This window comes from Rhinolophus sinicus, chromosome 18 (genome assembly GCF_057876585.1).
Source record: "Rhinolophus sinicus isolate RSI-liver-muscle chromosome 18, RSI-T2T, whole genome shotgun sequence".
Lineage (NCBI taxonomy): Eukaryota > Metazoa > Chordata > Mammalia > Chiroptera > Rhinolophidae > Rhinolophus > Rhinolophus sinicus.
The window spans coordinates 96,713,744-96,785,832 of record NC_142518.1 but is presented as its reverse complement, the minus strand read 5'-3'; the positions used below and the strand labels follow the sequence as shown (position 1 = coordinate 96,785,832).

Here is a 72,089-nt window from a genome sequence, read left to right as displayed (position 1 = left end):
GCAGGGGAAAGGTGGGGCTCATGGGAGAGACTCCTGATTTCTGAGGAACGGGGTGTTGTGGGTGGAAGAGCAGTAGTGGTTGTTGCAGATGGACTCTGTGGCGGCCAGAGAGAGAGGGAGGATTGTGGTGGCAGCCCCCGAGGGAGGCTTCTGAGAAAGGGTTGGTGGCAGAGGAAGGGAAAAGCTGGACTGGGGTGGCCTTGGGGACTGCTCTGCAGAAGCGAGAGAGGGTCCGAGGCCCACCATGGTTCCAGGTGGCTGAGGTGGGACAGCCTGGAGATGGCAACAGTGACTGGTGTGTGGTCAGGGGTATCTGCCCTCGTCAGTCGGGCAGTGGGTCGGCAGCCAATCCAGTGCAGTGTGCTGCGGAGGCGGGCACGAGCCCTTAAAAGTTCTGGCAGATAGTCCCGCAGCTTTGGGCAGGCAGTGGGTCGTGGAGGCCTGCTGATTGTGGAGATAAGGCAGCTCAGTCATGGACCCTGGGGTGGCTCTCTGACCAGAGAAGGTGGGCCCTGGAGCGCTGGCCTCGATGGGCAGGCACTGTCACAGCATCCTGTTCCTGCCTGGGTGAGTGGCAAGGGCAGCACAGGGGCCAGAATGGGCCTCGCTGGAGGGCTGTGGAAGTGGGTTCAGGGAACAGGGAGTTGGGTGGGGTGCAGTATGCACACTCGGAGGCAGCCTCAGACCCAGTATCCATATGGGTGCCAAGAAGGCCCGAGAGGCAGCTGGACATGAGCCCGGAAGAGACAGACTGTGTCTGGGCCCACATCCTGAGTGAGCCCTGAGCTCAGGGTTGTGGAAATGTGGGAGCAGAACAGGAGGCAGGAGGAGGGGACAGGCAGTGGGAGAGTCCCGGTCGAGACCAGAGGATGAGGCCAAAGGAGGGAGAGGGACAGCAGATGGCAGACTGCTCTTGACGGGCCAGCGGGTGCCCATACAAGGGTGGATGGGTGCAGATGCGGCAGTGAGGTCTGAGGAGGTGGACGCTGATTCTGCTCTAAGGAGGGGCAGAGCCAGGAGACAGCCCGAGAGAGCTTCACCTGGCCATCGCTGGGCAGTGTAGGGTGTGAGGGCTGGGGTCCTGAGGCTGCACCCAACACCCAGAAGCCAGGAAAGGCCTGCTGCATCAGACCAACCAAAAATAAGAGCCTCCTCGAGGGTTCAGGCCTGTGGGGACAAGGTTAGGACAGTAGCATGCTATTCTGCTCAGAAACGTCAGCCTGTGTGTTGGTGAAACCTGTGCTGTGCTCAAGCAGAGTCCCAAGGCCCTGCCGGGACTCTGGGTTGTAGAAACCTGGCCCCAGCACTCCCTGAGGGTCTGGTCACACTGTTGGAGGGACTCAATCTCCGCTCTCCATCCAGTTAATAGCTACAAAGTCCCCGTGAGTGACCGTGCTCCCCTCGGGTTCTCTCCCTGCCGTGGTGCTGCCTGTCCATTCTGGTCCTCTTCCTGGGAGGAGGTGGGGAAAGCCTGCCGGCCGTTCTGGGAATGTGGGATGATATGGGGTTGGGTCAAGAGGGAGTAGGCATTTATCTGGGGCAGTATCGATGTGCCCAGAAGCCCAGGAGGATCTGTGTCCAAGGAGAAGCCTCCAAGGTCAGAACCAAGAGCCAAGCTCAAGGGCAGTGTGGACAAGCCTGCAGGGGTGGGGGTGGGGTGGGAAGAGGGGAGGGGCAGGCAGTGCAACAAAAGCACCCTTGCGCTTTGCCTAAAGAGCATTGTCTCTGCTATTTCCCACTAGGCAGGCACTGGGAAACGGGCAGAACAGTCCTAGATGACCCGATCATTCACTAGAGATCTCAGCTCTCTCTCTGACCCAACCTAATAGGGAAAGAACTGAGGCCTGGGATTGTTCCAGAACTAAGGGGATGGTGGTGGTCTACCTTTGTGAGCTTCTATCACAGGGCTGGGGCAAGGGCTGTGAGGCCAGGAGAGGTGTTCATCTGCGGAAGGGGCCCACGGCTGAAACCGAAATGTACGTGAGAATATCCATTTAAAGCAGAAAGTCCTGACCCACAGCCAAAAGTCACCATCAGGGCAGATTTAGGAGAGTTTCGTGTCTATTCGAACTGGCTGCATAAAAGGTGGGTGTCTGGCAGTGGTGCTGAGACAAATCCAGATGCAGAGATGAGCGCTTGCTTGCCCCTGGTCTCCACCTCAATACTGGATCAAAGTTGAGTCATAATTCTCTGCTTTCTGTACATCCTATTGATCTCGGTGAAGGCAGTACCTTCAAAGAATGGAAACATGGCTGGAAGCTTCTAGTTCGTGCTGCCGTTCTCATCTCGGAGCTGGAGAGCATTGCTGTCTACTCTGCTCTTGGCTTGACAGTAGGAAGTACTACCTTGCACTCTTGTCTAGAGTCGATATTAGAAAGCTGCCCTCTTCTCTGCTCCCGAATATTCAGTTGCTTGGCCTGCTGCCATCGAGGGTTTTGGGTCACACGTTATGTGACGGATGTTCCTCTCCTGTCTTGTTATCTTTGCCCCTCCCTTTTGCTCTCAGTCCCTGTGGTGTCCAGGGGGCCTCCTGATCTCTGCTCTTTACAGGAGCTGTGTGGGTCCTGCCGGGGCCTCTGAAGGCTCATCACACCTGAGTGAAAATTCTGCTGTCCTCTGCGTATGAGCCTGCGGTGGGATTGGGGGCCTGGGGAGTCATTGTGTCTCCCTTCAGCAGCTACCCATCCGCCTCCGCACTGAGGAGAGGCCCACGAGCACCACTGTCACACAGAGATCTGGTAGCTCTGGGAGACATCCCTCTGCCCCCCTGAGCTGATTTGTGCTCCTCCACGAGGCTGGCCCCACCTCTCCCAGGTCATGATTTGTCTGCTCACCTGGGCTTCCCAAAGGGGTTACAGTAGAAATTATTTTCTGCTCTTCAGTCCTCTGGTTGCTGGGATGGCCTCCTCCTTCCTTTGGCTAACGCCTAATTCGCTAAACCAAATAGATGGGCCAGTTACTAAAGAACTGCTGAGGGTGCAATGCTTCTCTTCTCAACCCCCCTCCCCTACTCTTTGGGGAGCTCTCCCCAGTCCAGGGCACTTGGCTCTCCGCAGAGATACCAGGTGCTTGCTTACACTGTTGAGATTGGCCTGCTTTTCTGGCGAGGGAGCATGCGGGGCAGTTGGGGACACGGAGTGCCTCCTGCTCCTGGAGTGTAGGCCTGGTCAAGTGACCTCACGTGGGTCTTTTGGCAGCAGTGTTTCTGATGTTGGGGTGGACGCATGCTGCTTTCCCAGGGGATATAACCGAGTGTGAACAGAGTCTGAGAGGCTGTAACGCACCTTCCCCTACACACGTCATAAGTGTGTCTTTCCTTGGGAGTTTCTCCAGACAGGATCATGTCATCTGATCCTGTCTGTTTTAGTTCTTCCTTTCGAATCAGGATGGTTTCATTTTGGTGGGTGGCGGGCTCATTCCACTGGCTAAACCTCCAGTGCGATGTTGAATAGAAAGGCAAAAGTGGAAATCCTGCATTGTTCCCAGTATTAGGGAAAACATTTACTCTTTCACCACTAAGTATTTTGCACACTGTGAGTTTTTTGTAGACGCCGTTTATCATGTTGAGGAAATCCCCTTCTATTCCTTATGTGTTGAAATCTTTTTTGATCATGAATGGTTGTTGGATTTGGTCAAGTCTGTTGTTTCCATCTACATTATTGCAATGCGCACGTTTTCCCTCCTTGTACTATTAATGTGGTGCATAACCATTGATTTTCAGATGTTCAACCAACTTTGCATTCCTGGGATAAACCCCAGCTTGTCATGGTCTGTACCTCGAGGGTGACTGTACCGGGACTCACCTGCTCTTCCTACTTCCCATTCACAGAGGATGTTGTCCATGGGGCAGAATAAAAGAGAATCCTGGTATTGGAGGTGTGGAGCCGCCAGTCTTTTCTAGGGCTGCAGCCCTGCTCAAAAAGCTATACCTTCCACACCAGGCCAGCATCCTCCCAGGGACCTCACACAGGAACCCCTGTATCCCCTGAAGCACACACAGGGCTGTCTCCAGCCCACTTCCCTACGGCCACCATATTTGTGCCTTCACTGATGATGGGAGGAGCCAAGACAGTCCCGCCCACCGCCTCGTGGTGGCCTCTGGAACCCATTCACTGCACCCCATTGGCTGGACCATGGCGGGAGTGGTCTCTGCACAACATGCACCAAGGAGCACGGAGCTTGCAGCCAGGATTGCAGCGCAGGCATCGGGGTTCACAGAGGCTGAGGGACAGAAGCAGGAGGCGTGGGCCTTGAGAGGCCGCTGTGACTGAAGGGCATCAGCGAAGCAGTGGCTGCAAGAGAGGCAGGCCTCGTCCTTGTCTCCTGGGGGGAGTTCCCAGGCCATGGAGATAGCAGGATCACGCTCAGGCTTCTGACCTGGGCTGTGGCCTTCTTCTGGTGGAGGGAGGACTCCGAGGATGAGAGTGTTTGGGGCGGGGGCGGGGGAGGGTGCCATGAGGGGAGGAGAGTGGGTGACTGGCCACCAGGTACCCTCTCAGTCCCCTCGTCCCTCATGCACGACCCTCCCTAGAGTGTTTCCCCAACCCCTGCCTGGAGCAATGGAGGCAGCTCAATCTTTGTGTTTGGGGGAGGGTCCCCAAGTGTTTGAGTCCCTGAGAGCTGGACCTGCATCCGCCCAAGCCCCACACTCTCCAGTCCACACAAAGCGGTGAGGGTGGCGGCAGAGAAGGACCGTGGGGCCACTTCCCTCCTAGGCATTTCCCTAGCACTCCTGTAGCAGATTCCTTTCCGTATTTCCAGTCGTGTGGGTCTCCCTGATGAGAGTGTGCCTTTGGTTTCGTCTCACAAATATCCTTGTGTTCTCCAGCCAAGCAGACTGTCTTATATCTGTTGCCCCTAGCAGGGCATGGGCTACGTTTATTCTTTGTTTCCACTGGGATGATCATATGGATATTTCTCTTTGTATTAGTTTTCTATTGCATTTAACAAATCATCTCAAATTTACCACACGAATTCATCACCTTACAATTCTGTATGCCAGAAGTTTGGTATGGGTCTTCCCAGAGAATAATCATGGTATTGGCAGGCCACATTCCTTTCTGGAGGTTATAGGGGATACGCCCTTTCCTGGTCATTGGGGCTAGTGGCAGAATTCAGTTCTTTGTGGTTGTAGGACCCAGGTCCCATTGTCTTGCTCTCTGTAGACTGAGGGCCATTCCCAGTTACTGGGGGTCATCACATTTCTTGGCTACTGGCTCCTTCCTCCATCTTCAACGTCAACAGCGGTGGGCTGAGTCTTTCTCACATGGCATTTCTCTAGCCCACTCTTCTGCCTCTCTCTTCCACTTTTACGAAAAGGGTAAAGGGGGTCAAATATGTGGCCATGGAAGGAAATTGACTTGGGTGATGAATTATAGAATTCTACACTTGAAGCATATAGAATTTTATGAACCAATATCACCTCAATTAATTTAATGTTTTTGAAAGTGTTTATGTGAGTAGATAATCAAGGATAATCTGACTATTTTAAGGTCAACTGATTAGAAACTACATAGTCTATCTGCAAGTTTAAATCCCTGTTTCATTATAGTCTCAGGTTCTGGGGATTAGGACACAGACATGTTTGCAAGACCATTATTCCGTCTACTACATTCTTCTTTGTGGTTAATATGGCATGTTACATGAGTGCTTTTTAGTTGATAAAACAACCGTGCTTCCTGGGATAAACTTCATTTAATACACTACTAGATTATGGAAATCGATAATTGGTGGCTTATTTATACAGTGTAATTCTGGAATATTTTAAGATGAACTACTAGTAGTCCCTGCAATTTGGATGACTGCTACAGATAATATATTCAGTAAAAGAAGTGAGGTACAAAATAGTATATACTTCATTGATTCCATTTTATAGCAATGTCGAGAATAGACACTAAGTGTTTATAGAACTCAGAATAGTGGTTATCTCAGGAGAGGGGAAATTACAGTTTACAAAGTTGCATGAAGATACCAAATATATTTTCTGAAGCGGTTCTACTATTCTGTGTTCCCACCAGCATTGTATGAGATTAATCTGCTCTTCAAACTTAAGGGCACTTAGTATTGTCAGGTTTTGTTTTGTTCTGTTTTGGTTTGGCTTTCTTTTGTTTTTATTTTAGCCATTTTAATAGCTGTGACGGCTAATTCATTGTGTTTTTAGTTTGTAATTCCCTAATTATTAATGATGTTGAACATCTTTTTGGTTTGCTTATTTGCCACACATGTATACCTTCTTTTGTAAAGTGTCTGTTCAAATATTTGCCCATTTTTAATTGGGCTGTTTACTTTTCTAATATTGGGTCTGGTGATGGAAGAAGGTTTGACTTTGGATGATGAATTATAGAATTCTACACTTTAGACATATATAATACGGGGTCTGACAATTAAGTTCACGAACTTGCCACCATGCGTTTATTTTGGCAGCACTGCACAAACAGCTTGGTAAGGTTTCATAACCTTGGTATATCAGTGTCTCACAGCTGTTTTTGTGTCAACATGTGACGGTGTCTTGCTGAGTGGCATTCATTATTGTTGTTGCATGGTTTGGTGTGCCGTTGCAAGAATGTCTTAGCTTGAATTAGAGCAACGAACAAACATTAAATTTATTGTTAAACTTGTCAAGAGTGGAAGTGAAATCAGGAACATGTTAGTCCAAATTTATGGGGATAATGCTGTGAAGAAAACGGCAGTGTACAAATTGATTAAACGTTTTTCTAAGGGGAGAGAATGTGTTGCTGATGAAGAGAGTTCAGGGTGGCTAGTAAGGAGCAGATCTGATGAAAACATTGCAAAAATTCGTTAAATTGTGCGTCAATATCATCAGCTGACTGTGAGAAGCATAGCAGACCAAGTAAACATTGCTAGAGAAACAGGAAAATCTTAACTGAAAATCTTGGCATGAGAAAGGTGTATGCAAAAATGGTCCCGAAGGACCTCTTGCATCATGGCAATGCACCAGCTCACAGGGCACTGTCTGTGTGGGAGTTTTTAGCCAGTAAACAAATAACCGCATTGGAACACCTTCCCTACTCACCTCATCTGGCCCCCAGTGACTTCTTTCTTTACCTGGAGATAAAGGAAATATTGAAAGGAAAACATTTTGATGACATTCAGGACATCAAAAGTAATAAGACAGCTCTGATGGTCATTCCAGAAAAAGATTCCAAAATTGCTTTGAAGGTTGGCATCGGTGCATAGCTTCCCAAGGGGAGTACTTTGAAGGTGAGTGTAATGATATTCACCAATGAGGTATGTAGCACTTTTTTTAGGATGACATCGCGAACTTAATTGTCAAGCCTTGTGTGTGTGTGTGTGTGTGTGTGTGTGTGTGTATGTGTGTGTTTCTTGTATTCATCTTAATCAGATATGTGATTTACAAATATTTTCCCCCAGCCTGTGACTTTTCTTTGCATTCTCTTAACTGTGTTTTTTGAAGAATCAAAAAGCTTTTTAATTTGTTGAAGTTCCATTTACCCAATTTTCCATTTTTGAATTATGCTTTTGTGTAGTCCGTAGAAAATCTTTGCCTAATCTTAAGTTTCCACAGGTTTTTCTTCCCTGTTTTCTTCTAGGAGTTTTATCATTTTAGGTTTTACTAGTAGGTCTATGAAATATTTTGAGTTAATTTTTGTACATGGTATGAGATATTGATAAAAACAATTTTTGTAAATGGAGAGCTAATTGTTCCTGTGTCTTTATTGAAAAGACTGTCCTTTCTCCAGTGAACTGTATTTACACCTTTGTCAAAACTCGGCTATCCATATACGTGTGGTTCCTTTTCTGGATTCCATATTCTGTTCCATTCACCTATTTGTCTATCTTGATGACAATATTACTGTCTTAATTACTGTAGGTTTATCATAAATCTTGAAATCAAGCAGTACTAGTCTTCCAAGTTAGTTTTATTTCAAAGTAGTTCTGACCATTGTATGTCCTTTGGATTTCCATATGAATTTTAGAATCAGTTACTTTTTATATATTAAAACTTTGGTGGGACTTTGAATCTATAGATTAATTTGGGGAGAATTGCTATCTTAACAAGAGTGAGTCTTCCAACCCATGAAAATATATCTCTCCATTACTCAGATCTTCTATAATTCATCTCAGTAATGTACTGTAGTTTTTAATGTTTACTTTTTTAACATTGTCATATTTAACCCTAAATTTGTCACATTTATGGTGTATAAAATATTTTTAGTTTAAAAGTTCTCTTGTTTGTTACTAGAAATAATGATTAACTTTTGTATATTCACCTTATGTCCTGAAATCTTGTTAAACTCACTTATTAGTTCTAGTTTTTTGTTGTTCATCCTGGATTCTGGAGAATCTGTTTTCGATGTATGTGATCAGGAAATCTGTGAATAACAAGAGTTTACCTTCTTTTTTCCTGCTAATCTAGATGACTTTTATTTCATTGCCTTTTCTTTCTTTTTTTTTCTGCCTTATTGCATTGGCTGGAACCTCCACTACAATACTAACTTGAAGTGTTGAGAATGTGCATGTCTGCCTTGTTTTTTATGTAAGGGCGGAAAGCATTCTGGCTTTACCTTTAAGTATGATGTTAGTTGGTATTTGTAGATGCCCTTCATCAGATTGAGAAGTTCCCTTCTATTCCTAGTTTGATGAGAGTTTTTTGTTTGTTTGTTTATTTGTTGTTTTTAACTAAGGAGAGCACAGCTCACAGTGGCCCATGCGGGGATCGAACTGGCAACCTTGTTGTTAAGAGCACTGCACTCTAACCAACTGAGATAACCAGCCGCCCAGAAAGTGACTTATTTATAACAAATAGACTACAGCAATGGCGATGGAATGTCACTCCTATGATTTACATTATACACAGCTCCATCTTACAAGCTGACTCAATCGCCTTCTCCTGATGGCCATGAAAGCAAGTTGCAGTGTTGTGAACTGCCTATGGAGCAGGCCAGAGAATTGCTGGCAAACTTTAAAACAAATAGACTTCTGAACACTTAACGGTCTTAACATTAATTAGTAATGATGCATTATTTTTTTTTAATATCCTGCACTAGATTATGTTGGATAACACTTGGGACTTTTCCATTATGGTGTAAGGCCGCCACATCTACAACCAGTGGTGCAATACTTCTCTGGCTGAGAAACGCATCCGTAAGCAGCAGAATGCGTTCACAGGACCCCACTCAAGTGGCACCCAGAGTCTAGGGTTAGCAAAAATTACGCTGGAGCGGAAGGGCAGAAGCGGTCGGAAGGCAGGACTCTTCGACCCCCAGGAGAGGGACGCTAAGATCCCAAACTTGCAGCGTACTCCTCCCTCACTAAATAGAGCCAGGTGTCCGGGGCTCCTCCCTGGTCCCTGCCCCTACCCAGCGGCCCGCCCCGGAAAACCGCGGCCCCGCCCCTCCGATTCTGACCCCGCCTTCTCGAGCGGGAGGCAGCCCCGCCTGCCTCCTCGGACGCCTCCACCCCCATCCCCACCTTCCGCTTCTCAGGCCTTCCGTCGGCTCTCTGCGCGCCTGCGCATTAGCGACCACCAGGCCTTGCGGGCGGAGCTCGCGCACGCGCCCCGCACCGCCTGCGGCCCCGCCCACCCCCGCCTGGACCCGCCTCCGCACACACGCACTTCCCGCCACGCCTCCCGCCCTCCTCCCCGCCCCCAGCCCCGCCCAGCCCAGCCAAGCGAGCGAGGCGCGATGGACGGCCGAGTGCAGCTGATCAAGGCCCTCCTGGCCCTGCCCCTCCGGCCCCAGGCGCGTCGGTGGAGGAACCCGATTCCCTTCCCCGAGACGTTTGACGGAGACACCGACCGGCTCCCGGAGTTTATCGTGCAGACGGGCGCCTACATGCTGGTGGACGAGACCCTGTTCTCCAGCGATGCCCTGAAGGTGACGTTCCTCATCACCCGCCTCACCGGGCCGGCCCTGCAGTGGGTGATCCCCTACATCAGGAAGGAGAGCCCCCTGCTCAATGATTACCGGGGCTTCCTGGCCGAGATGAAGCGGGTCTTTGGATGGGTGGAGGACGAGGACTTCTAGGCCGGGAGACCCTCGGGCCTGGGTGGCGGGTGCTCGGGGGAGGGTCCGCGCGCCCGTCGCCACCGCCCAGACCGCCACAGGCGTCCTCCCGCCGCGCCTCCCCCGCCCTTACGTTCGAGTCGCCGTGATCCACCCCGCGCTCCTGTCCCCTCCCGCGTAGTGCTTGCCTTTGTTCCAGGAATAGCGCTCCAGGTCCCGCTGCTGCAGCGGGGCCTCTCTCTGGAGCGCGCCGCCGCCGCCGCCGCCGCCGCCGCCGCCGCCGCCCTGGGTCCAGCCCGGCCCCTCCCACGCACACTTGGACTCGGTCCTGGGCTCCAGCTGCGAGCTGCGCTCCCGCTGCACGCTGGACAGACCCCCACAGCCCAGCCGCTCCCTGTCAGGCTACCAGGCCTGCATCGATGTGCCCGGAGACCTGCGCGGCGGCTGCCATCATCACCATCCGCCGCATCCCAGCGACAGACTGCAGCCTCCAGCGGTCTGGTCTCACCCGGGAGGTAGCTGACTGAGCTGGCCACAGCCCCTGGACAATGATTCCAACAGCTCACCGCCTCCCTGGAGGGGCTCTGCCAGCCGTTCACCTTCGGCGGGACCCAGTCCCTCCCTACTCCCAGAGACACCTTCTGCTCCTGCCAGATGGCTGCCGGGTCCCAGGGCTGCCCGGCAGCCAAATCGAGTCGCTCATGTTCTCCTGTGGACCTGTTCGTTTTGCCCAGCATCCGGTTCTCTTCTGAATTTGCAGCCGTCTCTCTGATGTGTGCCTTTTGTTCAACACAGTGACCCCTGCACTCTGCCCGGCTCTCCTACACTACCTGGACAAAAGTCTTCTCCTTATTTTCAATAAATGTCAGATGCTATTAAAAAAGAAATTGAGTCTCAATGAATATGGCGCCTCTCCCTCCCTGGTCCAGTACGCAGGGTCCGTGTCTTGTTCAGCAGGTATGTCCCCTGCCACTCTATGGCTGATGTGGCCCTGGGCATGGAGACCCCTCTGGTGATGGATCACTCAGTCCCAGATGCTGACTTCCAAAGCAGTCAGCTCCATGCCCCTTAGGAAATGGACCTCGATGTGATTCTGGCCAAGGCGATGTAAGGACAAGTCACCTAGGAGGCTCTTCAGACAAGGTTTCTTCATTTCCAAAGAGCAGCTTGAAAGCCCAACACCTAATTGTTACAAACGGTGAATTCCACACATTTGTTGGTGAACACCTGTCAAAGTTTTACTTAACCCATTATTCTGGGAACCAGCAGGATGGCAGAGGTGCTTCAGAAAATGCATTTACATTTATAGAGCCTTGGATCCTGTAAGTAGTGGGGAAAGGAATAATGCAGAATTGCGGTTAGTTCAGGTACAAACCTGGCTGATGACCTGCAGGACCATAACATTATAACTTTCTCTCACAGGCAGAAAAGGAAAAAGCGCTGCTCCTTACTGCTCCTTCGCATGCTAACCTCTTAAATCCATGGTGCTGAAACAGCCTCTGCTACCTCGTGTATGGCTGCGAAAAGTTAAATATCCCAGTAGTTAGATAAAAGTTCCGCTTATAGGACAGCATTCAATCAACTGCCTCATTTCTAATTTACCTGATTTTTCCAAAACACATGAAAAAGGAATCAATCACAATAGTGATTTTGATTGTATATCCTCTCTCCACTCGAACAGGTACAGCTTTACCTTTCATGTTTAGTTGTTCATAAGGCTGTACGTGTGACTTGAGGTACATTATTTGCAGTATGTATCTGATAATGTTTTTATTCTCAGAAATAGTGGGAACATTAACTTGCAATTTGGCATGTAATAAGTCAAAGTCTTCTTGAAACCTTTGAATTAATAAAATGAAGTTGTTATGGTTCACAGTGTTCTTAAAAGCAATGATTCTGAGGTTCCAGTTGAAGGGGCTGGCAGTCTGCCTTCCTGTTGGTGGAAGGATAATCGTGTTAAGCATATTCACTGCTTTGAAACATAGATTCAAAGTGGTTTGAGAATTGTTTGCAAGCAGTTGACTTTATGCAGTAGGTCCAGCATATTCCCTATGATCTGTGTCCACCTGGCTGTAGAGGTAGGTGGAATGGGCAGAGAGCTGCTGGGTATCCTTTGAACAATATCGGTAATCCCCTACCTCCCTCAGCAAAAATGCCCCTGCAGTGTTCTTCCTCCTGCCAGAGCAGCTCTGTTAGAAATTGTTCGTTGAACTACACTAGTTGTACCATCCCAAGTCGTTGCCTAAAATGTCTTGAAGAGGGTATTACTTTGCAAGAATTAATCATGAACATCTTAGCAAGATTCCATAAAGGGACAGAAGACATTGCATTTGTAAAAGAAGAAGGGAGGTTCTTTTTTGTTTTGTGAACTTGCCTCTTGCAGTTGTCATTTTGTTTCCTCTCATTTCCTACTCTAATCTAAACGTGAAGCCACACTGAAAAGTAGATGATACTAATAGAGAAAAGGAAGAAGAATACGGGAAATTCCACACAGAAAAAGAAATTAACTTTTAAGAAATTGATGATAAATGATTCCTAATGAAACACCCAGTACAAAGAAATTGGGGAAGGCCACCACCTCCTACAGAAATCTGGAGCAACTTCTGATGATGCCACTCAAAAACCCACCCATTTTTATAACAACACCAGTCATTCTGGATTAGAGCCCGCCTGAATGACCTTATTTAACTTGATTACCTCTGTAAAGGCCCTATGATTAAGGTAATGTTCTAAGGTACTGGAGGTTAGGATTCCAACATATATTTTCAGGGGGACAGAATTCAGCCAATAACAGGTCCCATGTTTATATCAGTGTCTCAAAAGAAAAACTCTCTGGCAAGCCATGTGATCTATTCATGTGACCCATGTTATTCTAGATCTTGTATGTCATTTCACTTTGAAATGTGTATAAGATGTGAGGGAATTCACCTCCTTTTAAAAAGTCTTCAAGGAATTTAGAGTCCATTTGACTATAGTGGAAAACCATGTATGAGAAATATCAGCTTTGGATTTGATTAGGAAGGACTTGAATCCATGCTTGGTCACACCAGCTATATGACATTATACAAACTTCTTAACCTTCCCAAGCCATTATTTATTTCCTCATGTAAAGTGGGTAAAATAATACATACATATTGGGTTCCTTATGAGATTTCAGTGTGATAACAAATATGAAGTGTGAGCACTCAATAAATGGGACTTTTTGCTACAACTACAATAGCAACAATAGTTTTTAACTATTTTTTAGGGAATGACAATGACTTGGGGCTTGTATATGGCACAGTGGGATCATAAGACAAAGAACATTTAAATATGCCCTTGATGAGGCAGGAACCATCTGAATAGAGGAAGTTGTAAATGAGTTCTGACTTGATTCCAATCTAAGAGGGCCATCTCTATCAGAGATACAGAAGAAGGAAAGAGGTGGTTAGTATACAAAAGTCAGGAGAAGACATGGTAGAAGCTGAGATGGCACAGGTGGAAGGTTACATCATAGAAAGATTTTGTATGTCATGCTAAGGCATATATCAATTACCCTACATTCACCAGGAAACAATGGAAGATTGAATGGGGGACTGATGTGATTCATTCTGTGTTTTAATGTTCACTCTGAGGCTGATGCTGAAGGTTGGAATGTGGGTCAAGTCCAGTAATGAGTATTTTGCAGGTGATATTTATTGAGAGCTTAAAGACAAGATAGGAAGATAAAAGTGACATTTAGAGTCATTAGAACTTGGTGATTAGCTGGAAAGTGGAGGTTAGGGGGAGGTAGGGATCTGGGATGGGCCCAAGTGTCTGACTTAGGCAATCAGACCTGACATGGGTTAGGCTCTCTATAGCTTTTTTATTCTTTTGCCTGGAATATTTCTTATTTTCTCTTAGCTTTCCCCAGACTAATTCCTACTCACTGGATCTATTCATTTAATTCAGGATTTCTGACTTAACTACCAAGTCTCTTTTAGTAGATCCTCTAATAGGCATCCCATAGGTCCTCAAACTTTCATATAGCACCATATTGAAATAGGATGAATCTCATTAAATTGTGGATATTCAACCCATTTTTTATAGATTTCAAAATCAACTTTAGATCATGTTATAATTAACATGCAATAAAATCACCCATTTTAAGTATACACTTCAGTTTGGTTTGAAATACATTTATACATATGTACGCATATATGTGTGTGTGTCTGAGTTTTTTTAATTGCATCCTATTCACACCATTGGTGAGGGAGGGATACCTGCCCTAGGGTTATAGGGATGGCTGAATACACAACTCCTGACAATGGGCAGACAAAATCAACAGCAGTTAATTACCCACATATACTCACAACGCAGGTGAGGGGAGGTGAGGGGGACGCTGCATGCCACATGGGGGGTTGCACTTGAGAACAGTGAGTAAGCAGGGTCTGTGGGAGGCAGGTTTTATAGTATCAAGAGGATGTAGTGCCCTTGGTTCCTGGAGGAGGATGTGATTGGTTTGTTTGACTACTTCCTTGTGCTGGTGGGAAATGGAAACCCACTACTCAGGGATAAGCAAGAACTATGCCTGGTCTCCTTGATAGGAGTTGTTTGGCTGGGGACCCTACCTATGGAAGCAGAGTGGCGAGAAGAACTTGTGGTTAGAGCATTTGAGGTCCTCCTAGTTTCCCCAGATGTCAAGTCAGCACATAAATATTGGGCCTTAATTTTAGGCCTTATACCACAGTATGTGTATATCCATGTATGTATATATGAGTATATGTGTGTGTAAACACGACCACAATTGAGATATAGAACATTTCTATCACTCCAGAATCTTTGCTTCTGCCCCTTTGCAATCAGTTATACCCCTGGTCCAAACAATCCGGACTACAGATTAGTTTTGCCTATTCTAGGACTTCATATAGATCAGGGGTGTCCAAACTGTGGCCCGCGGGCCAACTGCGGCCTGCGATCCATTTTTTATTGGCCCGCAGCAAATTCCAAAAACATATTTAGTTTACTTAAATAAACCAGGTGAGGCAATATGTACTTCACCTCGAGTGAGTGGCCCGGCTGTTTGTGTATTTTACAACATATGGCCCTTGGTGAAAAATGATGAAAAAAGTTTGGACACCCCTGATATAGATGGAATTATGTAGTATGTACTATTTTAAATCTGGCTTGCTTCACCTCAGCATAATGTTTTTATATTCATCATGTTACAGCACGTATCAGTACTTTATTCCCTATTATTGCCAGGTAGTACTCCAATGTATGGATAGGCCATATTTGTTTTATTTATTAATCTGATGAAAAGGTGGGTAGTTTCTACTTTAGGCTATTATGAATAAAGCTACTATGAAAATAATTATGCAAATCTTCATTTGGGCATATTTTTATTTCTAGAGCAAACACCCAGGAGTGGAATTTCTAAGTTATATGGTTGGTATATATTTAACTGTATAAGAAACCGTCAAACTGTTTTCTAAAATGGTTTTACAATTACACACTCCCACCAGCAATATGTGAAAGTTCCAGTTCTCCACATCCTCACCAATATTTGGTACTGTCATTATTATAGTGCATTTTTAATTTATATTTAATTTTAAACATACATGTGTGTCTTATCTCGTATTTTTTATTTTTATTTCCCTGATGAATGGAATATTAAACACATTTCTCATGTCCTTATTGTCCATTCATATATCTTCTTTTATGCAGGTCCTGTACAAGTTGCTGAGCTATTTTTAAATTGTCATCTGTCTTCCTATTATTGAGTTATAGTGGTTCTTTATTGTATTTTGGATAAAAATCCTTTGTCAGCTATATACACTCCAAATGTTTTCTCAAGGTATGTACCTTGCTTTTCAATTTTCTGAAAGTAATCTTTTGAAATATGACATTTTTCATAATTTATATAAAGTCCAATTTATAATTTTTGTCTTTCATGATTTGAGGTCCTCTGAAAAGCAGATGCCAAGATAGAATTAGACATTCAAGAAGTTTAATGGGGGAAACACTGGTGGAGAATAAAGAACAGGGGGAGAAGAAAGGGCAGGTGAGGGGAGCCTTCAGTCTCTGAAGGGAGAGGGGAAAGGAAGGAAGAGCCTCAGTCTGCAGTACAAGCCTGAAAAAGTCTCCTTTGGGCCAATGGGAACTCAGAGCAAAAACTGTTACTGGAGTCCTGTGTTGGAAAGCAATGGCTCAGCTCTAGTATCCCTGCTCTGCTTGGTCATTGGAAAAGAGCCTGACTTCAGTGTGAATACTACATTGGGTCCAAAAGTACAGTAGCTGGAAGGTGGTTCCTCACTATTATCATCACAGAAGTTTGTCTTGAAGGGTGATCTGAGAGGCACACTTCCATGGCTACCTCAGTGCCCCCCTTGTGTAGCACAGATCTATTTCTCTCTACAGATTAGGGGAGTATCTCCTCCATGGTTTGCATGGCCTTTCTTCTGGAGGAAAAACTTAGAAGACGTAGATTACTGTAATTACACCCCCATCGGTGTAATCGGTTTCCAGGCGACAATTGTGACTCATCCTCTTCCTCCTCTACTATCCATTCTAAAACTCTATCATTTTCAGATATCACCTTTCAGGTCCTGGTGGCTTACCTGGAAGTAAGGGTTTGAGACTTTGGCAACCATACCTTCCCAACCCAGCGTTCTTGCAAATGTGCAGCAATTCACAGTTAAAATTGAGCAAAGGAATACCAGGAGGTACCCAAGTGAATTACCTGGGTTCAATCCAAATGAAGTTTGTTGCCTTCTTTTTTAAGTCTGGATAATATTCCATTCTATGTATATACTACATTATCTTTATCCATTCACCCATCGATGAACATTAGGTTGTTTTCATATCTTGGCTATTGTGATGAATATTGCAATGAACAAGAGAGTGCAGGTATCTCTTTGAGATCTTGATTTCAATTTCTTGGATGAATACCCAGAAGTGAAATTGCTAGATCACATGGTAGTTCTGTTTTTAATTTTTTGAGGAACTTCCATAATATTTTCCATAATGGTTGTGTCAATTTCTATTCCCACCAACAGTGTACCAGGGTTCTCTTTACTCCACATCCTCACCAACACTAGTTATTATTATTTTTAATAATAGTCATCCTAATAGGTGTGAGTTGATATCTCACTGTGGTTTTGATTTGCATTTTCCTAATGATTAGTGATGTTGAGCTCTTTTTCATATACCTGTTGGCCATGTACATGTTTTCTTTGGAGAAATGTCTATTCAGTTCCTTCACTCAATTTTTAATTATTTGTATTTTGCTATTGAGCTGCAGTTCCTTACATATTTTGGGTATTAGCTCCTTATCAGATATATGGTTTGCAAATATTTTCTCCCATTCTGTAGGTTGACATTTCATTTTGTTAATTGCTTGCTGTGCAGAAGCTTTTTAGTTTGATGAAATGCCACTTGTTTGTTTTTTACTTTTGTTGCCTGTGCTTTTGGTGTCATATCTAAAAAAAAAAAAATCGTTGCCAAGACTAATATCAAGGAGTTTTTCCCGTTTTCTTTTAAGAGGTCTTATGTCAAGTGTTCTAGTAGATTTTATGTTAAGTGTTCTTACACCACACACACACACACATACACACACACACACAATAATAAAGGGGGTGGGAAGAAACATTGGGAGGTGATAGATATGTCTATGGCCTTGATGGTGGTGATGGTTTCATAGGTGTGTACTTATCTCCAAACTCATCAAGTTGTATACATTAAACATATAAAGCTTTTTACATATCAATAATACCTCAATTAATTATTATTTTATAAAAGGAGAGACCAAAGTGCTCCCTTCCCTATGTGAGGATACAGCAGGAAGGTGGCCATTCTGCAAACAAGGAAGAGTGCCCTATCAGACACCGAATCTGGCAACACCTTGATCTTGGACTTACCAGCCTCCAGAACTATGAGAAATAAATGCCATTTAGGCCACTCCATCTACGCTATTTGTTATAGCAACCTGAGCTGACTAAGACAGGAAGCGACTGATAACAGACTTGAGGTTTCTTTTTGGGTTAATGAAGATGTTCTAAAATTAGATTATGGTGAGTATAACTGTGAATAAACTAGAAACCATTGACTTGTACACTTTAAATGGTTGAATTTTATTGTATGCAAATCATATCTCAATCAAGCTGTTAAAAATAGTCCTAGGACAGACAGCATATTGGTTAAGAGTGTAAGGCTTCTGATATCTTCAAGTCCGAACTCTGCCACTTTTTAGCTATAGGACCCTGGGCATATTAGTTGCCCATGCTAAGCCTCAATTTCCTCAAATGTAAATGGTACTTACCTCATCAGGGATGTTAAGGATTAAACAAGAACATCTGTGTAAGTTTCCTGGGATATAGGGTGTGCTAAAAATTCTCCAGCCATTTTGTTATTACATAGGCCTTCATCTCTAATTCAAGGACATTCTTTCAATGTAGTAAAATGAGCCTTATGAAAATTGAAAAAAATACTGTATATTTAAGAGGTTAATTTGTAGACATATAGTAAGAAGTGATATTTTTCTGGACATGGACTAGGTTTATACTTAAATTGAAACTCTTATTTCAGCATTCCTTTCCCCACAATCTTTAAATGATTCTATGAACTACCTCTGCCATTCTGTTGGTTTCCTGAATAATGAGTTAAATAAAACGTTTCATAGGTGTTCACTAAGAAGCTGTGTGAGAATTATGGTTATGACATTTTGAGAATTTTTTTTCAAGCCACTTATTACACATGTTCTCTCTCCCAGGATTGCCCTGGAAACAAAGATCTCAGGACACTAAACCACTCAAAGGCTATTTTGTCCCCTCTGTGCCTACATTTCCTATATTAAATATTTTTGTCCATGTGTGTCATCAAATTTGTGAAATGTTGTCTTTTTTTTTTCCTTTAAGTTGAAGTTTATCGGGGCTACAATTGTTAGTGGTTACATAGATTTCAGGTGTACACTTCTGTATTACATTATCTATATCTCACATTGTGTGTTCACCACCTAGAGTCAGTTCTCTTTCCATCACCAGATATTAGACCCCATTTACCCTCTTCTAGAGCCCTGCTCACCTGTTCCTCTTACCCTCTGGTAACCCCTAAACTATTGTCTATGTTTATGAGTTTTTGTTCTTTCAGTTGTTTTTCTTGTTCTTTTGTTGTTTTCGGTCTATATACCACATACCAGTGAAATCATATGGTTCTCTACTTTTTCTGTCTGACTTATTTTGCTTAGCATTATAATCTCAAGATCCATCCATGTTGTCACAAATGGTTCTATTTCATTTTTCCTTACTGCCGAATAGTATTCCACACCTGCTTTATCCTTTCATCTATTGAAGGACATTTTGGTTGTTTCCATGTCTTGGCCACCGTAAATAAAGTTGCAATGAACATTGGAGCACACATGTCTTTATGGATAAATGTTTTCAGATCTTTTGGGTAGATACCCAGGAGAGGGATTGCTTGGTCATATGATAGTGGAATTATATCTTAATTACAGACTTCAAGTCAACATTGACCCCAGCCACACACACACAAGATCAATTTTTTAAAAGATTAATTGCATTTTCTTTCTTGTGCCTCTTACATTTCTCTTCCATCAGTCTTTATGTTTCTCCTTCCTTTGATGTTCACTTCTGAGTGGGACTTCATGGTGGGAGATAGATGAGATTGCTGAGAAGAAAATGTGGGAAAGGAACCAAGAATGACAACTGTAAGAGGTGAGATTGCCAAATAAATTGCTATGGAATGAATGTGCACCACCCCTAGCCCTAAATCTGTATGTTGAAGCCCTAATCCCCAATGGGATGGCATTTGGAGGTAGGGCATTTGGGGAGGTTATTAGGTTTAGATGAGGTCACTAGGTTGGAGCCCCTAAAATGGGATTAGTGTCCTTATAAGAGGAAGAGCCTAGGGTACTGCCCACCCCCCCTCACCATGTGAGGAGAAAAGGCATCCATTTGCAAGCCATTTTCCTCTGACATCAAGACTGATTTATTACATGTCAAATGTAAGTGAGCCTTCACAAGACACCTAATGTACCAGGACCTTGAACATGGACTTCCAAGCCTCCAGAACTGTAAGAAATAAGTGTTTTATTGTTTAAGCTAACAAAGCTATGGTATTTTGTTATAGCAGCCTAAACTGAGAAACTAATGAAAAAGAACCTACCTTCTCCCCTTACAATTAACATTTCTTCCTGCTGTCCCTTTATGGAATCTTGCAAAATGTTCATGATTAATTCCTGTAAAGTATTAACCCTCCTCAAGGCATTTGTATCACATAAAAGGACTGGGGATGATATAACTAGTGTAGTTCAAGGAACAATCTCTAACAGAGCTGCTCTGGCAGGAGGAAGAACACTGCAGGGGCATTTTTGCTGAGGCAGGTAGAGGATTACCGACATTGTTCAAATGATACCCAGCAGCTCCCTGCCCATTCCACCTACCTCTACAGCCAGGTGGACACAGATCATAGGGAATATGCTGGACCTACTGCATAAAGTCAACTGCTTGCAAACACTTCTCAAACCACTTTAACAGAATCTATATTTAAAAGCAAACAGTGAATATGCTTAACACAATCATTCTTTACTCCACAGGAAGGCAGACTGCCAGGCCCTTCAACTGGAACCTCAGAATCAGCTGCTTTCAATTGCTTTAAGAACCCTGTATATCATAACAACTTCATTTTATTAACTCAAAGGTTCTCTGTGACTTCAAGAAGACTTTGACTTATTACGTGCCAAATTGCAAGTTAATAACAGTTTCACTATTTGGAGGAACAAAAAATAGTCAAGACACATAATGCAGGTAATGTACCTCCAGCTCAATGTACAGTCCTGTGAACTACAGCACATGAATGGTAGCTTATCTGTGCAAATGATGAAAGAAGACAGATAGAGGAATAAAAGTGAAAAAACACTGGTGTGATTTATTCCTCTATCCCATGTCTGAAAAATCACCAAAATTTAGAAATGAAGCAAAAAGTTAATTGTAAAATAGAAGGCAGCAGGAAAAGAGAAGACTACATATGCGATGGATTGACTCCATAAAAAAACGCCATAGGTATGAGTCTACAGGAGCTGAGCAGGGCTGAGGACAGGAAATTGTGGACATCACTCATTCATAAGGTCTCCACTGTCAGAGCCAACTCAATGGCAAGTAACACAGACAAAATCTTGAAACATCACACCAGATAACATGTGGATCATCTGACCCAGGATATTTAACTTTGCTGACCAACAATTGTTGAGGGAGCACAGGATTTTCACAGTACTATAAACATGAGATTATGCTGCAAATAAACGAAGAGCGGTGACTTTTTTCTGCTCATTAGAGAAGCATACACTTTTATTGTCCTACAGGTCAAAAACCATATTTGTACCTAAACAATCTCATTTTTGCATACTTTTCCCCACTCCACTACCTACATAAAGAAGGTTCCATAAATGTTTTTATAAGCACCTACCCTGTTTCCCCGAAAATAAGACCTAGCTGGACCATCAGCTCTATTGCATCTTTTGGAGCAAATATTAATATAAAACCCAGTCTTATTTTACTATAAGACCAAGTCTTATATAGCATAATATTACAGTAAAACAAGACCGGGTCTTATATTAATTTTTGCTCCAAAAGACGCATTAGAGCTGATGGTCCAGCTAGGTCTTATTTTCGGGGAAGCACAGTATATAATTTTGTTGCTTCCCTGAAGAATGGATTATAAAACCGTGACATTGTTGACTATCTCTGTGAGATTTATGGTTAAGATATTTGGGTGCTTTGAAACTGCTTTTTTAAATGAGGAAGTCTTTTAGGAGAAGCATCCTGGTTGACTTTTCACATTCGCTTGGCCAAAACAAAGATCCATTTCTTAAGAGGCCGGAAACAATCCTAACTGGTTTAGCGGATACTTCCTCTGGGATCCAACGGGTGTCAGTGGGCTTCCCATCCCCAGGACCACCTCAGGTTTCTAAATTTGATGTTTTATATGTAAGAGTCAACAGAGGAGAGTATCTCTAATATCACCCATAGAATGGTAAGGGATATATTTTCTGAACAAGACATGGACCATTTTTACAGGAACAGGGAAGTACCATATTTATTGAGACAATTTCTTTTCTAACAGTGTTTCACATTTATTGAAAATAAGGAAAAGACTTTTGTCCGGGTAGTGTTGAGGATTCGGTAGAATCTAAGAGTTATTTGGTTGACCAACAAGCACATAACTAAAAAAAATACTATAAATTCAGAAGAGAACCGGATGCTGGGCAAAACGAACAGGTCCACAGGAGAACATGAGCGACTCGATTTGGCTGCTGGGCAGCCCTGGGACCCGGCAGCCATCTGGCAGGAGCAGAAGGTGTCTCTGGGAGTAGGGAGGGACTGGGTCCCGCCGAAGGTGAACGGCTGGCAGAGCCCCTCCAGGGAGGCGGTGAGCTGTTGGAATCATTGTCCAGGGGCTGTGGCCAGCTCAGTCAGCTACCTCCCGGGTGAGACCAGACCGCTGGAGGCTGCAGTCTGTCGCTGGGATGCGGCGGATGGTGATGATGGCAGCCGCCGCGCAGGTCTCCGGGCACATCGATGCAGGCCTGGTAGCCTGACAGGGAGCGGCTGGGCTGTGGGGGTCTGTCCAGCGTGCAGCGGGAGCGCAGCTCGCAGCTGGAGCCCAGGACCGAGTCCAAGTGTGCGTGGGAGGGGCCGGGCTGGACCCAGGGCGGCGGCGGCGGCGGCGGCGGCGGCGGCGGCGGCGCGCTCCAGAGAGAGGCCCCGCTGCAGCAGCGGGACCTGGAGCGCTATTCCTGGAACAAAGGCAAGCACTACGCGGGAGGGGACAGGAGCGCGGGGTGGATCACGGCGACTCGAACGTAAGGGCGGGGGAGGCGCGGCGGGAGGACGCCTGTGGCGGTCTGGGCGGTGGCGACGGGCGCGCGGACCCTCCCCCGAGCACCCGCCACCCAGGCCCGAGGGTCTCCCGGCCTAGAAGTCCTCGTCCTCCACCCATCCAAAGACCCGCTTCATCTCGGCCAGGAAGCCCCGGTAATCATTGAGCAGGGGGCTCTCCTTCCTGATGTAGGGGATCACCCACTGCAGGGCCGGCCCGGTGAGGCGGGTGATGAGGAACGTCACCTTCAGGGCATCGCTGGAGAACAGGGTCTCGTCCACCAGCATGTAGGCGCCCGTCTGCACGATAAACTCCGGGAGCCGGTCGGTGTCTCCGTCAAACGTCTCGGGGAAGGGAATCGGGTTCCTCCACCGACGCGCCTGGGGCCGGAGGGGCAGGGCCAGGAGGGCCTTGATCAGCTGCACTCGGCCGTCCATCGCGCCTCGCTCGCTTGGCTGGGCTGGGCGGGGCTGGGGGCGGGGAGGAGGGCGGGAGGCGTGGCGGGAAGTGCGTGTGTGCGGAGGCGGGTCCAGGCGGGGGTGGGCGGGGCCGCAGGCGGTGCGGGGCGCGTGCGCGAGCTCCGCCCGCAAGGCCTGGTGGTCGCTAATGCGCAGGCGCGCAGGGAGCCGACTGAAGGCCTGAGAAGCGGAAGGTGGGGATGGGGGTGGAGGCGTCCGAGGAGGCAGGCGGGGCTGCCTCCCGCTCGAGAAGGCGGGGTCAGAATCGGAGGGGCGGGGCCGCGGTTTTCCGGGGCGGGCCGCTGGGTAGGGGCAGGGACCAGGGAGGAGCCCCGGACACCTGGCTCTATTTAGTGAGGGAGGAGTACGCTGCAAGTTTGGGATCTTAGCGTCCCTCTCCTGGGGGTCGAAGAGTCCTGCCTTCCGACCGCTTCTGCCCTTCCGCTCCAGCGTAATTTTTGCTAACCCTAGACTCTGGGTGCCACTTGAGTGGGGTCCTGTGAACGCATTCTGCTGCTTACGGATGCATTTCTCAGCCAGAGAAGTATTGCACCACTGGTTGTAGATGTGGCGGCCTTACACCATAATGGAAAAGTCCCAAGTGTTATCCAACATAATCTAGTGCAGGATATTAAAAAAAATAATGCACCACAACCAATTAATGTAAAGATGGTTAAATGGTAAGAGATCTCTTAAGCTGCTACATTTACAGGCCAAATGAAAATTATTACTATGGAAAACCAAAGACAAAAGTAAGAAGAGTGGTATGTATGGATTGGCAAAAATAACTCTCCAGAAAATCCACCAAAAGAACGGTTTATTCTGGGGAAAAGAAAAAAGAAACAAAAGCACCACCACAGTGCGGGAGCGCATACCTCCAACCCGGGGTTCCACCCGGCTGCCCACGTGAAGAATAGCCCCAGTTCCAAGGTGACTGTTGTATATATCGGGCATCCCTCCATCGGTAGTTACCACAAAGTCTGACAGGAAGTAGGACCAGAGAGTCAACAAGGGGCTCATCTCTACCTATAATCCTCCCAACTCTATGGTTAAGCATTTTAAGATGCCAGTTCACTTTTATCATTCCCCCCTTCGATCAAGATCTTATCTCTAAAGATCACTGATCAACAGGTCTTCTAGTCTCAGGTTTTGCAATGTCCAGCTTTTTGTCCCTCGATGTCTGTTCAGCTTCTAGTCCCTCGGTGTCTGTTCAGCCTTTTGTCTCTCGATGTCAGAAGGGACTCTTCTGGGTGTCATCTTTTACATCATGGGGAAGAGTGCATGGATAGGGAAACAGCTGGTGTTCAGTGTCAACCGGCATCAGAAGCAGAGCTTAAATAGATCAAAGTTAAAGATATAATTAAAACATACCAACCTAGCTTATGTGACAGGGGGCTAAATGCATAGAATGTCCTGTAATTATCTCAAATGGTGAGAGCTTATGAGTCCCAAAAAGGAAATCTGAGATTAAAAGGACTAATGGCAATGCTTTTGGCCAAGGTATTTGAAGAGTTTCTGTAAATTTTGCCAATTGAGTTTTTTTTTTTTTTTTTAGTCAGATAGGCGCAATCAGGGTGTTGCAAGACCTGATAACGCAGAGACGTTAATCATGAATCATGCGAACTCCAATCATCACGTTCTAATCTGCCCTCTGAAGAGGAACAGGTAAGGATTATCCTACCTGATGATGCCAATTGAGTTTTATTAATACCATTAATGCATTCAACCAATCCTGAAGATTGAGGATGGTAAACACAGTGAAACTGTTGTAGGACTGGCCTAACAGCACAGACTTGCTTCAGCACCTGCCCAGTGAAATGGGTTCCTCGATTACTGTGGAGTTCAAGAGGAGTTCCCCAAATAGGAATAATCTTCTCTAACAGTGCTTTAGCCACTGTAGGTACATTAGCTTGTCTGCAAGGGAAAGCTTCACTCCAGTGAGAAAACATACATATCATAACTAAAATATATTTGTATGCATAAGATGGGGGAAGCTGTATGAAGTCTAGTTGCCAGACTTCAAATGGAGGTAAGGAAACCAACTTGCTTCCATAGCATTTCGAAATCATGGGTCACCCCAAAGGCATATCTGCTGTCAGTATAAATGTTGACAGCTTTATCCCTTGTTAAAATGCATACTCGAGTGAAGGCATATAATTCAGCCTGCTGTGCTGAAGTGGCCAGAGGCAAAGGTGCTGCCTCAATGACTTCAGAAGGAGTTACGACAGCATAACCAACACAGTACTCACCAGTGTCAGTTTTTTAAATAGTGTGCACCATCAGTAAACCATGAGAAATCAGCTTTACCCAGAGGAGTTTTTTATAAATCGTCAGGAGGAGCCAGGAGGTGGTCTGTTAATGTCAGGCAGCCATAGTGGGCTTCCTCAGTCTCAGGAGGAAGAAAATCCAGCATGATACTTCTCTAAGAAATTTCTGTCTAAAAAAATGGGTAGGGGCAGATGAACTAAAGAGAAACCAATGTTAATATTCACCTCTTAAGGGACCTTGATAAAAAGGGCATAGGTTCAGATACATAATATCTATTTCTCCAAGATGATTAAGGGGAAGGACTGGAAAAAAAAACCCTATAACTTCTCAGAGCCCCGTCACTAGGAATCAGGAAGGCCTGAAAGAGACTGGTTAGTTGGCAGAGAGCGTCTTGTACACTTCAACTTATGGCAATCCCTTTTCCAATGTTCTTGCTCCTTGCAGTAGTGGCAAAAAGTTGTAATTCTTTGATTTCCCACAGGGTCTCCCATTTGCCATGGCTGAAAATCAAAAGTCTTGGTGATCTTGTTTTTAGATGACTCATCTAAGGTACTAGCAAGCTCATTAGCTAAATTTACCAAGTCTAGGGTAGGCACAGTTTCCCATCCCTTCCTGGATCTTCTTACCAGGAGGGAAAGGTTTTTTTCTAGCTCATTGACAAAGAATTAAATGTTACATGTGTTGAGTCAACATTTGAAGGAAGACCAGAATTTTCCTTAAAAACCACCTGAAACCTATTATAATAGTCATGAGCAGTATCATCAGGCCTTTGTGAGCAAGTGTGAATTTTGCTCCAATTGATAGAACTTGAAAAAGCCTTGGGAATTGCTCGATGTAGCTTTCGAGCAAGTTCCTTGGCTTCCTCCCAATAATTGGAGGTTTGTTTTTCTAAATCCCTTTCAGGATGCTCCCATCTGGCAATCCTCATCCAATGTCTAGCTTGGCCTTCACCAATCAACATATGGATCAACTGGTACAAATCAGAAAACCCAGGTTGACATGCTTGAGTAGAAATATGAAATTCCTCAGCAAACTTATTAGAATCTTCAGTTAGGAAAATCCTTTACAATGGCTCATAACTTAGCTTTTGTCCAGGGGACATTGGAAATGTGGGGTTTATTAGGATCTTCAGAGGGTTTAATCTTAAATGGAAAAGTACTGACAAGTTCTGAGGAAGAAGAGAGAGGAGATTTGAGAGAAGGTGTGGCTGGGGGTTGAGTTAAAAGTGGGAGGGATGACAATGAAGAGCAAGATGGAGTCGGAGGTGGAGTGTGAGACAATGGAGCAGTGGGCGAAGGGCAAGGCAGTGTTGTAGACAAAAAGCCCGAGTTTTCAGCTGCCATTCTATCTCTTTTAGAATTTTTAACAGCCTTCATTAACTTTGAGACTTTATTTTGTAAAATGGCAACTTTAGATTTGTAGTTCTGTTTGGCACCCTCGATATACCACTCCAAATAGACATTCCATTCCTCTTTTTCAGTTACAACGTTGTTACTATCCAATTTACTTTTAAGAAGATCAAGTTTCAGAATCTCAAAAGTTCCCCAAAGTGGCCACTGATTTGCAAACTTACTCTTAGTCAGATCTGTCCATTTAGTTAAATACGTGCATGAAAATTCCCCGTGGATTTTAAACATATACTCAGTCAGTGTCCCAGGAGGAGGGACAATTTTAGAAGGCTTAGACATCAGGGATCCCCCTTTTTTAAAGCACTGGGCCCAAAAACAATTCACAGCTCAAATAACCTGCAAGTCTTCAGCCCGCCTCACTCTGGAACAGTCTGATCACTGAGCATCAGGCTGAATGCTGAAAACCGGTTCCAGGGAAATAGCCAACTCTTAGGGAGTTAAACTATAGGCTAAGCTGGGTGTTACTCTTCCCACTTTTTCAATGAGACAACACAGTGTAATACTAGCCAAGACTGACCAATTTCAGTAGAAATAAACTTTTTATCCCCAAAGGGGCGTTAGGCGAAGGTCAGTATTTGTCTCCAAGTACAGCTTGTTTTTCCAAAGAATTCAAGCCAATGTACCACAAGTACCCAGACAACATAGACAAATAGGCCTTTAGCGCGCGCGCGCGCGCACACACACACACACACACACACACACACACACAGCAACAAACAAACACACACACAAATTTTCAAACAATTCCAGAATGAAACCTGGAGAGCACCAGACACACACAAAAAAAGAAAGAAAGCCCGTTGGCTCAGATCAGGGAGAGAACTTATCCCACAGTCTCTAAGCCGAGGAGCAAAGCATTGGAGCTGCAATCGGCTCAGGAGGCGCCTATTCTGTTTGCTCACCAACTAGATGGCCACTAGAGTTCTGTTCTTCTCTGGATCCCGGACGAGTCCCCAAAATGTCGACTGGCAAAAATAACTCTCTGGAAAATCCATCAAAACTGGTTTATTCGGGAAAAGAAAAAAGAAACAAAAACCACCACCGCAGTGCGGGAACACACACCTCCAACCTGGGGCTCCAACCAACTTCCCACATGAAAAAGAACAGCCCCGGTTCAAAAATGGCTATTCTACATATCCACATCCCTCCCTGGGTAATTACCACAAAATCCAACAGGAAGTCAGGACCAGAGAGTCAACAAGGGGCCCAGCTCCACCATAGTCCTCCCAGCTCTACGGTTAAGCATTTTAAGATGCCAGTTCACTTTTATCAGTTGCTTTCCAAACGGGACTTTATAGAAGTTCTACACAAGAATAAAGGAATGGGCCGGACAGGTGGCTCAGTTGATTAGAGCGCAAGCTCTGGGCAACGGGGCTGCTGGTTCAACTCCCACATGGGCCAGCTGAGCTGTGCCCTCCGCAACTAGAATGAAGTCAATGTGCTGCTGCTCAACTCCCGGGTGGCCAGATGGCTCAGTTGGTTGGAGTGCGGACTCTCAACCACAAGGTTGCCAGTTCAACTTGACTCCCACAGGGGATGGTGGGCTGCGCCCCCTCCAACTAACAACTGCAATTGGACCTGGAGCTGAGCTGTGCCCTCCACAACTAGGATTGAAAGGACAACAACAACTTGACTTGGAAAAGTCCTGAAAGTACACACTGTTCACCAATAAAGTTGTGTTAAAAAAAAAAGAATAAAGGAATGGAATAACGAAGATTTTCACAAATTGGAAAGGAGAATGGGAAATTAACCATTACTTACTATATCTGCATTAATTTGTATGGCTGAGTACAAAATTAATGTAAATTCACCACCAGTTTTCATATATACAGAAAACAACCAGTTAAAGTATAACATGGTGTTATATACCCTACTCAGAAAAGAAATTCAAAGGAAACAGTCTATATATACATATAGTATTACACTGTGTTGTCTCATTGAGAAAATGGGAAGAGTACCACACAGCTTAGCCTATATGTGTGTGTGTGTGTGTGTGTTTCTATTTATATATTTCAATATTTAATATTTATTGAATTCAATATTTAATATTGAAATATATAAATAGAAACACATACACACACACACACACACACACACATATATATATATATTGCAAAAGCGACGTGAAATGTTTTAAATACTAAAGAGGGTTACAAAAGAATACTTAAACATCCCCAGACCTTGGATAGGATGACTTGACATCATAAAGATGTTCAATTTTCCTAAGTCAAATTACACGTCCAACACTGGACTAGTGATGGGGTCATGTCATAAGCCAATATTGTGTTTAATCCAATTATGTGCACTATTTCTTTTCTTCGAACATCATCCTACCAAAATACCAAGAGGATTTTGTTTTGATTAGACATGCTGATTTTAACGGTCCTGTAGAAAAATAAATAACCAAAAACAATGTGAAAATGTTTGAAACATAAGGGTAATGAGGGATGACTTGCTTCAGCAGATATTCACAAATATATTATTATTTATTAATGTGTTTTTATTGTTTTTTTCTCCGACTTAAATACAAGATTCCAGTGACCTCAGGTGGCCATGATGTTAAACAATGGGCTCTGATTTTTTTTTTCAGTAAATGCCCTGGGGATAGGGCTTTCCCACAGCTAGCTCCCTGTCAGGTTAGATAAACAATGTTCTGAGAATGAGTCTTCGTCAGGGAGCTGTCACAGGTCAAATAATGACAAATGGTGTAGGTTGGGACTTTTTAACTCTGTCTGCCATATCCACACATTTGCACCATGAGATTGTTTCCTTTACTTGCACCTGAATTCCCCTCAGCCTGCTTACCTCATGGTCTCAGCACCATCCCCTTGCCCAGAGCCTTAGGAATCAACTCCAGATATCCACGATAAGATCCCTTTCCTTCCCACCAGGCTCCACATGGAGCATACCTCAGCCACTCTCTCTGCCTTAGCTTTCCAGGCTGGGAAAGGCGTCCATGACAGGGTTTCCCTCCTTCTTCAGTGGATGTGTTTAAGCATAGGTTAGACACAGCTTAAGAGGTGTGGACCCCAAGAAGAAAGATTCATTTGATGTGAACCCCAAGAAGGAATTTATCTACTGAGATGGACTTCCCATGGTCAACCAAGTGCCCAGATTTTATAATAAGAACCTAGCGGGCATTTCTTCCAGGGTCTTCTCATGTACTCTGCATACCCGGAAGAACCTCAGACTGAACTCTCAGCTTCCTGCACTAAGTCCCCTTTGTTTACGCTGTCAGACTCATCCACTGCAGGGAAATCCTGGTTTCTGTTTCTACTAATGGACTGAGACCTTTCCTGTCCAATGAGAAAGGCATAATTTGGGTACCTCATTTACATAAAAGGGACCTAATTGAGAACCTGGGTGGGAACTATACAAGATAGCCTACCCTTTTTCTGGTGGAACACAATTTAGGTCGCTACCCGAATCGGTGTCTCCTGGGCTACAGCTTCTTTTTGCTCAAGTAAATGCCTTTTATTCTTTACTACAGTCTAAAATTAATTTTGGTTTACAGAGGTAAATAGTAGACTGAAAGATACGTCATAGGAAAATATCCAGAATGAAGCACAGAAAGATTAACAGACGAAAAATACAGATAAGGTAAAATACACAGTAGATACGGTATGAAAAGGACTAGTTGATATTTAATTGGAGTTTGAGAAGAAGAGAGAGAATGAAGCAAAACCAGTATTTGAACAGATATTATCTGAGAACAAATACCTAGCAAAGAAAAATGAAAAAAAATCTACATCTAAGCATATCTTAGGATAACTATTGAAAACCAAAGACAAATAGAAAAAATTCTAAAGCTTTTAGGGGACTAACAGCAAATTACCTTTAAAGTAGCAATAATTAGCCTGACAGCTGACTTCTCATTAGTAAAAAAATGGGAAATGAAAGAAAATGAAATACTATCTTTTAAGTACTGAAAGAAAATAATTCCAAATGAAAAAATCTTGTGCCCTGCCAAAATATACTTCAAGAATGAAGATGAAATAAAGGTATTTTCATGCAAAAAAAGAGAGAAAATCCTGAGATAATTTGTCACTAGTGGAATCGTACTTGAAGGAAATATTAACAGATATTCCTCAGGCAGAAGAAAAAAATTTAAACAAGTGAAAATTAATGAATTGCAAAAATATGTGTGCAGATCTGAGTGAATACTGCCTTAAGGGGTTTAGAAACAAAGAATCAAGCCACAGGCCTGCTGTATCTTGGCTCCTGCATCCCTTACTCCTTCTTTATGTCACCCTTCTTGCTGTCAATTGGTGAGCACAACTTTAAAATCTAAGCCTTCCTTTGGGCTCTGGGCTGGCTCTCTTCTCAGCCCATTCTCTGTCCTCCTACATTGAACCTCCTGCAAGAAAGGACTCCCAGTTCTGAGTCTTCCCTAAATTCCAGACTGTATTTCCACTGAATTTACTGTTCATCTTCATTTTGAATCTCATAGACACCTCACAATTGTTGCAACATGATCTCTTTATCTTTCCTTATTTTCTCCCCAAAACTGTTCTGCCCTTGTGTTTCTTTTCTCATTTGGTAGGACCACTATCCATCCAGGCAGCAATGTCATCAAACTTGTAGTAGCTCCTGACTCTTTGGACCCCCTTTTTTCATATACTGGCCACTGCACATACACTGCACGCCATGTTCACCTATGTTTTTCATTTAATCTTCACTGCACCATTAGGAGCTCCAGCATTCATTACCATCCACTTGGACTCTAACAGCCTTCTTATAACTAAATGTCCTCCCTTTTTCTGGTGACTCTGTTTTGATCTGTTTTGCACACTGACACCCAAATGATAGATTTGACAAGCAAATTAGATCTGTTATTCAAGACCTTTAACTCTCTAAGGAGTCTATAGCATCCAGTCCAGGGTTCTTTGCTTGAGGCTACTCCCAACCTTCCCCCCACCCCTCATCTTTTGCCACTTGCATCATTAATTCTCTTCTGCAATCTGACCATAATATGCCATGTGTTTCATGCTCCTGTTTCTGTGCACTTTCCCCTCCCTAATCCTTTACACTGCCTCCTCTCCTGTGTACCACACAAACTCTTGTGCAATATGCATTTCAGCCTGATGCACTTTCATGACAGGCTGGACTAACGTAGTCAAACAAGTCTTGAAGAGCACTTTACCAATTCCTCTATCAGAGCATCACCCACATTGCACCTTCTGGTAAAACCAGTGAGTAGACAAGAGAGTTTATGAAATCCTCAAGGAAAGGATTTCTGGAGATCTCCCAATGAAAGGTGTTAGGTTGGTGCAAAAGTAATTGCGGGTTAAAAGGTTAAAAGTAATTGCAAAAACCGCAATTACTTTTGCACCAACATAATACTATTTTAGTATTTATTTAAGTGTGTTTTTAAACCCTTCCATATATTGTGCAATATATTGAGCTATATTATATCAGAAAAAATATGAAGAAACTGAAGACACAAAAAACAGTGAAGGATATACTGTTGGTAGGGAATAACTGTGATATGAATCCAAACAGTATACCTCAAGCCCATATACTGAACCACTATCCATAGGGCATAGTACATAAGAAGTAAGTGATTATTTTCCACAGATAGGCCATGGACATGAATTGAATTTTGGGTGGGACAAGAGTGAACAGTGATCACAGATTGAAGAGACATAGGTGATCTAAGAGATAGAATCTGTGTGATATTGGTCATCATAGGCCAGGTATCGAGAGGGTCCAGCATGTGTCCATCTGCTGAGGCCAGTCAGGGACAAGCTTAGTAACACATGGGGAAAGAGTTGGGAGATCTGGGACAGGATTCACATCTCTTTTGTCTTCCTTCTCTCCCCTCTGCATGTGTACTAAGTTCCTAGATCCATCCCTTCACTGATTTCTGGACAAAGCCTGCACCAACTCTCCTGCCATCTGGATCTTTGTCAAAGTCTTACCCCAAGACCCCAACTCTGGAGGAATTGACCTATCTTTCTCTGAGCTTGCAAAGAAGCAGCCAGACTAGTGGGTAACTACCCATGTGGGCCAGTTGCTATGTTCTTAGCACTGCATAATAATCTGGCTGGATGGCTCTGGTGTCTTAGCTTCCTAAACCATAATTTGAAACAACCACTTTCATTTTGCTGTTTCTTCATATTTCTTCTTGGAGAACTATGAGGCCATCTCTCTCAGCTACTGTTGGTTGATGATATTCCAGGGTGGGTAGGGCAACATCATGAACAATTACATAACATGACGTAGTGACTACGTGGTTCACCTACCACAGTTGGGAGCGGTTGAGTTCAGTATTTAAGGTAGTCATCCCTGGGTGAGCTGAATATCCCTGTTTGAGTAGCTGTAAAATTAACTCAGCAGATGGCCTTCTGAAAAGGATCAGGCTCTCAGTTTCAAGTTAAATAATGAAGCTTGGTGCCCTTTCCAAGACAATATCTGAAGCTGGTTATCTTTCATCCTACAGTAACAGAAGAAATCATTACTCTGAAGATGGGAGTGGGAACATGAAATCAGGGAAGAAGTCAGAGAAGAAGCGAAGCTGCTTATGCCTGAGTCTTGAAAGTGGGAAGGGTGGGGTGGGGATTTCCACAGACAGAGGGAGAACATGATATGATATGGAAATCTGAAAAAGGTGGTTGGGAGTTGTTTGAATTAATTGCTGAGACCAATCCTGCGAGGCTGCTATGAGTGACTTTGTTATTGGTTTTCCTTGTCTTTCCCCCAATTTTTGAAACCTTTACTGACTTGCCAAAATTCCAAGTACAAACTTTAGGTTCTTCACACTGTGCCCAGGCCAGTGCTATCTGATCCCAGAGCTCACTTGATTCCCCTGATGTCTCCCCATGTCCCCATCTAACAGCAAAGAAGAACTCACATTTAACAGTAGGAATGGGAGAAGTAAAGCATGGAAGGCTCAGTGGAGGAGGGTGCAATTGAACTAGGCCTGGGTAAACTTGGTCATCAACATTTCCAAAATTAGAAATGACAGGAAATAGAAGCTATGGTATAAGACATGAGTAGTAGAGGTGGACATTGAATAATGGACATAAACATAGAAGTGGTAACAATATGAGCAAAGATGAGTTTTTTGGTTGGGTCTTGAGGTATGGACAATTTCCACTCACTGACCTGAAGAGAGTGGACAGTCTCCCTGTCAATCATTGCAGGCCCTTCAGTGATAATGTATGAAGGCGGGTCCATAGAATGATGTCAAAGCAGCCCTACCATGTGACCAAGCTCATTAAAAATCTGGATTGCACAATGCGGCTTCTGTGGACAGTTTCACTCAGTGCTAAGGGAACATGGTGGCTCCCTGGCCTGTGATCTCAAAGTGTAAGTGTACTTTATTTCATAATTGGCTGCCTATAGTGTGATTTTGAGACTCAGGTTGATGGTGTGTCCTGATACACTTTGAGAGATGTGCCCATATGCTCCTGGATTGATGATGGGGAATGTTAGCCGTGTTGGCACAATGTTGTGCTTTATGTGATATGATGGATCTTCTGGATTATTTCATTTATTTAATGTAGGTCTTGAACCAGCCCCCGCCCATTTGTGATCTTAGCAGTTTTTGTGGTGTTTGCTGCTTAACATGAGAAATAGCTAGTGCTTTTGGCTGAGTCAGTGTGGGTCCTGGACAGCTCAGTGGTGGTTGGCACCCCAGAAGCTGATTTTGCCTTTTATTGTACAATGTTGTTGGGTGGGTATTGTTGCAGGGTATTTGTTTAAATCTTGGTCTTGGCTGTTCACATGAAATTTCTCATCACTAGCAGGATTTCTCTCATTCTTGACCTTTAAAGAGAAAGTAAGGTCTTGAGGAGTGTGAGTGTGCTTGTGATGGCCATGTAGCTGCCTTTGAGCACATTTTTTGTTTGTTTCATTTAACAACATGACTGTATGTTTAATATCATTTGTTTGGTTAAATTTCGGAATCGGCATTCTTCATGTGTTGCCTTAAAAAGGAAAAAAAAATCCTGATAATTCCAACATGAAAATGAGTAAACAGAGGCCTGGTCGGCTCGGGGTTCATTCACTTATCTCCAGAAATACCTTCAGTCTTCATTGAGCACTATTTTGCAATTATATGTAATGTACATACATATTTAATATCATATTCAACCAAGAATGATCGGGACACGTTTCCGTACATTTTCCACAATACATGTTGCATTATTTGCAATTTTCCAAAAAAAAAAATAGTCCAGTTGCCAAAACCTTGTTGCTTTAATTCCCTGAAAGGAATCACCCCCCCCGTGGGTCCTATTTCTTGTTTTATTTTATAATATAATGGCATGGGTTTTTTTTTTTCTTTTTCATTACACTGCAGTCATTCAAATTTGTTTAATTTTTATTTTGGCCGTGTTTCAAAAATGTTCTGAATCATTGGCGTTTTACGACTGTGAATAAATGCTCTTAATCATAGAACGTCTGATAATTATGTTCACGAACTTGCCACCTTGCGCTTACATTGGCAGCACTGTACAAACAGCTAGGTGAGGTTTCATAACTTTGGTATATCAGTGTCTCACAGCTGTTTTTGTGTCAACGTGTGGTGGTGTCTTGCTGAGTGGCGTTCGTTATTGTTGTTGCGTGTTTTTGTGTGCCGTCGCCAGAATGTCTGAGCTTGAATTAGAGCAATGAACAAACACTAAATTTCTTGTTAAACTTGGCAAAAGTGGAAGTGAAATCAGGGACATGTTCATCCGAGTTTATGAGGATAATGCCATGAAGAAAACAGCAGTGTACAAATGGATTAAGTGTTTTTCTGAGGGGAAAGAATGCATCACTAATGAAGAGAGGTCAGGGCAGCCAGTAACAAGCAGAACTGACTAAAACATTGCAAAAATTTGTCAAATTGTGTGTCAAAATTGTCAACTGACTGTGAGAAGCATAGCAGACCAAGTAAACATCGATAGAGAAACAGTTAGGAAAATCTTAACTGAAAATCTTGGCATGAGAAAGGTGTGTGCAAAAATGGTCCCGGAGGAGCTCACTGATGAACAAAAGCAAAGGAGAGTGGAAGTTTGCGAGGACCTTTTGGAGAGGCAAGACTATGTTTTGGGCCGTGTTATCACTGCTGATGAAACATGGGTGTACCAATACGACCCTGAAACAAAGCGTCAAAGTGCACAATGAAAGTCAGCCAATTCTCCATGACCAAGAAAGTTCCGTCAGCTCAAATCAAGAGTCAAAATGATGTTGCTAACATTTTTTGATATCAGAGAGATTACTCATTCAGAATTTGTACCAACTGGACAAACAGTTAATGAAGTTTACTATTTGGAAGTGCTGAAAAGGCTGCATGAAAAAGTTAGACATACACGACCTGAACTTTTCAATAATAATTCATGGCTCTTGCATCACGACAATGCACCAGCTCACACAGCACTGTCTGTGAGGGAGTTTTTAGCCATAAACATATCACTGTATTGGAACATCCTCCCTAGTTACCTGATCTGGCCCCCAGTGACTTCTTCCAGTACCCAAAGGTAAAGGAAATATGGAAGACATTTTGATGACATTCAGGACATCAAGGGTAATACAATGACAGCTCTGATGGCCATTCCAGAAGAAGAGTTCCAAAATGTCTTTGAAGGGTGCACTAGGCACTGGTGTGAGTGCATAGCCTCCCAAAGGGAGCACTTTGAAGGTGACCATAGTGATATTCCGCAATGAGGTATGTAGCACTTTTTCTAGGATGAGTTCGTGAACTGAATTGTCATTTTTCATGTCATCGTCCACCGTTAATACAGTCTTGTATTTTGTTTTACAGAAAAATTGTGTTTAGTATCATTTTATTTTATTAAATGTCGGTCCTGGCCCTTTTCATAAGCTTTGTGTTAAAATTTTTCATGTTATTTTCAATTTGCAAATTAGGAAAAGATTGTTTTAATTGTCGTTGTGCTTCTTGCTTTGTGACAGTTACTGGCTTCAAGGGGCCAGCTAACCTAACAATTCATTGTATTTTTCCATTACAAATTTTTCATTTCTCAGTTAGACTTATTTGACTTAGCATAGTTTTATTTATATGTGGAATCTAAGGAACAAAATAAAACAGAAACAGACTCATAGATACAGAGAACAAACTGATGGTTACTAGATGGGAGTGGGATTGGAAGCTGGGTGACAAAGGTGAAGGGATTAAGAAGTACAAGTTGGTAAGTACAAAATAGTCACGGGGATGTAAAGTACTCTACGGGTAATACAGTCAATAATATTCTAAAAACTATGTATAGTGTCAGATGGATACTAGACTGATGAGGGGGATCACTTCATAAATTATATACATGTCTAACCACTATACTGTACATCTAGAACTAAAATAATACTGCATGCCAACTATAATTTAAAAAATAGTCACAGGGATATATAATACAGCATAGGGAATATAGTCAATAATATTGTAATACCTACGTACAGTTTCAGATGGGTCTATTGACTTATTGGGGTGGTAATTTTGTGAGGTATATAAATGTCTAATCACTATGTTGTTTTTGTATACCTGAAACTAATTTTTAAAAAAAATTTAGAGTTTCCGGAAAAATGGCGGCATGAGGTCAGCCTCTGTAAAGCTCCCCTGGAATTTACAACGAATCGAACAACAAAAACTCCACAAAGGATCCCTGCACAGCAGACAGGTAAGACGAAGAGGCCCACTACCGACTGAAATCACCTACAGGTGGGAGATTCGCGCGAGTGGGGGGAGGAGGAAACGGAGAAGTACGCGGAGACGGACCCGCACGGGCGCAGGACGCAGACCTAGCTCAGTGCTCTGAGCTCGCTGCTTCCCGGAACTACCGCAGCTGCGGGAGAGGGAAGAGCTCGGACTGCTAGGGCTCCGCTTATGGCCCACAGGGCTGAGGGGACACCATATAACTCAGCTGAACCCAACGCTCACAGCAGAGACCTTGGAGAAAAGACTGAGTGAAGAAGGCTGAAAACGGTGGTTTAAGCCCGCACTGCCGAGCAGAGAACGGAAGCCTTAGGCACTGAGACTAGCGGCCCCCTCCCTACCCTCCCAGAGCTCGCCCCACCCCCACCTGAACGGTGCTAGAAACGGAACAGTAGCAGTGTCAGAGCAAAAGAACAGAATATTTGCTGTTCTGAGAACTGTGGACCACAGACACAAAGTCGCAGCCCAACTAGTTCCGGCAAAGGGGAGGGGGCTGTGGAAGCAGGACCGGCTGTGGTGGTGGTCGCCGCCATGGCTCTGGGCCACCTCTCACAACTCACCCCGCCCCTGGCCCCACCTATCTGGGCGGATCCCTGCAGGAGTAAACAGAACTGCTGAAATATACGGGCTCTGAATCAGGAGCTGGAAGAGCTTTGGAACATCAAAAGCTCTCCGCATACCCACCGGGACACTGCGCCCTGTGACCCGGGAGAACTATTAACAGAGGAGAAGCCCGTCTCCCAGGGAATCCCCCCAATGTGTGAGAAGCTGGAATAGTGCAGAGAAAACATAGCACTACTGTGTGGGAGAAGAAAAATAAGCTGCAGTTGGAGAAAAAATAAAACATTCTACCAACAAGTACTGGCAAACAAAAAGACCGCTTCCTATCAACCTGTTGCAGAAGTCACTCCTGTAGATGTCTAGGAAGAGAAATAGTAAACCAGTAATCGCCATGAATAACCAAGGCAACAAAATAGCTCAGAAAGAAAGTGAAAAATCTCCAGAAAAGGCACTTAAAGATACAGATATATGTGACTTAAATGACAGAGAATTCAAGATTGCAGTTCTGAAAAAACTCAACGAGATACAAGAAAACACAGATAGGCAGTAAAATGAACTCAGAAACTCAATCAAAGAACAGCATGAGCATTTTACGAAAGAGATTGAAATTTTAAAAAAGAACCAAATAGAATTTCTGGAGATTAAGAACTCAATAGAAGAAATTAAGAATGAAATAACCAGCTTAGGTAGTAGAGTTGACCAGATGGAGGAAAGAATCAGTGACATTGAAGATAGAAACCTGGAAATTACACAGATGGAAGAAGAAAGAGACTTGAGACTTAAAAGAAATGAAAGAACTCTACAAGAACTTTCTGACTCCATTAGAAAGAGCAATATAAGAATAATGGGCATACCAGAAGGAGAAGAAAGAGAGAAGGGAACAGAGAATATATTCAAACAAATTGTCAATGAGAACTTCCCAAACTTGTGGACAGAACTGGACCCTCGAATCCAAGAAGCAAATAGAACACCTAGTTTCCTCAATCCCAACAGGCCTTCTCCAAGGCACATTGTATTGAAGCTGTCTAAAATCAACGACAAAGAAAGAATCCTCAAGGCAGCCAGGAAAAGAAGACGGTAACTTCCAAAGGAAAGCCCATTCGATTATCATCAGACTTTTCAGCAGAAACTCTACAAGCCAGGAGGGAGTGGAACCAAATATTCAAACTATTGAAAGAGAGAAATCATGAGCCAAGAATAATATATCCAGCAAAGATATCCTTTAGATATGAAGGAGGCATAAAGACCTTTCCAGACATACAGAAGCTGAGGGAATTTTCTAATACACGACCTGCACTACAAGAAATACTAAAGGAGGCTATTCGACCACCATCAACAGGGACAATTTGTAGCAACCAAAACTCAAAAAGGGGGAGAATAAAGGCCTGAACCGGAATATGGGAATGGAGAAAGTAAGCGTGCTGAAGATAATGGAATACTCTAAATATCAAACTTTCTTTTACATAAACTTAAGGGTAACCACTCAAAAAAAATCCAGAACTGAAATATATACTGTAATAAAAGAGGAAGCAGAGGGAAACATCATAGAATACCACCACACAGAAATAATAGACAACAACAAAAAGGCAAAGAAACAATGGAGACACAGCCTTACCAGAAAACTAAAGATAGAATGACAGGAAATCCTCACAATTCAATAATCACCCTAAATGTAAATGGACTGAACTCACCAATAAAAAGGCACAGAGTAGCAGATTGGATCAAAAAACTAAACCCAACCATATGCTGTCTCCAAGAGACACATCTCAGCTACAAGGACAAGCATAGACTCAAAGTGAAAGGGTGGAAATTGGCACTCCAAGCAAATGGTACCCGGAGAAAATCAGGTGTAGCCATAAAGATATCAGATGAAGCAGACTTCAGGGTGAAAAAGATAACAAGAGACAAAGATGGAGATTTCATAATGGTGAAGGGCACTGTACAACAAGAAGACATAACAGTCATCAATATTTATGCCCCCAATCAGGGAGCACCGAAATATACCAAGCAACTACTAACAGAACTAAAGGGAGAAATTGACCAAAACACAATTACACTAGGGGACTTAAATACATCATTGACAGCTATGGATAGATCATCCAAACAGAAAATAAATAACGAAATAGCAGCCCTAAATGACACATTAGATGAAATGGACATAATTGACATTTATAGAGCACTTCATCCTAAAACATCAGACTATACATTCTTTTCTAGTGTACACGGAACATTCTCAAGGATAGACAGTATATTGGGACATAAAATCAGTCTCAACATATTTAAGAAGACTGAAATCATACCATGCATATTCTCTGATCACAAGGCTTTGAAATTGGATATCAACCGTAAAAAGAAAGCGGGAAAAAACACAAATACATGTAGATTAAACAACATACTTTTAAAGAATGACTGGGTCAAAGAAGAAGTTAGAGGAGAGATCAAAAGATACATAGAAACAAATGACAATGAAAATACATCCTACCAAAATTTTTGGGATGCAGCGAAAGCAGTTTTAAGAGGGAAATTTATCTCATTACAGGCCTATCTCAAGAAACAAGAAAACTCCCAAATAAATAACCTCATGTTACACCTTAAAGAACTAGAAAAAGAAGAACAAGTAAAACCCAAGGTCAGCAGAAGAAAGGAAATAACAAAAATTAGAGCAGAACTAAATGAAATAGAGAACAAAAAGACAATAGAAAAAATTAATGAGACAAAGAGCTGGATCTTTGAAAAGATTAACAAAATTGGCAAACCCTTGGCTAGACTTACTAAGATAAAAAGAGAGAAGACACTGATTAACAAAATCAGAAACGTAAAAGGGGAAGTTATCACGGACACCACAGAAATACAAAGGATCATCCAAGAATACTATGAAGGACTATATGCCACCAAATTCAACAACCTAGAAGAAATGGACAAGTTCTTAGAAACATATAGCCTTCCAAGGCTGAACCATGAAGAACTGGAAAATCTAAACAGACCGATCACCAGTAACGAAATTGAATCAGTCATCCAAAACCTTCCCAGAAGCAAGTCCAGGACCAGATGGCTTCACTAGTGAATTCTACCAAACCTTCAAAGAGGATCTGATACCAATCCTGCTCAAACTCTTCCAAAAAATTGAAGAAGAGACAGTACTCCCTAACTCATTTTATGAGGCCAACATTACCCTGATACCAAAACCTGGTAAGGACAGCACAAAAAAAGAAAACTACAGACCAATATCTCTGATGAATACCGATGCAAAAATCCTAAATAAAATTCTAGCAAATCGAATACAACAATGCATTAAAAAGATTATTCATCACAACCAAGTGGGGTTCATCCCCGGGCACAAGGATGTTTCAAAATCCGCAAATCCATCAATGTGATACATCACATAAACAAAATAAAGGACAAAAACCAAATGATTATATCAATTGATGCAGAAAAAGCATTTGACAAGATACAACATCCATTTATGATTAAAACACTTAATAAAATAGGTATAGAAGGAAAATGTCTTAACATAATAAAGGCCATATATGACAAGCCCTCTGCTAATCTCATAATTAATGGAGAAAAACTGAAGCCCTTTGCTCTACGTTCAGGAACACGACAGGGCTGTCTCCTATCACCTCTGCTTTTCAACATAGTGTTGGAAGTCCTTGCCAGAGCAATCAGGCAAGAGAAAGAAATAAAAGGCATCCAAATTGGGAATGAAGAAGTTAAATTATCACTCTTTGCAGATGACATGATGCTATACATAGAAAACCCTGAAGACTCCACCAAAAAGCTATTAGAAACAATCAACGAATACAGTAAAGTTGCTGGCTACAAAATCAACATACAAAAGTCCATTGCCTTCCTATATACTAACAATGAAATCTCAGAAAAAGAAATACAAAAAACAATTCCTTTTGCAATTGCAGCAAAAAGAATAAAATACCTAGGAATAAACTTAACCAAGGACGTGAAAGACCTATATGCTGAAAACTATAAGACATTTTTGAAAGAAATTGAAGAAGACACAAAGAAATGGAAAGACATTCCGTGCTCATGGATTGGAAGAATCAACATAGTTGAAATGGCCATATTACCCACAGCAATATACAGATTCAATGCAATCCCCATCAAAATCCCAATGGCATATTTTAAAGAAATAGAACAAAAAATCATCAGATTTGTTTGGAACCACGAAAGACCCCCAATAGCCAAAGCAATCTTAAGAAAAAAGAACAATAATGGAGGTATCACACTTCCTGATTTTGGCTTGTACTACAGGGCTACAATAATCAAAACAGCATGGTATTGGCAGAAAAACAGACACATAGACCAATGGAATAGAATTGAGAACCCAGAAATCAAACCACATAAATATGGACAGATAATTTTTGACAAAGAAGCTAAAAACATACAATGGAGCAAAGACAGCCTCTTCAATAAATGGTGCTGGGAGAATTTGATAGCCACATGCAAAAGAATGAAACTGGACTGCTATCTGTCACCATGTACCAAAATTAATTCAAAATGGATCAAAGACTTAAGCATAAGACCTGACACAATAAACTGCATAGAAGAAAACATAAGTACTAAACTTATGGACCTTGGGTTCAAAGAGCATTTTATGAATTTGACTCCAAAGGCAATGGAAGTAAAAGCTAAAATAAACAAATGGGACTATATGAATCTTAAAAGCTTCTGCACAGCAAAAGAAACCATCGACAAAATAAAGAGGCCACCAACTGAATGGGAGAAGATTTTTGCAAACAGTGCCTCCGATAAGGGCCTAATATCCAGAATATACAAGGAACTCATGCAACTCAACAACAAAAAAACAAACAACCCAATTGAAAAATGGGCAGAGGACTTGAAGAGACATTTCTCCAAAGAGGACATACAAATGGCAAATAGACATATGAAAAAATGCTCAACATCACTAATCATCAGAGAAATGCAAATCAAAACCACAATGAGATATCACCTCACCCCAGTCACAATGGCTATCATCAACAAGACAAATAGTAACAAGTGTTGGAGAGGCTGTGGAGAAAAAGGAACCCTCATACACTGTTGGTGGGAATGCAGACTGGTGCAGCCATTATGGAAGGCAGTGTGGAGGTTCCTCAAAAAATTACGAATAGAATTGCCATATGACTCAGCAATCCCTCTTCTGGGTATCTACCGAAAAATTCTGAAAACATTTAGAGATAAAGACACGTGTGCTCCAATGTTCATTGCAGCTTTGTTTACGGTGGCCAAGACATGGAAACAACCAAAATGTCCTTCGATAGATGAATGGATAAAGAAGTTGTAGTATATATACACAATGGAATACTATTCGGCGGTAAGAAAAGATGATATAGGAACATTTGTCACAACATGGATGGATCTTGAGAGTGTAATGGTGAGCAAAATAAGTCAGACAGAAAAAGCAGAGAACCATGTGATTTCACTGATATGTGGTATATAAACCAAAAACAACAAAAGAACAAGACAAACAAATGAGAAACAAAAACTCATAGACTCAGACAATAGTTTAGTGGTTACCAGAGGGTAAGGGGGGTGGGGGGTGGGAGATGAGGGTAAGGGGGATCAAATATATGGTGATGGAAGGAGAACTGACTCTGGGTGATGAACACACAATGGGATTTATAGATGATGTAATGCAGAATTGTACACCTGAAATCTATGTAATTTTACTAACAATTGTCACCCCAATAAATTTAATAAAATATATTTAAAAAATTTTAAAACTTGTTGAAAAATTAGTTTTTGTGTCTCTTATTTCATATATCTACTGAAAATAAAGAAAGTTTTGTTTTCAATGTGAATAATACACACATTGACCCTCTGACTGAGCGTTTGTTGTTTTACGAGAGTGAATTCCCAGGAATGCCGATCACCAGCCACCACTGGACTTCGTTTAAGTTGTTTTGGGATTTCATTTCTGCCAATAATTGCATGTTGAATATAATGTTATTCAATTTAATTCTCTCCTTAGTCTTTTCATGCATTTCCTTTGCAAATCGTGGAAGATTTTCAATTTACATGTAAGGAAATTCACTCCCAGTAATCAGTGCTCTCTGTTCTCTAGGAGTGAATGGCCCTTGCAGGTCATTGTGTATACTTTCTAATATTATTTTAGAATCATAATTGTGCATTTAATCTATTGTTATTTCTTTAAATGTCCTAGATTCTCCGTCGTAGGTGTTCTCCCATAGAAAATATGATTTGTGTATTTTTTATTTACAAAATAAGGAGAATATGGGGCGGCCAGATGGCTCAATTGTTTGGAGCGCAAGCTCTGAACAACAGGGTTGCTGGTTTGATTCACACATGGGATGGTGGGCTGCGTTCCCTTCAAGTAAACGGCGACTGGACTTGGAGCTGAGCTACACCCTCCAAAACTAGATTGAAGGACAAGTTGACTTGGAGCTGATGGGTCCTGGAAAAAACACACTGTTCCCCAATAAAAATTAAAAAAGAAAGAAAAGGAGAATATGCCCATTTATGTCCTGACTTGTCCTGACTGGTCTGACCCAGGACAACTCCTTTCCTCCTTGTTTGAGGTCCTGGGCCACGCTGGACATGCTACTCCCCACCCCCACCTCCCATCCCCCATCCCAGAGAATACTGTCCCTGCTTCTTTGGCCACAAGTGCTGACTGTGCCTTAATGCCTCCAGTGCTAGCATATTGGCTTAAGAAATTGGCAGTGCCTGCTTATTTATACTCATGTATCCATCCTGTGATGCCTAATGTGTATTCAAGGGGAGAACTAAATTAAAGGAAAACTGTTGTTTTGACCAAAACTCTGAAGATCCTGATCACTGAGAGTAACCCAGTACTTGGTGTTAAATAAAATAGTTACTTCCTTTTGATAATGGTCATGGTTGCCTTTTCGCTGGTTGATTCGTGATATTGATTTAAATTATGTATATTATCTCATGTATAAATGATTTAATGACATATTTGTGAAACTTTGATGATCTCTAAATCCACCTTGATTACATTCAGAAATGTGAAAGATTCATTACTGGTATTTGGGTTTCACTTTATCTGTGTCATTGGTACTGGCAGGAATGCAGATTTTAGGAAGTGGGACATTAACTAGCCTCATTAATCCTGACTTTTTAGGCAGAGCCCTAGACCTTGAATAATATCTAAGTGTGGAATGAAGGTACTTTTATTACATGTCCATTGCCCATAGTATTCTAGGGGTACACTTGCAAATTAAGAGCAAATTCCCCAATCTATATATTACCAAATGTCCAATTTTTCTGTTGTTTTCTCCTCAAAGACCTATGTTCATTGTCAGACGATAGTAACATTATGTAATGTATGAAATTCTTCATGAAATTATTCTGAGTTAAATTAGCTCATTTTTAGTTTTAGCAATTTTTGAACTTACTATGTTACCAATTACTGAGAGTAATATAACAACACAGTTGTATAATATGCATTTCATGGACTATTAAGTAGAACACAAAACACATTTGAATGATTTGTTACCCATAATCTAGTTTTGGTATGTGTCAGTAATTGGTAACAAAGTGAGAACATGTAGCCCATTCGAAAGGATTGTTACCCATAATTTTGTATGAGTCAATTGCCTTATTACTGAAGAGAAAAAACTAGAGTTTCGAGTCCAATTTTTCTAGCAAATAACTGGCAATACCTCTCAACGTAATATTTAATAATTCTCCTATGATATTTGATTAAAGCAAGATGAACCATAGCTCATTTTGAAAGAGCAATCAAACCTCTAAAGCAGCAATCTTATCTTGTGGTTTGATTCACGCAGTTCCTATCTTAATTATCTTTCACTCTTTTGGCCTATCTCACACAGGCTGCATGATTGGGCACTCTGGCCCCACCAACCATTTTCAGAAATTCCTGTGGATAAGGGAAAGAGGAAGTTAGCCCCAGCCACTCATCTTATGAGTTTCCAAATTAATTAGTTTTCCTGCAGTTATGCTAGGCTATCCACCCATAGGCATGTCTCTTGCAGATTTGTACAATCATCATCTCCTTCAGGACCTGTGATAAAAAGTCTAGTACTGGTCAACCGATGGACTTGTAATGAGAAGAGAGTGTACCTGGAACAAATAGTCAAGACCAGCCAGTAAGAACAACCTTATGTTATGTGAAGCCACAGATGTTGGGTAGAGGGTAGCACCTGTCCCCTGTCAGCTGTACCATTATTTAAGATGGTGTTGAAATCCCTTCCCTGAATCTCTAAGATAGGAACTTCCAACAATATAAGGTCACTCACTGAGCACTGCTTCTTAATTGCATGGTAGAGACCCTATGTCTATAATTATTTTTTAAGTAGTCAGTGGCATCTTTTTCCAGTCCTTATTTGTGTTCCTTTCTTCACTGTGGGTGCCACTGTTACAGACACATTGACTTTATTAGAATGTCAGGTTTCAAACACAAACGGATCTTGACATTTTCACATCAAAGTTTTGATTTGTCTTGTTATCCTTTTTGGAAAACTGTTGTAATACTAGTCAGGATGGCATGGAAGAAGTGTCTGCCCAGTATATTGGAAGAACATACTAGCAACAGCAATTCACTTTCATCAGTCTCTGCATGGGAACACAGCTCTATCAATATGAAAGACTGAGTGATCAACTCAACCAAGTACTATTATTCACCAGAAATGGCAGCATTTTGCCTCTCAGAAGACTCCCTCAGGTTAATGATCTAGACAACAGTATAGGAGGGCTTAAGGCAGAACATTATGGCTTGGTTTAGCTCCTCTCCCTACCTGGCCACACCCCACTCCCACTTCATTTTAGGGCCAGTGAATTTCTTCAGAGATGACTGAGCATCTCTTTGGAAACCAACCTCTTTAATTTTGCTCTGATGCCAGGAGGTAGCCCAGCAACCCAGACTTTGCTTTACTCTGAACTGTGTTTTTTTCTGGCCAATTTGGATGCCTTACATTGAAGCTGTTGTGGCTCAGTACCAAGTTGGGGCTGGAGGGTGCTTGTTAACTGGCTGTGCCAAAAAAGGTCTCCTCTATTTCCTTGCCTATGTAAGCCTACTTCTTTTCTGGGCAGTGGTTAATTTGTTGAAAGTGAGGTGAAGACATTTGATAGTTTGGGTGGGAGAGGGTGCTAAATATAAATAAGAACTATTCTAAGGTGCATTCAAAGACATTTCTAACCTTTAGTTTCATAGGTAGCTCTGGTTCCTCTGTTGCTTTATTAGCATGGGTTTTATCCAGATGTTGGCATCACAGAACCTGAAGTTTACTCACCAAAGGTTAAAAAATAAATAAATAAATCCATATTTCTTTGTGATTAGAAACTAAAGTATGTAGCCTTTATGTGGCAAGTTGACATTTCAAAAACTTATTATTTATCCTTGTACTTGGTTAAATTACTTTAAAGACATGGAAGAATGAGGTCATTCTGATTTCCCATCCAGTAAAAACCTGATGCCTGGGATACTTAGAAAACCTGTACCTAAACCCATATTCCTTTACCAAGTGACATGACAATGACCAAGAGTAGATTCTTTATTAGTCAAAAACAGTTGTTAGGGCCGGCCCGGTGGCTCAGGCGGTTAGAGCTCCGTGCTCCTAACTCCGAAGGTTGCCGGTTCGATTCCCACATGGGCCAGGGGGCTCTCAACCACAAGGTTGCCGGTTCAATTCCTCGAGTCCCACAAGGGATGGTGGGCTGTGTCCCCTGCAACTAAGATTGAACACGGCACCTTGAGCTGAGCTGCCGCTGAGCTCCCGGATGGCTCAGTTGGTTGGAGCACGTCCTCTCAACCACAAGGTTGCTGGTTCGACTCCCACAAGGGATGGTGGGCAGCACCCCCTGCAACGGCAACTGGACCTGGAGCTGTGCTGCGCCCTCCACAACTAAGACTGAAAGGACAACTTGAAGCTGAACGGCACCCTCCACAACTTAGATAGAAAGGACAAAAACTTGACTTGGAAAAAAGTCTTGGAAGTACACACTGTTCCCCAATAGCGTCCTGTTCCCCTTCCCCAATAAAATCTTAAAAATAAATAAATGAATAAATAATACTCAAACTTGATTTCCTTTAAAAAAAAAAAAACAGTTGTTAAACTTAATAATTGTAATGACTTCTCCCCCTTCCATATACACTTGTGTCCATAGCACATCAAAGTCATTTTGGGTCCCTTCATTGGGAAGACCTAAGTGAATGGTTTAATGGGTAAATCCAATGAGTATTGGCACTTAAAAATAAGTCACAAAATTGAGGATTCCAAAAGGGTGACTCTCTAATTGGTGACATTCTCAAAATCAAGACTCTTAGGGAAAGAGAAGGTGACCCTTCTCAGAATTTAGGGTGGCATCTGGCTCAGTGGTTCTTTTGCAAGTGTTCATTCCTAGGCCTGCCATGTCACTCAGCTTCATGAGACATGTACTTAATGTCTACTCTCTAGTGAGAATGTTAATGTACTATAAATTCTTGGTATGAAATATTCCAAATCAAACTCAAATTTGCCTTAAGTGTTGTTTCATTCTTTTTATTTATGTGGGTGATGGAAAGAGAATGGATAATATTGGGCACTTCAAGGCAAAGTCTTTGAAATGGAGTGTATTTCTTGTTATACTGGTTCCTTGTTATATACAGATGTTTTATAACTGAATAGTATTCCATTGTCTGTATTACCACATTTCTTTATCCATTCATCTGTGGATACACATGTATGTTGTTTCATACCTTGGCTATGGTGAATAATGATGCAATGAACATTGGGGTGCAGGCATCTCTTTGAGATAGTGATTGCATTTCCTTTGGCTTTATATGCAGAAGTGATATTGCTGTGTCATGGTAATTCTATTCATGACTGGTTCTCCAGCCACTTCTGATTGTGTTCTATTTAGAAGAACTATAGAGGTTAGAGGCTCAAAAGTAGGCATGTCTTCTCTGATCAGAAAAGATGGAATGACCAACTCCATATGGTCCTTCCTTCTGGTTCCTAACGCCTAGAGGTGGGGAGAGGGTTGGGAAGAGAGGCCCTCTGTAGAGCTGCTCTCAGAGCTTGAGGGGAAAGCAGACAGCAAGATTTGGGCCCTCAGTGTGATAGGTGCATTGGACTTGGTGTGTTCAAGAGTGCCTCCTGCCCACTTCCACATCTCTGCCACTACCTGGCATTGGCATAGCTAGAGGACAGAAGATATCAATGCACATTGTTGACTGTGACATGAGAACATGTGACCCTCTGGTAAAGATGAAATTTTTATGATGGAAGCTGTTCCTTATATTTCCAGCTTCACTGAGAAATTTGGACTTAGCTGCTAGGGAATGCTTTGCTGTTTCTGCCTCATTCTGTGTACTCTTAGCCTGTGAAAAATGGATCAAGGAATGGTGGCCTTAAGCCCTCCTATACGGTTGTCTAGATCATTAACCTGAGAGAGTCTTCTGAGAGGCAAAATGCTGTGTTCCTGGTGAATAATAGTACTTGATTGAATTGATCACTCAGTCTTTCATATTGATAGAGCTGTGTTCCCATGCAGAGACTGATGAAAGTGAATTGCTGTTGCTAGTATGTTCTTCCAATATGCTGGGCAGACACTTCTTTTGATACTCCCATGGCTCAAATGCCTGTTAAATCCTAAAGAAAGCACATACTGGTTGGCCATGGCAGTATTGGGGATGTGGGAAATGTTGGGTCCCCGGGAAGAATATGGTCATGGTCTGTTGTCAGGCTTCTGTCCTCGGACACTAAGGTGCTGAACACAATGATATCCACTATGCAGAGCAAGGGCATATGAGGAATCATTAGGAATCCCGATTCTGTGGATGGGAATGCGGTTGGAGTTTATCCAAACATTTCCATGTTTTACCCAAGCATTTCTTCACTCTTTTGCTGATCATCTTCTGCACGTTGGTGGGAAGAGAAATGTCATGTGGGTCCTGTCAATGAACAGCACATGAAACTGGGGACATTTGGATCCTCATGGGCAAGTGAAGACGAGCCTGGATGTCCAGGAATCTCCCAGGTCAGGTCTCCAGGCTGGAAGATTAAGCCCTCCTATTCCTCTTGCTGAAGAGTGCACATATCCACAGGCTGTAGCCGTCCCTCCCCCTATTTAGCTGCTAGAAGGCAGTGCTGCTTGGTCTGACCTCTCCACCATTTTGGTCTTCTCACTGGTGGCAATGACATTGCCTCAAGAGGACTTTGCCTGCACTTGCAAGGAAAAGAGTGTTTTAGACACAACAGTGAGGCATTTATGTGTCGTGTGTGGGCCTGCAGCTACTGGAGGGGTGAGAGGAAAAGGGGAAATTGCAGTTTGAGGAAGGAAGGAGCACTATGGTTTCCTCATTTCAGGCTTTTGATTTCTCTTGGTTATTGAAACCTGGGGCCAGCACAAGAGGGTCCAGCAGGGATACAAGGACACTCTGAGTACATAAGAAAAATGGGGAAGATAAGGGCGTTTGGTGTAAAAGTTGTGGTGGGCATTGTGGTTTCAGCGACGTGTCTCCTTGTCCCTTTTCTCCATTCTCCCACACTACCTTTGGGTCAGCAAAGCTGGAGGACAGAAGATAACAATGGACACTGATGGATATGATATGAGAAAATACGACTCTCTTGTAAAGTTGAGACATTTATTATAGGGACAGGTGTTATTTTTCTGTTTTCTAAGTGTATTTGGTTCTGTCTGCCCGTGAAGGCTTTGCTGTCTCATGTTTGTTCTGTGTTACCTTAGACCTATGAAAAATGGCCACTGGGGGAAGGTAGCCCTTTATCCTGTTATATTCTTGCATAGTAAAACAATCTGAGGGAGTTCTGAGAAGGAACTGCTGTTGATTATGCTGATTTTGTTTTCCAGAGACATTTTCCCCCCCTCTCTCCTGTATCCTTATTGACTCTTGGGAACTGTTTATGGTGTTCATTTCTCTCTCTTTTCCAGGAAGGTCTAGTTGACCTTTTGGTTTCAACTGCTTAAATTGTTCCCTTCGACCTAGTTCTCAGGTATTACAAGCATTTTTGCTGCCTTGTGGGAAAATCCTGGGTTGTAAAATTGACAAGAGGCTTATTTAGCTATAAAGGTTTGCATACCTTGCAAAGAAGCAATTTAACTTTTTTTTCTTTTTAGATATAATATTAATATTCAAAAAGTCACGATTAGAGACAGCTTCAATGACATTACAGATGATTCCATGAAGTGAGGCAGGGAGCTCATATCTAGGCTGGATAGTCGCAATCAGTATGATCATTCTGCTAGTTCATGACTAGCACTGTTCAGAGTGCTTTGAAAATCTAAAGGCACAATATGAGCACTAGATATTACTGCTGAACGAGCACACTGGGAGTTCTGAGAAGGATGGGGCTTGGGCATGATTTTAACTTTTATTGCTTGTCCTCTAGCCTACTTATGCTTTTACCCCTACCAGTGTCCTCTGGGAGTTCTCTATGATCAATATGATCAATTGGGATGAAGATTAAAACTATAAATCTTGTTAAAGATGGTTTAAATTGATATGCTGATGTCAATGGTCTTTTGGCAAATTGAGCTGTACTTTTCCTCTCATGTCCACCCTGAAGGAGCAGAGGTCTGATCTCTATGTCTTATGATACACGGGACCTGATAGAACACTTAGTGGGAGGTAAGGATTCAGATCCTGTGTTAGGGATATTTAGTGTGCAGGCCTCTCAAAAGGGTGCAAAATGTGTGCGCTCCTGTAACAATTTGAATGATTGCGCCTCTAGATCCTTCTGGATTTGAGTTTGCCCTCTCAGTCTGTCCACTGGCCAAAAATAACTCTCCAGAAAATCCACCAAAAGAACAGTTTATTCGGGAAAGGAAAAAAGTTCACCCCAGGAGTGTGTGAATGCACACTTCCCACCAACACTCCAACCAGCCATCCACGTGCAAAAAGCCCCAATTCCAAGATGGCTTCTCTATTTATTAGCATCCCTCCCCTGGAAGTTACCACAAAGTTTAACAGGAAGTCAGGACTAGAGAGTTAGCAAGGGGCCCAGCTCCACCCATAGTCCTCGGAGCTCTATGGTTAATTATCTTAAGATGCCAGTTCACTTTTATCAAGTCCATCATGCTGACTCTAGGAGCACAATATATGGCAGCCTGACTGCTGCCAGCCAGGCCACCTCATAAATTAGATTTGAATTGGCCTTCTGAGCTTCTCTTGCCTCTTCTTATTCATATGCAGACCTACTGTACTGCTTCTTATCAATTTCAAAAAAGAACAGTAGTGGGCTGTACTTAGTAACTCCTAAGGAGATTCACTGATTTTCTCAATCTCCCCCATCAGTCACATGCAGTGTCCCTACAGAATGCTGGAAAGACCTATCTTAGACTTCACTCTAGTCTCAGCTTGGAGACTACAGGTTGTGCAGTCAGGATGCTGAGCTACAGTATGTGGACTATGGTTAATGCCAGGAACCAAGCACCTGTGCTTCTCTCCTCCAGAGCTCAGAATAGATGTCTCACATACTGAAAATTTTGCTAAGAGCGTAGATCTTATATCAGGCTCTTATTACAAAAAGTAATAATAATACTAATTAATGAGAGTGGAATTAAATTTGGAGGGAATGGATATGTTTATGGCATAGAATATGGTTGTGGTTCACAGATATGTACTTATCTCCAAACTCAAGTTGTATACATTAAATATGTACAGCTTTTTGTATGTGAGTCATACCTTCATACATCAATAAAGTGGTTTAAAAATAATAATAAAAAAGACCCTCCAATGGGATTTATAGATGATGTAATACAGAATTGTACACCTGAAATCTATGTAATTTTACTAACAATTGTCACCCCAATAAATTTAATAAAATAAAATAAAAAAAAAAAGACCCTCCCATGATTATAGATGAGTGCTCCCCCTCAAATGTTTTTAGATTGTAGAACTGAAGGGTAAGAATGGTTGTACATGGGGAAGTGGGAAATGCCATTTACTACTTCTGCACTTTTGTTTTGCCTTGATTTTGCATTTATATGTAGCATTTGCATTGGCAGTGTATAAGGTTAATGTTTAGTCCATAGGATTTTGAATTTCATAGAACCACAGCAGTTCTGCAGAAGCCATGACCCTCACCTGGAGGAATTTGACTGAAGGAGTGGCCCTGTGACATAAGCTATTTGTTATATGGCCAGAAGTGGACTTTGGGGTATTGTTATTTTGGGACTGGCTTGGAATTTGGGTTGTTTTCATTGTTTATAATATGTGTTTGTAATATAGGGACCATCACTAAAGGACAGCATGTTAACTGCGGTCAGCTGGGACGCCTGGGCATACAAGAGACGGCATCACTTTTGCAATTACTCAAATCTTTTAAAAAGTTTTACATATGGTGACATGTCAAAATGTGTATGTATGTACTACATTTGTATTATACAGAGTGGAAGGCAGTAGTATCTGGCTGGTTTGTGTCCTCAGCAGGCACTTTTTCTCTGAGACCTTCCCACACCCTTCTGTTCACTGTGTGACTGAGTTCCCCGGGCTGTAACTACTTAGTTTTGTATTTTTCACCTTATCCTAGTTGAGCCAATCATACTTTTATTATATTTAGAGTTGGAACTAGGCTTCAAGAATGAGTGATAGCCTGCACAGGTTCACTAATATCCTTTCACTGCAGAGAACGTAATTTAAAAGACCTACTATTGAGCTACTCTGAGCTTTCCTCATATTGGTGTCTTTAAAACATGTTTGTTCAAATATATAGTAACAGAAAGAAACTAGACTTCAGGTGGTGAGCACACAATAGAGTATACAGATGTCAAATTATAATCTTGTGCACCTTAAAATTATATATTACTAACCAATATTACTCTGATAAATTGAATTTGAAAAAAACAAAAAATGTGTTTGTTGCTTAGTTTTCTTGCATTTTGTAAAATACCTGTGTTCTTCCAATAAAATTTATTTGTTTCAGAAGATCACTCTTATAGATTTTTATTATTCCCAATGAACACCACTGTGGTCAAGGGAGCTATGGCTCTGCCATGGGCATCATCACCTGAACCAGGGCAGAGCTCTGAGCTCTAGAATTTGATGCATCAAGAGAAGGGGTTTGCAGTTTCACCTACAAAACTTACAAAAATATGGAGCAACAAGCAGCATTTTTTAACATTTATAAAAGTGGAAGAAAAAATGGAATAACATTTCTGGAGGACAATTTAGCAAATTCCATTAAAATTCTTAAAAATATGCAGTCCCCTTTTTTTTTTGCAATACTACCTCTTAGGAATTCATCCAACATAACATAATCAGTAAGATACATAAATATTTATGTAGGGAATAGATTATCATAGCATTATATATAATAGTGAAACAAGTACAGAAAATAAACGTTTAGCAATAAAAGAGAGGTAAATAGTGTGCCGGTAAGTTTAATACAATAATATACAGCTATTGAAATTATTTTGTGAAATAATATTTAATAACCTGAAAAAATATCCCCATATTAGATTAAGTGAAAAAAAGCAAGTTACAAAACAATGTATTTAATATGATCCCAACTTTGGAAAATGCACACATATGTGGGTGTGAGAGTATATATATGCATGTATGAGTGTGTGGGCATGTGTGTGTGTGTGTGTGTGTGTGTGTGTGTTTAGAAAAGACTGGAAGGAAAGTCTCCAAAATGTTAACAATAGTATCTCTGAATATCAGAATTATTAGTAATTTAAATTTTCTTCTTGGTGATTTTCTGTACTTACCACATTTTTAAAATGAACATGTGCTACTTTGAAACAGAGAAAAACACAATAAATGTTACTTTAAAAATTGAAGAAAAAAAAGAATAAGGGTATAGTGGCAGGGGAATGAGGTCTCCAGGCCATTCCTGAAATTCATCCCCTTTGTTAAGCTCTCCCCTTTGTTTAGAGAAGTATTCCCCTAAAGGTAGTAGGTAATTTAATACCTCCCCATGAAAAGTGATCCTCTGAAGCACATCATTGAAGGCCATAATTACATATTTGGGGATTGTGGAGGTGGTGGGGGAACCTCCTGATTCTCCTAAGGTTAAGGCAGAGGTAGGGTGACTAGCTTGGTTGTACAGAAGATCAGTCCGGAGGTCAGCAGGACCAAAATTAGAAGCAGCAAGCACACAGTTTATTCCTAGTGAGGCCTGCATTTGACTCTTGGTCCCTTGTATCTGAGGTATCTTTCATTACACCACACCACTAGGTCTTATAAAAGCTTTGTAATAGCAGTATTAAATTAGTTAAGTGGGTAGAAGAATCTTTTGGCATTGTTTGTTCTTTAAACATATCAATACAATTTCTAGTTCTTACATAAAATTTCCAATTAACTAAAATTGCCTGTCTTCTGTACAATTTACCATAGTTTAAACATTTCAGAAAATAACCTTATTACTGTGGTCATTAAAGTTTCATTCTTCAGGAAAGGAAAGCAAGACTGGGGCATTCTGTTCTACCTGTAAATATGTTATGCTGAGTGGTTAGGCACGGGTTTCTCCCTGGAATTTCATAAAGATCTTGGGCTGCAGGTATTAGCAACTCTGGTCTAGCCATGCAGTCTAGAGGGACCCTGGCTGCAATGTTTCATTTCTTGCCTGAGGAAGTTTATAGGTTTACTTTTTAAATGAGTAGAATTCATGAAGGGCATACTCGTTAACACTGGGCTTTTTCCCTTCCCAAATCTACTATTCATCTGTCCTCCTCATCTTGGTAAATGGCAATTCTTTCCTTCCTACTGCTCAAGCCAAACACCTTGGTGTCCTCCTTGAGTCCTCTGTTTCTTTCATGCCCCACACTAACTCCATCAGCAAATCCTCAGCTCTACCTTCAACATACAATCAGAATCTGATCACTTCATTGCATCTCCAATTTTCCAAACCAGCTTTACTGATACGGGCCAAATGAAAGAGCCCAGCCCCTGCTATAGGAATTTTAAGTCTCCTTTTCCCTAGTTTCTTAGCTCCCTAGTTCCTGATCTTAATCACCTTTCAAATCAGCTTTCTAATCTTGAATGGAAGATTGTTCCTAGCCTGAGTCATAGGACATCCCCTACCCCCTGCTCCAGGCCATTCCAGGCCCAGCTCCTGGGTGAGCAACGCCACCTGAATGACCAGATTAATCAGAGGAAAAGGCCAGAGGCTCCATAAAGCTAAACAGAATTTCTATCACATAGCCACCTTGCATCGATGGCTTTGGGTCCCGCTTCTTGGGCCTATACTTTTAACTCTGTTTAACCAAAATCTATCTCTCTTCATCTAGGGGCCGATGGGATACAAATGATGCCCCCGGAAGACTTCCAGTGAATCCTATCCAAAGAGGTCAACATGGCCTCCCTGGTGGATCCTGAGACCCCTTCCCCTCATCTAAGATCAGATAGGGTGAAAGACCCGTGAATACCCAATAGATAGGGACAATGGCCACATTCAGCAGGAAGCAGATACAGAAGAAGAGATCTCCAGTCCCTCAATTTCCCCTAGAGGTTTATGGGGATCACGTCTCAAGGGGGACATAAGACAGGCAGTTAGAGACAGGAATTGTGTCTCCAATATGCCCAAATATGTCAGGTAACATTCCTGCACGTCCAACATGGCCTACAAAAAGCGACCGCCCAGAATGCCTCTCCTTTCCACTCAAACCTTTCCCTTATCTACTATAACCATCAATCAGTATGAGGAAGCTAAAGAATACAAAATACCTAACTAGCTTAGACCTGTCACTGACATCTGTTCAGTAAAGGCCACAATGACCTTCATCTGACCTTAGCCTCATTATACCATCATTATAAAATATCATACCTGTGCCCAGAAGTTCATTAATATCATTATAACAGACTGAATTCTGGGAAGGAGCATGCACAGTCTAAAAAGATGAAGTAATAGCCTCCTGTCAATCATAGGTGCCAATCAAGTGGCCCCACACTTAGAGAGGAGTAGCCCATTCTAGAGAAAATAAAATAAAAACTCCCAAGTCCTCTCCAGTTGGAGCTTTTTGAGCTTCTCTGTTGCTCAGGCCTACTTCTATCTCTTTGGAGTGTACTTTCACTTCTAATAAACTGCTCTTTCACCACTGCCTTTTAGTGTCCCACTCAATTCTTTGTTTGGGTTACCAAGAACCTGGACACCACACAGAGAAGGGCCTGCTCTCCAGTAACATTACCACTTTCCTGGACTATTGTAATTATCTTCTTCTTTCCTTGCTTTATACAGTTACTTCTTGTACATATCTTTTGTTGAACATCTACACATATTTCTGGATAAAGAACTTGGCATTAAAATTGCTGGGTCACAAGGATGCTTATGTTTAGCTTTGGTAGATATTGGTAAACAGGTTCCCTGTTTGGTTGGACCAATTTTCACTCCTATCAGCAGTGTAACTTCATAGTAAAGGCAAGGAAAGGACTTGTTTGAGGAAGAAAGCATGGCCACAATCCCATCCCATTAATGTATCAAGTGTATTCATTTTTCCTCATTCCTTTTAATTTGGGAGATACCTTCTTCATGCCGTTGGAAGAGACACCAGATACATGTGTATATACGAGTACACATACCTTGTCTTCCCCCCCCCGAAAGCACCTGCACCGATTGACATTGGCAACTTGCAACAGGGAGCAAGGCAGCTCCAAACCTTTTAGAGACTGATTGGAAACTGCATTTAAGTCAATGCTAGTGCCAACGTACCCAGAACACCCTTGCAGTAGTACCTACCACAGAGTGGAGGAAGTGCTTATGGAGGTTAGGCGGACATGGAGCTCTTCCCTGAGTCTGACACTCAGTGGGCTCAGTGAGACCCTGAACTCCCCTCCTCTGGAATTCTTCTACCAGGTCCTGGATATACTTAGCTTTCAGCCACATCTACACATTCTACACATTGTTTAGAGTGTATATTATTGTTATTGTTGTTGATGTTCAGCCTCATGGTGCCACCCCGCCTCAGACAGGGACATTTAGGTCTCCTTTTAAACCCACCAAAACAAGTCCCCAACCCCATCCTCAGGTGGAAGGTTCCTTACTTGGCTGGTAGTTGTCAGGGCTACCCTGAGGTTCTGTTGCTTCCTCTAACCTCTGTGCTCCAACACATGATGTCACAGAAGACATTAAAGTTATCTTCTGCACCCTCTGAAGGATGCAGAGAAGGCATGGAGTGGGAGGTTGTCCCCATCCTTTCCTTCCCAAGTCCATCATATCATGGTCCCTACTCCCCCTGCTGCTACAGGCTGCTCCAGCAAGCCTGACTTCAGAAACCTCCAGCCAGAGACAGGTGCCTGTCTCCTATACACTGCTACATTGGCCACCTGGCCCCTGGGGAAAGGGCAATTGGAGTAAGAAGGGGCAAATCGAAGCTATTAGAGCTCCACCTCCTTATCAGCCAAGGAAGTAAAATGCAATAGCTTATCCTTATGGGAACTGCAAAGATTTTTGCCACCATCCAAGACTTGAAAAATGCAGGTGTTATTGCTACCACACACAGGCTAATGTGGAGCCACAGCTAACACAGGCTCTCCAGCTGACGTAGATTACTATGCTAGTAGGTCTGCCCCTTGGCCCTTAGCATCTAGCATCCAGTGGTGCTCAAAATGTCGGGGGTAAAACAATATGTTATATGGAGCCTGTGGCAAGCTGATAGGAGAATCACAGTGGAGGCTGCTAGGATGTAATATATACTACGAACCAGCAGCTAATATATAATGCTGTTTCTCCCATTGCCAAGATTTGCAAGCCTGGGAACAGAGGGGTGGAAATAAAGGTGATACCTCTCATAATTAATACTCCTGACTCATCTGCAAGTTTTACTTTCCGTCTCTGCAACTCTGATCTCTGTTGGTTTAGAGGTTTTAGTTTCCTAGAGGAAACACATCCAGTATGGGACGAAACAATGGGTCCACTAAACCTGAAGCCGCTCTTAGCTCTTGGAGCCGTTCGAATGGAATTCTGGTGTTCATGCTATAGAATGAGGACAGGGAGGAATATGGATGAGTCTCGGGATCTCCTAACGTGCCCTTTTATACTACAATCCTGAGGGGGTGCACAGCGGAGTACTGCGACTCTACAAGGACCACCAATGGCTCGGACTCTTTAGGAATGAAGGACTGAGACTCCCCAGTAAGGCAAACAGAATGTGAAATTGAATGAGAAGTCACAAATAACACGGCCACTCAATACTTTGTGCAGAAATGAGGACTATACCTTCTATCTGTATTTTCCTGCTTATTGTCATTAAAAAGAAAAATAAAAAACCTCTCATCTCTTCTTTAGTATTATAAATAGGATAGAGTGGTGGTAGCGGTGAATTCACCCTTTAGGTCATGGAATTGTAGAATATAAATATCAAATTGGGATAATGGCAGAACTAGAGAAAGACGAGACTTCACTGGAAGCAGATCTTGAACTGTACACAGAGGCCCCATGACCTCACCTCTGATAATGATAGCTGGAAATGTTTGTATGTGTTGTCTCTCTCTGGGTAGTTCTTGGTTGTACATGGAGTAATTAAATTATACCAGGAGGGAGCATTTTTGGAATTATATGAATGGAAGAAGGGTGTTTGTACATGCTAGGAATCCAAGGAATAGAAGGTAATTATTGTCTCTATTACTTTTCTGTCTATCTAGCAACCCCTTCTTTTGGTAACTGCTGAAAATCACAGGGATTCGCTTCGTCAGACAACAAGAGTACTTGGGTTAGAAACACAGGTGATGAAAAAACATTAGTAGTACCCAGTAAAGTCCCTGAATATGTGATCTCCTTGCTTGTTCTGCTGCCTCCCCCTTTTAAGACTTTGGTTGCCTTGCCCAGAGTCATTCAGATTCTTTGGTTCATCAAAAGTTGCCTTATGAACTTGACCTCTATGTTCCCAAGCATTCTTCAGAAAGGATTTGAAATTAAGCTCTTAGATTTCAGTAAAACTACCCAAAATAGGGAAGTGTGGTAAGTCGTGTATTGCAAGACAGAAAGTTTACAACTCTCTGACCACTTCCACCCCTATATAGGCTGACCTCGGAGATATTGTGAGTTCTGTTCCAGACCACCTCAAGAAAATGAATATCACAATAAAGGGGTTGTAATCATTTTGCTGGTAGAGGGTCTTGTATTCAATTTGTAAAAAAATGCAACACTTGTGAAACACAATAAAACAAGGTATGCCTGTACTGGGGACAAGGAGAATTCTAGAGACAGTCTCTCTGAGTTTCTGGAGAAGGGAGCCAATGCCAGTAGTCATTCAGGTGACCAGAACCAGGCTCAGTCTGCGGGCCAGCAGGCCTTCAAAAAAGTGGGTCAAGGGTCACGACAGAAAGCCGAGGCCAGAGGCCAGCCTGAGGGAGTCCAGGGCCTGGAACCTGCACCTGTGCCTGTAAAGTCAGAAGTTTGGTCAGTTCAGGAGTGGCCCTGGAGGAAAGCAAGGGGGAAATGATAGAGTCAAGGTAGAAAAGGAACTCTTTAGAGGTGCTCCCTCCCATTTGGTGCTTTCAGAGGACTGTGTCTTTAGGAAAGCCTGAATTAAAAGACATTTTTTGTAGCTCTAGGGTAGTGGTAGCAGCACTCAAGAGAACTACATTGAACTCCACAGTTAAGCCTATGCCAAAAGTTGCCAGAGATACTCAGCTCATGAAAGTCGGATGATTATGGAAGAGAACAGATTAATAAATCCAAGTTTCACTGGCTGTTTTTTTGTTTGTTTGTTTGTTTGTTTGGCTGTGGGGTGAGAGACATTTTACCTGCAGTGAATTAGGGGAAATGATTTGAAAAGTGAAACCCAAAACCAAAAGCCTGTGTTCTTTGCAAGTTAAAATTTTAAACTGTAACTCAGGGGTGTCCAAATTTTTTTCAACGTTTTTCACCAAGGGCCATATGCAGTAAAATACACAAACAGCCGGGCCACTCACTCGAGGTGAAGTACATATTGCCTCACCTGGTTTATTTAAGTAAACTAAATATATTTTTGGAATTTGCTGCTGGCCAATTAAAAATGGATTGCGGGCCGCAGTTGGCCCGTGGGCGGCAGTTTGGAAACCCCTGCTGTTTAGAAATGTGTATGTTTGATCTTACTGTTAATGGGAAAAAAGCTGTTTTCTGAGGAGAAAGTGACATTTAATTATTTTCTGCACGGAAACCGATTTGCTTTTATTTGCGTACTTGTTATCAAGAATGCTTTTAATGTTTCATTAAAAGTAATTTCTTTGGTTAGAATTCAAATCCTAAGTGACTATGAGTTGCATCTACCCCTCCATTAGCATGCACTGGCACAAGCACCGAATCTTGCCGTGTATAATGCCCTCATGTATATAATGTGCACCCACGTTTTTGGCGCAAACTTTCAGGGAAATGGAATTAGTACTACCTGTGTATAATGCGCATCCTTATTTTTTCCTCACAAATTTGAGCAGAAATGTGCGCATTATACATGGCAAAATACGGTACTTGGGAGAGCTAAACTGAGGTTGCAGGAATAGAGTGCCTAGTCCTGTTTGTCCAGAATTGCAGCATCTGTGGCACTTGGATAGTGAATTTTACACCAAAATTTAAATTGAGGCCTCGCAATTTAAATACAAATAATAAAAAATTAAAAACTAATCATGACAATGAGTCTCCTATTAGTAATAAAAATAAAATTGTTGCAGTATTTCATCACCACTATACTTCTCTGTTCTTGTCTCCTCTTCTGAAAATCGGGGGTAATAATCCCTATCTCGGGTTGTGAGGATTAAATGAAATGATATACATATATAAAGCGTTTAGGACATCGCATGGATTATTTTAAGTGTGCAATGATGTTTCCAAGTATTATTTCTCTATACTAAGTGGAGTGTATGAATGTAATGTATGTAATATATATCTATTTCTCTCTGGCTCATTTATTAAATTCATTCCACATTAAAAAAATGTAATTCCTTATTTTTAATGGCTACAAAGTATTCCATTATATAGACATACTATTTTCATTTAGCCAAGCTCCTACTGTTGTACATGTAGCTTATTTCCACTGTTTTGCTATTATGACTAATACTAAAGTGTAAGAACCTTGCATAAACATCATGGGGCACTCGTCCAATTTTTAAATTTTGAAAAATGAATCACATATTGTCTTCTTGTTTTACCTTAACTATGAGGCATTGTAGAGATTTACTCATGCAACCTTTCATAAGAGTGAGGAACCTCTGGGCTACCTGAAGATTACTGGCTGTTTTTAGTTTTAAAGTATTTCCTTATGGTCTATTGTTTGCTTAGAAAGCAAGGAAATTATTTCTTGTGTGATCATTCAGAAACATTCTAGGATATACATACACTATTGCCGAAAAATAGGAATAATCTACCTGGCCTCATGTGCCACTCCCCAACTCCCCCCTCCCCCCGTTTCCTTCTAATTGCAGTGAATTTATTTAGTAAGTTTTAATTTTTAATCAAACCAATACATGCACATATAGTTTTAAAAATCAAATAGTACAAAGGGCTTATATATAATGAAAAGCAGTAAGTCCCTGCCCATCCCTCTCAACTCTTGATTCCCCAACCCAGAGGCAAATTTTTACACTCTTTAGTGGTTACCTCCATTTTTAATAATATGCTTTTATTACTATTTCTTAACTTGATGACATGTGGCATTTTCTGCTGACTTCCTGCTGCCCCCCCACTCTCCTCCCCACTCCATATGGTTGTGTCACTATTTTTAACTCTTCTGTTGGTTACTTTGCTCATAAATATAATCAATAAACTTTATAAATGTATTTATTTTTCAATTACAGTGACATACAATATTGTATTAGTTTGAGGTGTACAGCATAGTGATTAGACATTTATATAACCTACAAAGTGATTCCCCAGATAACTGAACTAGAGACAGTATTAGGACTTCCCACCTCGTGAGAATAACACCGCTATTCCTTTTCCTCCCCTCTGCCAGTACTTGTGCACTCTCAAAGTTGATAATATTCCCATTGTGTTCTATAATGGTAATTAAGTCTTCCCTGCTTTGCCTAGAGATTTACTCCAAAAATGGAAAACCATAACTAATATTTCCATTGTAATGCTCAAATACTGTTCACTGAATAGCAAAGTTGAATGCTATGATTGGATTCTCTTGTCTGTGATTGTAGGCTTGATCCACGTGCCAGAGAGTTGAAGCTGATTCCCTTTTATAAAAACCAGTTCAAATCTCACGTTCCTTCCTATTTGAAGCATGCTTTCCTTGTAGTTTGAAATGTTTGTTTTCCTGTAGTTGCTGTTTACCGTTGTTTCTTCTTTGGGGATGAAGAAATGTATGACTTCCAGATCATGTTACTAATTTCATCCAGCTTTTAACGCCATCCCTCTATTGCTTAGAATTCAATCCATTCAGTTGGAACTTAATTCACTTCTTATTCAAATTTGGAAATTGGTCTATTTGGACCATTCTTGTACAGTTCATCTTTATTTGAATGTTTGTAATATTTCCTCTTTTTGTTTCCCCTTAAGGCATCCTGTTCCCATTGTCATTTCCTAAAATTCATGAGGTTTTCTGTTTTGTGGATGCAAGAATTTCTCATATATTTCTGAGGATTTTCATATTTTTAAGTTCTATTCTGTTCCTTGAATTATGTATTTCCTCAAGAGTCAACTTTTCATTATATCTCAGGCTTTTTTGGTTATATTGAAGACTTTCCGAAAAGAATGATTTCTAGCCGCCCATTTACATTAAAAGATGAGGCATGGGAAAGACAGGCCGGCAAGTTTGCGTGCGCGAGCCGAGCTGGTCGTTTTGCTCTGGGGCAGGTGAGCCGGTGGATGGAAGTCAGCCATCCTGCCGGGGGCCGTGACTGCCACAAAGGTAGTTGCGCTAAATATGTACCTGCAGGCGGACGTTGAGAATCACCGAAGCCACGACGTAGAAGTAGGGGAAGTTCATTCGCAGCCGCCAGGCCAGGTCGAAGAAGGTGAGCAGCGTGCGCGTGAGCCCCTTGCAGAAGGTGCGGTAGGAGCTGCGGGCCGCGGCCCAGCGCGACAGCCACACCGCCAGGCCCGACGGGCCAGTCGTCGCCGCCATCAGTCTGATGTAGCCTCCCATAGAGTGCCCAGAGGACAGGGTCTCCAGCCGACTCTGCAGACCCACCGACCCACGGACAGAGATGGACGCGGGGGAACCTCTGTGGAAGGTCGGCTGGCTGGCCTTCCTTTCCTTGCAGAGCTCTAACCAAGGCGATCGCGGGGGCCCACCGGGCTAAGTTTGTGTCTGGGCCCCTCAGGGCGGGGCTGGGCGGGGCGCCAGAGACCGCGAGTCCCGGGACGGGGAGGGGGCACCGGGGAAAGGCGGGGATGGACGCAAGGGGGAGGGGGAGGGGCGCGCGGATTACGCGCGAGATCTAACTTCCAGAAGCCGGTGGTCCTTTTTATTTATTTATTTATTTTTTAAATTTTAACGGAAGCCAAAAGAAATTTGCTTAAAACGTTAGAGAATCTCCTTCAAAAGCATGATTTTGAGCAGCTTAGATGCTTGAACCCATTTCCTGTTGCTTCAAATCTCTTTAAGAACTTTTTCAATCCTCAGCCGTGAGCTATTACAAAAGTACAAATATACAAAACCTAATTTTCTGAACTAAAAAATGTGTCCATTCTGTTTTCATGATTCATGCGACTTTTTGGGTTTTGTTCTAGATCTTCAGTATTCCTTCAATAGGAAAAGTTATACAAACAAGTTTTTAGACATTGTCAACAGCACAAACAATTAGAACAATGGAAACCAAATTCCTTGCATAGCTTCACCTTCCCCATCCCGCCCCCCTGTGATTAAGATTTCCTTTCCTGTATATACTTCCAGTACTGATATGTTGATACATTGCTTTTACCATGTCAATAATATCCACCTATCTCACTCTCTTTGATGACTGATTATTTCACCTATATATGTTGACTAAAAATGCTCAATAATTTATTTAACCAGTCCCCTATTGATGGACATTCTAAATGTTTCCAATTTTTCCTATGCCAAAAATTGTGGTAGTGACATCTTTGTACACATAAATTTACAAGTGACAGAAGGGTATGAATAATATGATCCCATCTTTATTTGTAAAAACAATCACGTAAACATATATTTAGTGTGCCAGGTCAAAAAGTTTTACTGATACATATGGTCGACCAAAAATGTTTATAGACACCAGGGCTCCATACAACATCGTGTGTTAATCTTGGAATTTTTTTTGCCAATACGATAGGCAATAATTGTGTCATATAATTTTAACTTGCGTTTTTAAAATTATCAGTGAAGCTGAGCGACTTTTCGAAATTTCTTAATTTTTCACTAGATTTATTGATCATAAAACATTAAAACAAATATACGGGGGGTGCCAAAAAATGTATACACATGACTTGTATTCATCTTTTGTTATCGGTATTTATTGAGTATTACAATTTTAATAGTTTTTTCCTTTCTTAAAATGTGTATACATTTTTTTGCACCCTCTGTATATTATGAGAAAAGTAAAAGCCTTAAGATCACAGCCCCCAGAAAGAAAGATTATTGACAGATTGGTATATGTGTTTTTATCAATTCTTTACATATATTGATAAGCAAGGCATATATACATATATCACACACAAATCATAAAACAGAAATGGAGTTATACAAACACACTACCCTGATGTTGCTTTAAACATAATATATCTTGTATATCTTTCCATATTGATACCTTAGGGGCTGTGAATTAATTATTCCTTGTGGATGGCCAATGATTGACTGATGGATATTTGGGTGGTTTTAAATTTTTCATGATCATAAATAATGTTGAAAACAATATTCTTGTATGCATATCTTTGTTTATTTCTTTGATATTTCCCTGCAATACATTTCTAGAGATGGAAATCTTGGATCAAAAAGTTTTCATCTGATTACTTTTAACAATAAGAGAATAAATGTATAAAGCAAAAATAAAAATAATTCATTTTTGGAAAAAGTTTTTTTTTCATCTGCTTAAGGATTCTGATACATATTGTCACACTGCCTTCCACACAGCTTATACTAATGTATCCATGAACACCCTCTACTTTTCCAATAATGGGCATGGATGTTCTTTTTAAGTCTTGGACATTCTGATAGCTGAAAAAGATATGTTTTAATTTGCATATTTGGATTCCTGGCAAGTTTAGACATCAATTATATGTGTATATATCTTTGTACATGTGTATGAAAGGAACTACTCTGTCAAAAGCTTTGCGGTCCTAATTTTAATCAGTATTTCCAATTCCTGTGTAAAAATGGTTGTACCAATTTGCACTCCTTCAGGCAATGTCTGAGGCTGTTTCTCTATACTCTCACCCATATTATTATATATTATTTTATTACCACTAATATAAAAGCAAGGCATTTAGTCCAATTATTTACATTTACTTATGTTTGACTACTGATGAGGCTGAGTATTTTGTTTATTGGTCATTCATAGTGGCATCAAAAGGAAGGAGGGCCAGTGGACTGGATGACTGGAAGGGAGATGGAGGGTTTACAACTAACAAGACTACTAGAGGGTCCTGGAGACCCCAGGGGCTTGGAAACAAACAGGAAAAGGAGAGTTAGTGAGCCTTCCTCTCTTTGCCCCGTGTCTCCCTGCTCCTCAAGCTGCCCAGATTCTGGCCCCTTTGCTCATTTTTATGTTAAAATTTTTACCTAAGGCAGGAAGAACAGCACAAACAGCCTGAAAATGACAAAATCTCAGGTGGCATGATGGCTCAGTTGGCTAGAGCATGGGTTCTCAACAACAAGGTTGCCGGTTCAATTCCCACATGGGATGGTGAGCTGTGCCCTCTGAAACTAGACTGAAGGACAATGACTTGGAACTGATGGACCCTGGAAGAACACACTGTTCCCCAATAAGAGTTAAAAAAATATTAAAAAAAAGAAAATGACAAAAATCTCAACCATAACCCTAGACGCATAGACAAAACAGCCTAAGGTAATGCATTAAGCAAAAGAAATCCTCCTCTCTCACACCACACTGAATATAAAATAGTAATAATAGGCCAAAATTATTATACAAGTCTTCTGGCTCTTCTTTCCCACAATGGAGTGCATATACCTGATTCTTCTATCTGAGTCACCCGCTCTTAATATACGTGGGAGGAATATATTTTTAACTGCTATATTGGTCTAGAGATAATAGATTTAAATTTAATCAGAGGCTTTTGTAGAAGACACTGAATTGAATACAGGTGTTTACCTCTTCAAAACAAATAGAAATAATTATTTAAAAGTGCAAAGTAAATTCATTCATAAAATTAGTGGAAGGGGTGAGGTAGTGGACCAAAGAGTTTGATAAATTCCTGGAATGAATGCAGATTAGCTCAAACTGAAGAATAAATCATAGTGGAGGGCACCACAGCCCAAATGAATCTCTGAAAAAGGCTGCAGCAGACGTGGAAGCCATTTTCATGGAAGACTATAATATAATCAAATCTTATTACCACTTTTCTATTTTAGTACTTTGTATAAAATTCCTCATTAATGAAAACCCAAACTTTCTTAGATTCCTTTCTAATGAGCATTAACTTTTGTTTTGGTTCTGTCCATTTCTCACAAATTTATTGTTTTCTAAAATGGTGGCTGGTTTGATCATTTCATTTCTTTGAGCCTCATTTTATCATCTGAACATCATAAACTTGATATGTGGCATAACCCAAGGCCATTCAGGTGTCAGAGAAGTATATGAATTAGAATTAGATTGAAACAACATTGCAGTGAATCATGTGTTTATATATGTTCACTTTCAGGAGCTGCCACTGATGGCATCAGGAATAACAAAATAGTTCCAGACCAGTCATAGCCACATGAGTTTTCTTGTTTCATAGCACATGGAAGGGCATTACAAACTCAGTAGCAGTTCGGATTGCCAGTGCAGCTGCTCCTTGACTCAGGTGGCAATGCTGGATCTAGGAGACAAAGACAGCGTTAATTGCTCCCCCCACCTCCACGCTGTGCACTTCCAGAAGTCTAAGGTATTCTCTCCCAAAGCACTGAGCTTGGCACTTTCTTTCCATTGCCACATAATTGGTGTGTCCCATCCCAACTTCACCTTTTCTCCAGTCACCCCCTAATTGAGTCCAGACCTTTCATCCTGATCATTGCAAAGAGATCCCTTTCTGGGGACAGCTGCATTCAGTGACCAAATTGCCCTACTAAGGTGTCTGGACCCAGAGGAAGTAGAGTCAGAAATTATTCCAGTGCTCAACAATATCAGATCCTAGGGGAGTGTGGAATGTTCATCAAATACTTTGACTATTGGCCCATTACCGGGTGACACAAGTTAAAAAGGTGCACCATTTGTCAAGCTGTAAATGGGTTGGAGAGCTGAAAGCGTGGTATAGGCAAGACTCACAGAAGCCACAATGGTGTGGTGGGAGTCAGCTGATGAGACCGGAACAGCAACATGTGACCTCAGAAAGTATCAAAGGTGATGAGATTATTGGTAGCAGTGAGGGAGACCGTCAAAGGTTGGATGTAGTCAATCTGTCAGGGCGAGAAGGATCAATGCTCTATGCAACGTGGCTTTCTTTATTGCAAGATAAACAGGCCAACTTTGGGCAAGAATAACAGTATTGACTTCTGCATCAGAAACAGAGTCCTTTACTTTGTGCCTAGTTCCTGATGGCAGATGTGTTGCCATGTCTGATGGCAACCTTGGCAGTACAGGCTTGATCAGCAGCTTGATTTTAGTTGGTCTCATCAGAGAACAGACCTTTACTGTGGACATCTCTGTGAGTGACCTAGGCAGCCCAATCAGCATTCACATTTTATTATCACAGTTTATGGTCCCAAAGAGAGGTGTCTTTAATCTGCCAGTCTTTCAAGTGGCAGATCCAATAGGTAGGCAGGCCATTGGCAACAGCCCCAGGGTCAGTGAAAATGTAACAAGTTTCATCAAGGGGCGGATTGGCCAAACTTATGAGAAGAGCCTTAAGTTCTGCCCATGGAGCACGAGTGTGATAACCCACAGTCAGGGTTGTTGATGTGATGCGCCAACCACCAGGACATCACCTATACAGTGGAAGCTTTGGACATCAGAGGATAAAGACACTCACACTAAATGCTGACACCCCCCTTACCACCACCCCCGCGCGTGCGAGGGCATGCGCGTACACACACACACACACACACACACACACACACACACTGGTGGCAATAGCAGGGAACTTTGTCCAACTAGCACTTCTCTACTTGTGTCAGTGCCCTGAGTGGGAGACACTCCTCTGACATTTTATGAGCATTTATAGTACAAGCACTAAGCACATCAATTTCCTTATACATTTTACAACAACAGTATGTTGAATTGGCACAGAGGGCCCCATCCACAAGGTCCCCTGAACTGTTTTCTTTCACTGAGAGTTTTACTAAAACCCTATGAGTTGAATCCAGGCTCTTTTTGTTCCCTCTGAGAACACAGACCAAGGAATTTAACACCTGCACCTCAGAAACTAACAACAGCAGCTCTGGGCAGTTCCGGGCCTGGGGTGATCGAACAGGGGGAGGGGAGAGGTTTGCGAGAGGCCAGCCTAAGGAAATGGCTGGAGGCTTTTTCTCCTTTGTCTTCTAGCCCCAGGAGGTACATGCACATCTGCCTCCTCGGGTTTGTACCTCCCAGAGTTCCGTGGCTCAGGGGGTCTTCCTTTCTGCCTCCTCTAGTCCCACAGATCCGCCCTGGAGACCTAAAGGCCAGTGGGCACCTCTGTGCCTAGCTTCCTCTCCTGCCATATGACCGGGAAGGATGATGACACGGATGCATGTTTCCAAGTCATAAAAGTTCAAGTGCCTCCGCAGGAGAACTTGCATCCTCTTTTTTTTGTTCTTTAAAGCAGCTGAAATCCTAGTAGAGGAAGATGGAGGGGGAGAGCAGCTGGGCATCAGTAAACAAGACTTTTCATTTATTTTTAAGTGGCTGCCCACTTGGGCTCAACAAATGAACTTCTAATGTTTTTCATTACCTAATGCTGTACATCCTCATTTCTGATACGTTTTTTTAGTTTTGGTGACTCCCTTGACTTACCAACCATAGTCATATTCTGTATAACCAGAGCTCCAGGGCTGGCTGTTCCATTGTCATGATAATGCCATTGTCATGATAAAACCCTCACTCAGCAGAGAGGGATTACAACTAAATTACCAAACTCAAAGAAAGAGATCAGATTTATGGTGGGGTGGGGGATGGGGGAATTGGAGGAAGGTGGTGAAAAGACACAAACTTCCAGTTATAAGATAAATAAGTACTAGGGATGGAATATACAGCATGATGTGTATAGTTACCACTGCTGTATGATATATAGGAAAGTTAAGAGAGTAAATCCTAAGAGTTGTCATTATAGGGAGAAAAAAATACCTTTTTCCATTTCTTTTTATTGTATCTACATGAGATGATGGATGTTAACTAAACTTATTGTTATAATCACTTCACAATATACAAAAGTCAAACCTTTACACCTGAAACTCATACAGTGATGTATGTCAATTATACCTCAATAAAACTGGAGAACTAAGGTACCCAACGGATGAATCTTATAACAAAGCCTGGATGAATTTTTCTGTGATAATTGAAAATGCCCTAGAGAATGGTGACTTCTGAAATGGAAAAGTAGGTGGTTGAGAGAAACTTGCCTAGAAGCTATATAACCTACATATGTGGATACCTTTCCCTTGCTATGGTAGCTACTGGTAGAAAGAGAGAGAGAAAGAGAGAGAGAGAGAGAGAGAGAGAGAGAGAGAGAGAGAGAGAGAGAGAGAGAGAGAACAGTGGGAAAGCCTTACTCCTTTTCACTTGCCCACCATTTGGGAAGGAACATTCTCTACTGGATCCCAGGAAGTCTTCTCATGTTACCTAATTTGGCTTGTGTGGGCCCTCATCCTTTCTCTTCCAGATATCCCTGTCTCTGTCAGCCTCCCATCCTTATATCCAAAACTGTCAAACACTATGCAAAATCTAAGATTTTATCCTACTTACAAACTAACAAGTTAGCCTGTGAGTGTTTCATGGATGCAGGCAGAAGACACAAAGCTACAGAATCAGAGACAAGACACTTTATTATTCACTGTAAAAGTAGGAGCCTGAGTGTTTGCATGTTTGTGCCAGTCCCCCTACACCCAAGTCCCATGGGGGTGATGCAAAGGGCCCATCATGGGTGCCTGTACACACAGTGGACTGTGTTGTAGAAGAGACTGAGTTTTGGGGTTCACTGCTTTTATAACAAGCAGAAGGGATCCTGTTCTTTGGGGGTGAGACGGTGTGTCACTCAAGGTGAGAAATGACCAGGGTAAAAAGCAGTTAGGGTCTTACCCAGCAAGTTTGTGCAGGGACACAAACAGTCCATGGTGAATCGCCTTTCCTAACAGACACAGACCAGGAGAAAATATTGCAAATCACATACAGCAGGTCCTCAAATAACATTGTTTTATTCAACATTGTTTTGTTGTAAAGTTGATGAGAAAAAAAAAATGAATTCCCACCCCGGGGCCACTGTCTGCGTGGAGTTTGTATGTTCTCCCCATGTCTACATGGGTTGTCTCTGGGGACTGGTTTCCTCCCACATCACAAAGATGTGCACGTGAGCTGACTTGGCGTGTCTGAATTGTCTTAGTCGGAGTGTGAGTGTGTGTGATGCCCCCTGCAATGGAAGGGTATCATATCCAGGGTGGATACCGCCTTGTGCCCTGAGCTGCCAGAAGATGCTCTGGCCACCTGTTACCTTGAACTGGAATAAGTGGGTTGGAAAATCATGATCTTACTTATTTTTATTCATCTCTCTTAAATGTATATATAGCTCACATTTGTTTCAGTGTTTCACTCTAAGAGTGTTTTGGGTCTTTATTTAAAAGTTTGATGATGTTTTTGTGACCAGAAATATGTTGTTGAACTTAAATCATGTTTATATCAATTAGCCTATGATAAAATTAGTTTCCTTATATGTCATTTCACTTAAAGTCTCAGTTTCCAAGAACCTACTGATTATGTCAAGTGAAGGCTTAC

At 42.2% G+C, this 72,089-nt stretch overlaps 1 protein-coding gene, 1 long non-coding RNA gene and 1 other non-coding gene across 3 annotated transcripts; 1 reads left to right on the top strand and 2 right to left on the bottom strand.

Moving 5' to 3' along the window:
- The first annotated feature begins 23,757 nt into the window (after positions 1-23,757).
- Positions 23,758-59,076, top strand: LOC148754678 (uncharacterized). Its single transcript, XR_016019909.1, has 3 exons — positions 23,758-24,964; positions 37,485-37,592; positions 56,381-59,076. It is a non-coding gene; the product is annotated as an uncharacterized LOC148754678 (long non-coding RNA).
- LOC148754679 (U8 small nucleolar RNA) lies at positions 24,854-24,987 on the bottom strand. The gene has a single exon (XR_016020107.1). It is a non-coding gene; the product is annotated as a U8 small nucleolar RNA (small nucleolar RNA).
- A 3,747-nt stretch (positions 59,077-62,823) lies between the features above and the next one.
- On the bottom strand, positions 62,824-64,340 carry LOC109437919 (small integral membrane protein 10-like protein 3). Its single transcript, XM_019717443.2, has one exon. The coding sequence runs from the start codon at positions 64,154-64,156 to the stop codon at positions 63,929-63,931; it is 228 nt and encodes a 75-aa protein (XP_019573002.1). The 5' UTR covers positions 64,157-64,340; the 3' UTR covers positions 62,824-63,928.
- Between the last annotated feature and the right edge of the window lie 7,749 nt (positions 64,341-72,089).

What these genes read in the sequence shown, in the direction of transcription:
- LOC109437919 (XM_019717443.2), bottom strand. Translation starts at nt 64,156, where the DNA reads ATGGGAGGCTACATCAGACTGATGGCGGCGACGACTGGCCCGTCGGGC.